Source organism: Xyrauchen texanus, chromosome 34 (assembly GCF_025860055.1).
Source record: "Xyrauchen texanus isolate HMW12.3.18 chromosome 34, RBS_HiC_50CHRs, whole genome shotgun sequence".
Lineage (NCBI taxonomy): Eukaryota > Metazoa > Chordata > Actinopteri > Cypriniformes > Catostomidae > Xyrauchen > Xyrauchen texanus.
The window spans coordinates 20660158-20721105 of NC_068309.1; the positions used below are offsets into that span (position 1 = coordinate 20660158).

Genomic DNA, 60948 nt, shown 5'->3' on the forward strand with positions numbered 1-60948 from the left:
AGGATAAAAATAAGGTGCTTTAAGAACCGTTCTGAGACCAGTGCAGACAGACAGTCATTTGCTAAATAGGGGCTAAGGGAACAAGGGAGGATCCTATTTGCGTTCACTCCTAAAATCTGTTCACGCTGCAGATGATGTTTGGACCACTCAACATGTTTGGGAGACATGAGACAATGGTAATCAGTACATTGATTTAAAATGTATGATGTATAATTTTATTTTAACATTGTTGGCAGTGATTGGATGATGCTGGCCATTACTTTGAATCAGAATGAATTATGCTAATTTCTGTAATGTCTCAAAAACAGGAATATCCAACACTCCTGGAAACATAATAAACAATTTAATCAAAATACAAAAAAATCTTTGGTATTTTTTTTTACATTTCACAACAGTCCAGCTGTACACATATTTGGACAATTTTTAGGGAAACTATTTGCTCTAGAATTTATTTATTTATTTTTGCAGGTTATTAGGTGCTAAACAAAAGGTTACATTAGGTTACAAAACAAAAATGGAAATTAAAATGCACACAGCAGTCATGCGGGGATGTTAAAAACAGAAGCCTTTTGGTTAAGCTCCAAGAGGACTGGATCAGTTCAATTTTGGCTGAAATGGTTGTTTGTTGGCAGCCTGACAAGATGTGTCATCTTACAGTCTGACTCATGAAATTAGTGAAAATTATTTTTCCCTTATTCCACATATACTGCAGACAATGTATCTATGATATTACATGTAACAAAATACAATCTGTTTTGAAAAATAAATCTCATTATGAAAAATAAATCCCAAAACAGTTGTACCAATGCCTAAGATGGTAGCTTTGAATCACATATTAACATTGCATTTGTTTCAAGGTAAAAAACAATAATGTAGAAAACATTACCATTCATAATGTTGATGACCATATCCTTTTCCTTGAGGAAATATGTTGTTATACACAAAAAAAAGTATTCATCAAGAGGGAAGTATATTAGGCCAAGAGGAAGGTGTCTGATGGTAGGAAATGTGTTTAATGCAGGAAGTCAAAAGAATTCTGCATGACTGACCTCATGAAAAGATTTAAAGCTAAATAAACTGCACAGCTAATTACAGGTACTGGACATGAATTACCTTTGCATGTATTTTGCTGTTATGTAAACATAATATGTTTGTGTTTATTATGATGCATTTGTGTAGAATGCATGTGCACTGTGTATTTAATTTATACATTAATCTTTAGATAACTGGCCACTGTTGTATCAGACATGATCGGTAGTGAGTCTGTCAGGTGCCTAAGGTGTTTCAATGAGTAATAAATGCACGCAAGAAAATCAAGGTTAATGAAATTTCAGATTTAATATTCATTTGAGGTTATTCTAAAATGTTCATTTCAAAGCACAATTTAAAAACCTCCTGAATAACATTATAGATGTAATTTGGCAAATCATATTTCTTCTTCAAACTGACAAGTAGGTAAACAGAGCACTGGCCATGTACAGAAATGAGTTTTATTAAATATTACATTTATATTCTGTTTCAATGAGCTTCCCATCAACCACATTACATTGCCTCAGACAACAACATTTACATACACACAAACATCTCTCCAGTGTTCAGAAGCCAGGGGTTGCTGTGAGTGTGTTAAGATGCTGGGATGTCTGCCTTATGAATGCTCACAAGCTATGCAAAGCTGGGGGGATTCATCCATCTCCCCTTAACTCACTACTCATTTCACTATTACACAGCACCTGCATCTGCCTCTTCTCCCTCAATAGACCTTCACTTATATATTTGTTTTCATTTTATCTTATTTTTAAGTTAAAAAAAAAAAAACATTGCAGTTACTACCATACAGAACACCATGATGATTTCACTTTTTTACTTGATCTTTAAGATTGCTCTCTGCATGCTTCTTTAAAAAAAAAAAAAAAACATCTGCAAAGCCTTTCAAGAAGGAATTCATACTGTAGAAAATATGGATGGAAACATGAATATATCATAAAAATGATGTTGATACTGCACATGTGACCTTTTGTTCAGCCTGCAGTTGTCTTCTAAATGTCTTTTTTATTATTAATTTTCTTTATTAATTTATATTTTTCTTGTCAAACTAGTGACAGAGGATTTAAGTAGCCTTGACTGCTGTACCCTCCATATAAAAGATAGAACATCCAAGATATAAATACACTGACTTATTATCCTTCATCTTCAGCCCCTTACCAATCACCTCTGTGCATTTATTCTGAGCACATCAGCTCCATACTGAACAACACATAATCATTGAGCACTGATTATAGACTTCTCTTAGTCTGCACCAAGTGCTAGGAGTGGCTAATTAGCAAAGCAGAAACACTCTTGCTTTGAGTGACCTTGTCGATAATGGCTGGTATAGGAAAAACATGATGTGCCCAGAGCCTTCTGGTTTTGCTTATCTCCTGTTGTCAGACACTGAAATATTATTTGTCCTGAAAATGTCCCACATACATTCTCTTTCTGACCTTCCATCAGACAAATACACATAAACGGTGTGATAGCATCTCTTATTACCTCTAATGCACTGTCTTTTTTTTGTGGTGAAATAAATATAACAGAAAAGAATACTAAATTTCAGAAGTTTGTTTGTGTGAACATGAAAATATTAAGTCAATTCTACATAAGTAAATTCTACATTTGTACTTAAATTCAAAAATGTTCAAATGAATGCCCAAGCTTATAATTATTATTAATTTATGATTGTTTGTTATCGTTTCAATGCATCATCATGTGTCAGTCTTAAAAGTAGAAAATCGTATCAAATTTATTTGATAATTTGAGTAAATTTCACAAGTAAATAAAATAAGTAATTTGTCTTTATGAAGTTGGTGTTGCCTGCAGGCACCAGGCTTGAATAATTAATGAGCTTGCATGGTTTCACTGTTTTATATTGTTGATTTTGCTGTTACATTTGGTAACTTTTTGTTTGGTGATGTATGATGTAAATGTTCAACTCAAAGTTAACTTTTTATTTTTATCATCATCGTGTTTCATGCACTAAGTGTTGAGTTTTACATGCACGGCACTTGTATCTCTTTCCCGTAATACAACATGTTGTTGTCCAATAGACTTCATACAGAGGTGTGCCATGTGTAAGGCTCCTTTATGTTATGTGGCATATGAGTAAACATGTGTTCAGAATCAGAATCAAAATGAGCTTTATTGCCAAGTATGCTTAAACATACAAGGAGTTTGTCTTGGTGACAGAAGTTTCTACAAACAATACAGCAACAAGACAGAGATAAGAAGAAGAAGAAGAAGAAGAAGAAAAATAGAATATAATTAAAAAGTGAATAGAAAATAAAGTTTTATAGAAATACACAATAGGACAATGCTCTGTTGCGCCGGCCAGATGGCAACAGTTCAAAAAGGTAGTGGGCTGGGTGAGTGGGGGTGGAAAGTGAATTGTGAAAAGTAACAATAAAATATTCATTTAAATTTGTCTAAATGTGCTTCAGATTTTGTAATAAAAAGTTACTGGATTGACTGAAATATATAGGTTAAATTAACTCACTCCAATACATTTTATGTCATGATGTTAAGTAGATTTTACTCCATTTTATAACATCAAAATTTACTCTGTCAAAATTGTGTACCAAAACTTGCGAAATAGATATTAAGTAAATCTTACTAGTAATTTTTTTTTTCAGTGGTATTTATGCAGACTAAAATCCTGAAATCCTTGTTGACAATTCTCTATCTGTGCTTCTGAAAGTCCAACACCCAACAATCCACCAACACATTCGCTATTCAAAGATGTAAAATACAATATTGTAATGTTTCAATATGTTTACTAATATAATAATATAATAATATATATATATATAATAATAATAATAATAATAATATATATATATATATATATATATATATATATATATATATATATATATATATATATATATATATATATATATATTAAAGATAAGATAAAAATAATAAAGATAAGATAAGATAAAAAATAAATCATAAAAATATATCAATCATAAAATATAGGGGAGTGGGCTATCTAAATATTAATAAAGTTGATGCTCTTTGTAGCCATGGGAGGTCAACACAATAGCGCAATATGCTTCTCTCACTTCGGTCGGTGAGCTCTCTCTCCATCCTCTCCTAAAGCAGACCTAAAGCCCTTTACTTTGCGCATGTACAGCCATACTGAACATTTCATCGACTCCAAGATGGCGTTAACACCACTGGCTTGCGTTCTGCTCCTCCTTTCCATGCAATGTGAGTACACATCTTCACATTTTTATAGTTTCTCTGTAGTAGAGGCGAAAGTGACACATCGCGAATAAACGTTTATCGAAGTCTGTAAATGTTGTTTTCGCTGGCGACATAAGTGATGGTCAGGTTTCCGAGAAGTGGTCGCCTCTGTACCAACTAAACTATTGAGCTAAACCGTTAGCTCTTTTCCAGAGATGTTAAATAGAGATGCTGAATTCAAAGTGAGATAAAGTGTTGTTTTCGGTTAGCGCGCGGCTGTTGTTGTGCTTGGTGTGATATTTAGTTTTCTCGCGCTGGAATGTTTCTCTTCGCTGGCTCGAGACTCGCATCCCGATCCGCAATGTTTGTCCAGCTGACCAGAAATAAATCCGCACGATTCTGTTTTTCTGTTGTTCTGCAGGCTATCAGTCATATCCATACAGTTGTTTACTGAAATTCAATGTTTACTTTTTAAAAGACAGCCTTCAGAGACCCGATACAACTAAAGTACAAAGTTCGTACTATGTTTTTATTTGCAGTGTCTCATCGAGTTCAGTCCTTTGTCCCGCTGAAAAAGTTTTTGAAATAACATAAGCAAACGAATGATGAGTGCGAGTGTCAAGTTGTTGTATTTTTTTTAATTCTGCTTGGTTAATGTTGTCACGTTTTGGTTTGGTTTTAGAGGCTTTTATGATTAGAAGCTGGTCGAGTTCTAGCGGGCGAGTTTATTGCGAGATAACGGTTTTGTCCCAGTGTGTTCATGAGGGGGGTCAGGCAGCGCGCGACACTGACGGCGCAGGCTTTAATTTCAACATTTTACAACACGTTCTTCAACCCAGACTTTTACGAAGCAGTTATTAACGATCTGTAGCCATTGTCATATTTTTGTCATGGATCTGTTGAACAGTCGGTAGTAATTTAATCAAAGGCACAAGTCTAGACCAAAAGCCAAATGAAATTCATACAGAAGCCAAACATGACTGATTCGTATGTTCTGTATAAGTTGATTTTTCTGTTCCTTCTGTGGAGGGAAAAACAGAACGGTGTTAGAAATACAAGCAAGTGAATAAAAAAAATTGGCACAGCTTGAGGCTAACTCTTGACATGATAATTATTGCAATTATGAATGATGAAATTGTTAAACGTCGACTGTATTTGTAGGGAGACACATATACTCTTGTAGAAACGGCCCATTGCGCCTCTGATTATTCAAGTGTGCCGATTGGCTAAATTAAAGATAGAAGTCACGGAAAGCTGGTCTCTAATGTTCTTTATACATATTTATTCATTTACGTTTTTGGAAAGGAAAATGTGTTTTCTCTCTCTCTCTCTCTCTCTCTCTCTCTCTCTCTCTCTCTCTCTCTCTCTCTCTCTCTCTCTCTCTATATATATATTGGGTTGCTTTAGTTAATTCGTAACACTTCAGAAAAAGGTTCCATTTGTTATCATTAGTTCAAATGAACTTACAATGATCATTACTTATTAAGCATTTATTAATTGTTAATTTCAACAAATTCCAAAAAAAAAATGTTAATCAAAAGTTGTTATTTTTAACATTAGTGAATGCACTATGAACTATCATGAATAGCAATGAACAATAGTATTTGTATTAAATAACATTAACAAAGATAAATATATGGTATACAAATATATTAATTGTTTATATATATGTTAAAATAATTGTTTGCTCATGATACCTACAATGTTGACTTATTCTAAAGTGTTACCGTAAATTTTAAAGTTGCTTGGATTACTCAAATAAAAAACACTTTACAGTTTACAGTTACACATTTCGCATAAGTACAAAGATAATTAATTACAATAGTAATAAAACTAACAAAGTGTTTTTACAAGCAGCTCCATGAAATACGCTCTTATTAACATGTTGTTCATTATTATTAATTAATTGTATATTTTAACATAAACATTAATTATATAAGTGAAATTTTAAGCAAAAATTTGCACTCCAACAGACCATTTAAATAAACTTTTTCAAGTTAATGTAACCCAACTGGGGGGCCAGGGTAGCTCAGTGGTAAAGATGCTGGTTACCACACTTGGGGTTCGCTATAGTTCGAATCGTTCTGAGTGACTCCAGCCAGGTCTCCATGGCAATTCGCTCACGTGATAAGATGCATGGGTTGATGTTCTCAGACGCGGAGGCAGCTGGGATTCGTCCTCCACCACCCGAATTGAGGCGAGGACCACGAGGACTTGAAAAAGTCCAAATTGGGTGAAAAGGGGGAAAAAAATGTTTTAACACAACTGTGGCTCAAAGTTAGTCCACAGTCATTACAACGCAGAGAAGAGTCCAGAGTTTAAGTCACCTCATCAGCAGTTGTAAGTGTGTGCCAAAGCTATTTCTCAGTGGTTATAGCCTACATTATATGTTTAAAAGAACTTTGTATTCTCTGGGGAGTGTGATTGTACAGTGGAAACTGTCTAGTGTTTTTGGTGCTAAGATATTCTTTACAGGAAAGGTTATAAATGTTGAGATCACACCCCATATTTTAGATTATATAGTTGTAGTGGTAGCCTTCCATTTGGGTCCAGTGCTTTGACGCAACAGCTATTTTACGCTTATTGCTTTGAACAGTTGTGGCATTATGAAAGATAATGTTATATTATTGTAAATAATGTTATTATGAGATAATTTTCACCATTATATTCAGGGTTCCCACTACGATGGAATATCAGGAAATGTTAGAGAATTTTTTAATTGTGAAAAGCCTGGAAAAGTAATGGAAATTAATAAAATAAAAAAAAGGAATGTACATTTATTTAGTGTTACACTTTCAATGTAAACATTTTCTAGTAATGCTCAGCTCTGAAACATTTAATCGGCTGTAATTTGCTTTTAGAGAGTGCAAATTAATTTGAAAAATCTGTATCCAGTAATCTCAAATGACTGGAAAAGTCATAGAAGTACTCTTTATATTGCCTATGAAAAGTCTGATAATTGTCTGTTGACTTTAGATGTCTGTTGACTTTAGATGTGATAAAATAACACTTAAAAAGTGAAAAAATAGTGAAAGTGATAGTTTGCCCCTGAAGGCTGTGCTTTTTGATATGCTTTCTCTTCCTCCCGTACAATGCTTCAGAGCAAATGTTTTTTGGGACTTCATGAAAAGCATGCAGGACCTTCTGGGCAAGTCCATCATTTACTGGCTGACATTATTTCAGTGTTAAGTGATAGTGACAGAGAGAAATAGACATGGAAAAGATAGCTGTGCTCTTCCCCTCAAAGACACTGTGCCCATTCACACAATGTTATGGCATTAGTTTATTTCTGATGGAGATTCTTTTAAGCTGCAGACATCACCATAACAAATCTTGTATACAATATATTGTATTCAGCGGAAAGGCAGTCCATCGTCACTTTGATGGGAAAAATCCAGATGGGAGGTCCCAGCATAATCCACATGGGTACCACCACAACAGGCAGGCTGCGTGATGAAACATGCTGAGTCTTTAAGCAACAGGAGAACAGCACATGTCCAGCCGCCCAGCCAGAGTAACTCAGAGTAACATTCAGAAACAGCTGAGTGGCTGTGGGTGCGAGTGAATGGAAGACCCCCTCTCACATGGAGTTGAAAAATGTCCCACTCAGGCCAACACAGACACTTAGCATTGAGGACAAATGTGGAATGCTCAACCACAGTAGATCTCAGGACAAACAAAAACCTTTGAAGGTTTAATCACATTATGTTTAGTTTTTTAGTTTTTTTTAGACAGGGGTGAAGAGTACAAAGGTGTCCGTTTTTTGAGTAAGAAACTTTTGATATTTCCAATATTAAAAATCTAAGCATTTTGAGTAAAACACTTAAAAGAAATCCAAGTTTGCAAAGTTTCCTGTGAAATGGAAATCCCTGTCAGATATCTGAAAGTATCTTACGAGATGTTTTTATTACCTTGCCTGTGTTATCCTGTTTTTATTCATTTTTATCTTTTGGTAAGCAGTGACATATGTGGAGGGGAAAGCTTAGAGATAACAGATTCACAGTTCAGGACTGACAAGCATGTGCATTCTTTAAATGTCATTAAGATTTCCGTGTGTATGATGGGCATTGATCAAAATAGTGCCCGACTGCTGGGCTGGATAAACTGGTGCCCATGCAAAAGAGTAGGATTGCAGGCCCCACTTTTATTTCATGGAAGCTGATTAAATACTGTCACCGTTCTCTTTTGATTTTATTGGAATATCCAACACTCTTATCTCTTTTCAATACTGTTCCAGTAATTATCGTAACATATCATCAGTGGTTATTATTGTCTTTTCAACTACTTGGTCCATTCAATTGTTTGCCTAGCTAAGATATGGTTCTTCCTTGTTTATTCTGAGCCAGGGAGATAATTGTGAAATACTTTATTATCCCTTCAGTTAAGTACAATATTTGGGTGATTTCCTGTGGCTGATCTTTATCTGGGCACATGCTGCTAAGGGGAGGAATGTGCCTGTGCAAATTTCTTCCTCAATTTTGTCTGTCTTTGCCAGTTGCTGCTTACACTAGGTCATTGGTTCTGGAGCCATTGGCATCAGTGAAACAGTTGGATACTGCCAGCTTTGTGCAATAATTACTTTTTATCTAATTTGAGAAAATGAGATATTGAGTGTCTCTTTCCCCTCCCGTTTTCCTTTTTTAAACGGACTTGTTTCATGTATGTAGCAAAATCAGATAATTGCCCGAGATTGAACCTTGATTTACAATGTAGTCACAAAGGCAATTATTGTTGCTAAAAATAGAAATATGCCACAGATCTCATCATCAGACAGCCACTGGAATCAAAATGCTCTCTCAATGGAAACAAGCAATGTCAATGCACCCTGTGTATAAGCTACATATGCAGTGCAGTGATAGTTTGAATAGATTTTCATTCATACTAAAAGGATTGCGTTTTATGGATACTTTGTATTTCATTACAGAAATGTGTTGAGATAGAACAGTAAACAAATGCATATGACATCTTACCATCTATTAAACGGAGTGAATTGCAGAGTAATGTATGCTACATATTCATTGGCTTCTTCCCTGTCACAAATGTTGACAGTTAGAACAGTCTATCTCCCAAGATTCACCTGGGAGATGATGATTTGAATGCCTCACATCAGATATCCTGTTCTCAAGTGACTGCTAAGAAGAGCAGATGACTCTAGTGTGCTGATATAAAAAGGCCCTGAAATAAATGTGTTGACTGTTCCAGCAGAGGTTTGAGGTAACAAGTATGGCAGATATTCATAATTTAAAAATACTTTGAGTTTTATTTAAATATATATAAGCAGAAGCTCATTTTGGGTGGTTTGTGAATGTGGGAGATGATGTCTGGCGATTCAAGAAACATAAATGCAAAATATGAAGCTCGATCTCCAAACAGCTCATCTACTTTGATTTATTCTATAGCTGAAACTCATCATCTATTTATGCTTTGTCATCTTTACTACTCTGGTAAGAACTGCAAAGTGTCAACCAGATGGAAAATGGATCACCTGCTTGACACAGCCCACTTTGTCATTGGGTTCACATGGCTGTTCATCAGTAAAGAGAAAATATATTACTCTGGCCTATACCATATCAAGTTTTAATTATTTCCATTTTTAGTGCCCTATAATTTCTGTGATGTGGAAAACATGGACAGATTTGCAGACTCCAGTCATAAAAACAGAATTAATTCTAAAATGAGGAATGTCAAATAATTTAATGAAATAAATATACTGTACAGGCTGCTTCTGCTGCACGCTTTAAAATGATGTCTGCTGTCCAAACACTGATAACGCCTCATCATGAGCAAATTCCCTTTCAAGGCGAAATAGTGTCTCATCATGAGCATCACACACATTAAAACACAGAATTCAGAAATATAAAGCAGAAAGCACTTCATTTGGAAAAAATTCAAAGTAATTCGGATTTCACAGGGCTCTACTTTAAGCCTAGATATTGTAAAGCGCAATAGCTGGAACAGACCTTAGTGCTGTCCACTTTCAAAGAATGATTAGTAAGTTGATATGTCAACAGAAACAGTGCAATCCAATCTTATTTGGCTCCTTAGCGCAATGTTACTCGTCTCTGGGTTAAAATCCACCATGATTTGTTGTGTGCATTTAGCCGACTGGTCAGAATGCACTGACAGATTGTACCAAGGCCATCTGGCAGGCCACCCCGTAACGCTTCTCACACTTACTTGCAAAGTGAACAGGGATAAGTTTGAATGTGAAGCAAGCTAACACTTAAAGTCGAACATAAAATTACCCTCTTTAAGGCAACAAGCAGCAATGAAATCTATTGAAATCAGCCATCTGATTCACAAAGAAATATTAAACGGACTACTCGCAAAACTGCTTCTGCATTCTATGTAGTGCGGCACAGGTGTTTCCGGCAATATATTCCAGAAATAAAATAAATTTTCAGAATATCTACATGCAGAGGTTTATTAGGAAGGCAGATTATTTCTACTTTTTAGGGCTGTCAGTTGATTAAAACAATACATCCTGTTTATTGCGCTAACGTGACTGATCTCAAATATATAATTTGATGTTTTTGTCAGTTGATTAAAACAATACATCATGTTTTTGGTGCTAATGTGACTGCTCTAAAAATGCCTCTAAAAATATATGTTTTTTCCTTTCCAAATGTAATTGTACTCAGCTCCTGAATAACACTATGCAACACAATTGTTGTTCCTAGGTAGTAATTGTTATTTCCTAATTGCTTGTGCCTCAAAAGTATAGAAAATGGCTATTATGCCCCACAAACTTTGCTTTTGTGACTAGGACAGTGATATTTTGAAATGTATCTATGAGAAAATGGGCAAATTTGAGTCTTTTCGTTCACATAAAATTGCACTCCCCTCAGTGAGCCGCCGCCACCCCCTTTACACGGCGCCCCTATGCGTTGCATACTGTACATTGCATATGTGTTTTTTGCACCTCTGGGCTCAGTGAAAGTTCTCCATTAGGTTGTTTTTAAGAAACAGGTTTAATCGCCAAGTTACACTTTGTTCCAAATTCCAACACAAATCAAAGTATATACAGTAAAATATGATATGCATACAATATTAAATACACAATATGATTTAAAGTACACAATAGAAACGCAATATGCAACACAGTACATGTACTTTAAAGTCTTGATTTGTGATCAGTTTACCAGCTTTGTACTCATACATCAATGGACATTTAGGTAAGGCATTTTGGCAAAATTTAAGAAAAAGAGCAAGTTGCCTGAAATATTCAGAGCTCAAACATGGGTTCAGTGGATTGTCTACATTTTGAGAAGGATATATGTTTTTTTTTTCTTCCTCCAGTAGCCTCAAACTTTGACAAATAGTATGTGCTCAGTACAGGTATGGGTGCATGCCCTGGATAATAAATGCTGGGATTATTTGTCCTAATTCCAGACATTGATGTGGATCTTCATACCCGGTGGCCGTGAAATGTGTATATAAATCTATATTTGAATATTTAATAGTTGTTGTCTTAGTTTTCAATTGTAGTTTGAAGTGGGCCTACAAGATTTGAATGATATGTAATGGAAAGTCACATTCTGATTAGCATTTGTCTGTGGTTCTGTAGTTACAAGTATCGTAGTAATTAAAGTAAAGCAAATCACCTCTTTCCTTAGATGATGGTTAATTGTAGAAGTTTGTTGATGATGTCTCAAGGCTACCTCATTATCTCAGACATTTCCCCCACAGCAGACAATGCAGGCGGCATGTTTACATCACGATATCGGCGTATACACACAGATGACCTTAAAAGGAGTCACTAGAATGGGGTGCATGAGACGCTTTCTGCAGGAAACTAATCAGTCAGTAGCCTTTAAGAAGATTTGGTGAGACTTAAGACATCCTAATAATGTGCAGAGATTTGAAAACAATGCCAGACCCTTGGATGTAATTAAACCATCTTACTGTAACTAACAGAAGTGGAAAAAGATGCCACTGTTATCAATGTAAACTGGTAGATCAGAGCAATACAAAAAGCAAAGAAAAATGCAAAGGGAAGATAAAGCTGAATCAATGTATAACTTCAAAGATAATTTAAATACAGTATAATACAATTTACAGATGTAAAGCAATGGACTGTTTTACATATCCATTTACAGGATATCACAATATTTTTATATTCAGAATAGCTTTGGCGGGGCTAGTTCCCAGAATAATGTATGAATTTTTTTCTTTGATCTATTGAATTGAAATAGTACGCTGATACAATGATTTAGTATAAAATGCACTAATAAAGAGACAAGTTTTTGCTTGCATTATTGCAATACATTAACATTCTCCATCTGCTGTGCTTGACCTCTTCATTATAAAAGCTCCGGGAGTGTGCATGCATGCCTCTAGGGATGTTCTCATAAACTCTAGAAATGATTGGCTGTAGCCCTATTTCTTACGGCCCTATGATAATTAACATCTTCTGAGATTATTTAATTGCAATTGTCTATGAATGGATCAGAGAGATCTGCAAATCTCTCTAATGTACAATTATTTTGATGCATCAAATTAATTACTTTAGTACTGTATGAAGCTTCTGTCTGAATCTATACAGTGTTTCTATGGAAAAGAATGTAAAAAGAAATTTACTTAAAAGTATGGTATGAAAAAATGTTAACCTAAAACTGCAACAATAGGTTACAACTTTTTAGTTTACGTGATAGAAGCCATTTTAGTTAATGGCGTATAATTATATATAATTATATATATATATATATATATATATATATATATATATATATATATATATATATATATATATCAAATACATTTTGAAAATCAGTAATAAAGGTACTAAAAAAGAAAGAACATTTACTACAAGTTTTTTATGATGCAGTGCACTAATGGTGGATTTGTTAAGTTGATAGTGCTTAAATTTACAGCACTGAGCTCCATGAGATACCATTGGTGGAGATCTGAGAAAGATGATGAGTTGTGTAGTATTTTAGATGTGACAGCATCCCCTTGTTCTTTGGATTCCTGAACAAAGAGAACACTGATGTGTAGGTTCTTGAAACGTTAACAACATGAAACAGTAGAGAAACAATAGAGACAATAAATAATTTATGGCAAAAATAAAGCATATTGGAAGACAAACAAATAATGCCTAATAGCTTGGTCCCTTGGGCTCATATGGCCATTGCGCTCATCAGAAGGGAAACTTTTCAACCCAAGTTTAAAGAAGCCTCTTATCTTCCCTTCTCCATATTTGTGTTTCTAAAAAGCACAATGATCTTATGGTTTTGTGCATTCTCAGAATTTTGTGTTGGAATTTCCATATTTGATGATAGAAACCTCTCCAGATGAACAGTGAAATAAATTCTCTGCAACAAATTCATTCATGTTGAAATGGGCAACCATGCAGCTTTATTTCTTATCAGCAGCACTCAGGATCACTCCTCATATGTCTGTGGGCAATATCCTATGGTTGGAGAACAATATTTGCGCTAGTCGAAAGACATCCGTGCGATGGAAATGGCAAATCTGCGATGCCAGGCTTATGTCAGCTCAGCTTCCAGGTAGAAAATATGCTGCTCTTTTCTATGTAGGATAAAGCACTGGGCCCCTACCATTTGCCTCTTAATGAAGTTCCAAATGTACATTCGGGAGAAGGTTGTTCATCTAGGCCTGCCAATCATATCCCAAAGATATACACTCACTGAGCACTTTATTAGGAACACCTGTACACCTACTTATTCATGCGATTATCTAATCATCCAATCGTGTGGCAGCAATGCATAAAATCATGCAGATGTGGGTCAACAGCTTTGGTTAATGTTCACATCAACTATCAGAATGGGGAAAAATGCGATCTCAGTGATTTGGAGCGTGGCATGATTGTTTGTGCCAGACAGACTGGTTTGAGTACTTCTGTAACTGCTGATCTCCTGGGACTTTCACGGAAAGTAGTCTATAGGGTTTACTCAGAATGGTGCCAGAAACAAAAAACATCCAGTGAGCGGCAGTTCTGCAGATGGAAACGCCTTTTTGATGAGAGAGGTCAACGGAGAATGGCCAGACTGGTTCAAGTTGACAGAAAGGCAACGGTAACGCAGATAACCACTCTGTACAATTGTAGTGAGCAGAATAGCATCTCAGAATGTATAACACATTGAACTTTGCAACCATAGTGTTCCTAATAAAGTACTCAGTGAGTGTATAAGCAGCTGCTTCCCTCACACCTTATTATGGGAGGAGCAAATGATAACAACTGCTATCCAAATTGGAGATTCCAAATATTAAATGCAATTGAGTTGACTAGATATTTTCAGCAGTTGAGGAAATACTATTCCCCCTGTCAAACAACCCTCATTAGTGAAGTTTACATTGTATTCTTTCAGGGCAAACAAGGATGAGTGCAGATAAGCATCACACAATAAGGTCAGGACGTTAAGAATTTGCAGGAACACACATCTGGAACATCTGATGCAAATTTTATGCAATGCATAAAAATCCTAAGATTCTGTACTTTGTAGATCAGTTGTGGTTGCATAGTTTTCTCTGCTCCAGATGTGTGGCTTGAATGTACCAAAATTAGATTATTCGTTGGATGTCTTGTTGAGAAGGGTTGAATATTTTGCCTTTGCGATAAGTCTCAGACTTGCTCTTAAACTGCTTTCATTTTATTTGAATACTTCTGGCTCAAGCTCCAGATGTAAGCACGTTTTTTTTCACTGATATTTTTTTTTTTTTTTTTAAACCTGGATATGTAAACATCAGATGTATTCATAATCTGCAGCCTTAATCAGTGGGCCTCCTGGGCCTTGAAGAAGCACCAAAGCAGTGTTGAAATGTCACAGTTTATAAATCATAAAGGATTGCCTCAATGGCAAACCAAGAGCACTTTTGGTTTCAAATTTGTATTTGTTTGTAAGTGTTAACACTTTAAAAGGCAAATCTGCAAATAGGGAAAGAGCAACAGAAATCTGACTCTTGAAGAAAAAAAGTGTTAACCTGCAAATGTTAGCACAAGGAGCTATTTGTACTTGATTTAACTCTTAAAATTAGTTTTGCTCATGTAACCTTATGTATTCAGGTTCATTCAGTGATAATATTTCTGACGAATCAAACCAGTAAGCCTAAATTAAGATGTTACCACATGAAGCAAAAATTGTTTAGGTTAAATTACCAAACATTTTACACACCCTCACTCTGCTGCTATAGCTGAAAAGCATCAAATTAAGTAGTTTTTCTATTAAGGCTGGCATTTATCTGAGTTAAAGGGAGCAAAGGGCATGCAACCCCTTTATTTTTTTATTAAAAGAATCTGACAATTTTCTTGAAATTTCAACAAGATGTGGTGGACATATGGAGGAAACTGTTGGTAAATCATGAAGAATTGTGAAAAAGCTGTCCAAGGTATAATGTGCTCAATGGCAAACCAAGAACATTTTTGACTTATAAGTAATATGCTACCTTCCTTTTTGCAAGTGGTAACATTTGAAGAGACAAATCTTCAAAAGGGATAAGAGCTACAGAAATCTGACTCTTGAATGTACTGCTACAGCCACATGATATGAAGTGCTTTCCTGAAGCTGCATCAAGACGTCAGTCCCTTACATCCTCCCACGGCCCGTTGGAATGTCCACATTTGTTTTAGATGTTTGGGCAGTGGATGGCATCGAATGCTCCACATTTTCGCCGAGTGAGCGAGAGCAAAGTGTTTCCCAAACAAGAGGGGACCATCCTGAGCAGGTGATGAAGTGGTTCCATTGGGGAGGTCACTGCTTGTTTGGTGCTCAGTTGGTGTCTCTCCCAAGCCACAGACCCCCCACTCTTACCCCACCTGTTTCTCCAGCAACATTCCCTCTCTGGCCACTTAGACAGCATATGCAAACTATTTAAATCTGAAGCATGCCATTGTGAACATTTGTTGTTTCAGTCTAACTCACTCTCTTTAAATTCCTCAGCCTTTTAAGGTGTATTATGTATATTTGAGAGATTTATGTAAAACTCACATGGATTTAATTTGTGATAGTGTTGACACTTAGCCTAGTCCCTGAGGACTGATTAGTCTTGAAAGCAGATGAAAGTAAAGATGTTTATACATAAAGCTTCTAAGTCCAGGCAGCAAAATTCGAAAATGTAAATGACTGCAACTCTGAATCCTATGATATTATTAATAAATTCAGGTTAGGACGGTTATTTTTAGTGAACGAGTTCACAAAAGTTCACAAAATCAGACTGAATTGTTTGAAACAGTTCGCGTCATGAGTCAACACTGATTCACAAGTTACTCTATCTTAACCTGTCTCTCGAATGTGCCTGACACTCCGAATCGAAATGAGCAGATAACCGGAAGTAATATGATACTGGAACTGGTGATATCTGCTTTTGTCAACTCTTCTTTGCAATGAATCACTCCAACTAGTTTTAACAGGACAGTGAGTTGCTCAAAACAGTTCTTGAGTCAACAGTCCACTGAACTAAGAATTACCTCTTTCAGAGATGTCTGGAATACTGAGAACTGATAAGCTGCTGACATTGAGCATGTGATATTAAGGGGTGAAATGTATGTTTCAGGTGTATTTTGCTGCACAACAGAGAGTGTAACAAATAAAACATACTGGAAATATTTGTATGACTTGATTGTATTATTGTTTTATCAATGTATGAAGATGATCCAGTCTACTGCTCTCAAGTCAATAGTACATTGAGTCAATCACAGCAGTTCTCAAGTCAACAGTATATTGAGTCGATCACAGCAGTTCTCGGGTCAACAGTACACTGATCTGAGGACAGCAGCTCTCGCGTCAGCAGTACATTGAGTCAATCAAAGCAGTTTGCGAGTCACCAGTACACTGAACCGAGAACTGCCTCTTTCGGACATAATACTGAGAACTGCTGATCAGTGAGTAGTTGATGAGCATGCGTGAACCGAGGACTTGAATGAAGGGGCAAAACGTTTCAGTCGAGAGATGTAAACAAATTTTACCGTTGAGTATTGTTCATGCACATTATATCTTAAGTTGTGATGAGCTGGAAAATGGATTCTGTATTAAAAAAAAAGGGTGAGTAGATTGAGACTAGTTTAATCACTTTTGTGCTTTAAACATGTGTAGAACATCCAAGTTTGTATATTAGTGTCAGTATTGGGTGCTTTAGGTGCAAAACATTAATGTAGAATGTGTTGTGAGATCACTGAATGAAACACTGATGACAATAAACCGTCTAGGCTACGTATGTAACCTCCATTCCCCGATGGAGGGAACGAGACGTTGTGTCAGAGAAGCGACACTAGGGGTCTCTCTTGAGCGCCGATATTCACCTCTGAACTATGAAAAAAGGCCAATGAGAGTTGGCAACCAGTATTTGCATGTCCCGCCCCCGGACATACGGGTATTTAAGCGGCACAAATACGGGAGTTCATTCAGGATTTTTCTGAGGAGCCGGAAATGGTCCGGCCACAACAGGGGCTCGTCCAGGCTCAGCGACAGACAAAGTGATTAAACCCAACCAATCGTCCAGGCTCAGCGACGTGGCAGGGGAGACACAACGTCTCGTTCCCTCCATCGGGGAACGGAGGTTACATACATAACCTAGACGTTCCCCTTCTGTCGCTCTCTCCACGTTGTGTCAGAGAAGCGACACTAGGGGTCCACTTAAAAAGAGCCATGCGCTGAGCCGTGTACGTGATCTGCTGATACAGGAGCGAGCAGGTATTCCTACGTGCAGACCGACCAACTGTATCAGGCTGCACGTACCCTTCCCCAATGCCCCATTTAAGCCATCAGGATTCCTTATCGTTACCCTGGAGGGGGGAACAAGGTGATGGCCGCCAACATGGGAACGGGCCAGCCTGGCTGAAGCCATACAGCTTCACGCATCTCAACCAAGTCCAGCCATTGCTGACATTCCTGGACCACCAGAGTGGCCATCGCCTGCCCGAGTGCCTGCGCTGTGACCTTCGTCGCTCTCAGGGCGAGGTCGGTCGCTGAGCGCAGTTCCTGCAGCGTGTCGGGATCAGGGCCACCCCCGTGCATGTTGCGAAGTACCTTGGCTTGGTGGACCTGCAGGAGAGCCATTGCTTGCAGGGCGGAAGCGGCGCATCAGGTAGCGCTGTAGGCCTTCGCGGTGAGCGAGGATGTTGCTCTACAGGACCGGGAAGGGAGTACAGGGCGGCCCCGCCAGGTGGTAGTGCTTCCGGGACATAAGTGGAGCGCAACAGCTCTATCCACCTGGGGGATCTCCGTGTACCCGTGGCGCGCTCTGCTGTCGAGGGTGGCGAGGGCGGATGAGCAGGTGGCGGTGCGACGAGTGGAGAGGGGTGCTCTCCATGAAGACGTCAGCTCATCATGGACCTCCGGGAAGAAAGGAACCGGGGGGGACGAGGCTGTGAGCGGCGCCCAACGCCCAAGAACCAATCGTCCAGCCGTGATGGCTGTGGGGAGGATGGAGGGTTCCAATCCAGACCCACGCTGTTGGCTGCCCGGGAAAGCATATCGGACATCTGTGCGTCGGCCTCCTCCTGAGCGTGCAAGCCCGAAGGCGGCAGCCCAGAGGAGCCCTCAGCATCAGAGCCCACGCCCTCCGATGTCGCGGCGAACTCATCTGCTTTCATCGCAAGAGGGTAGGCAGACTGGCTGTGAGGCGAGTCGCCGCCACCTCGAGCGGGGATGGGAGTCAACGAGCGTGCCGGGGCGCGGGTGGTCCGAGGGGGCGTACCCGGCGGAGCTGCACCCGCTGCCATCCCCGAATCGCCTCCTTACGGTTGTAAGCAAGCCGCGACCGCAACGTTGTCATGGTCATGTTCTTGCAATGAGAACATGAACCATCCACAAATGCAGCCTCAGTGTGATCGCTGCCCAGACACACGAGACAACGCCTGTGGCCGTCGGAAGCGGAGAGTACTCTACCGCATCCAGGAACAACACAGGGGCGGAAAGTCATCTTTATAAAGACGCGTCCTTAAAAGTACGTTCAACGCCGCTGTGTTTTTGCCCTTTTAGAGGAAATTACTCTTTTAAATAAAATCACTTTTTTATGAATGAAAGAACTCGTGAGAGATCTTTCTTATCTGCAACTGTCGATGCGCTCAGGGGCAGGAAGTGCACAGCCGTGCAAACAGGAGAAAGCCGCTGTTGTGCGCCGTAGAATCCAACAGCATGCAGCAGAGGATAGCAGGAACTCGGTGTGTAAAACGCAGCAGTCTGCAAACACGACCATCGGCTCCGAAGAAATTTTCTGAATGAACTCCCATATTTGCGCCGCTTAAATACCCGTATGTCCGGGGGCGGGACATGCAAATACTGGTTGCCAACTCTCATTGGCCTTTTTTCGTAGTTCAGAGGTGAATATCGGCGCTCAAGAGAGACCCCTAGTGTCGCTTCTCTGACACAACGTGGAGAGAGCGACAGAAGGGGAAATCAGCTATGATAATGATAATGGCAGCTGTGGCTCAGGTGGTAGAGCGGGTTGTCCACCAATCGCAGGGTTGGTGGTTCAATTCCTGGCCCAAACAACTCCACATGCTGAAGTGTCCTTTGTCAAGACACTGAACCCCAAGTTGCTCCCAATGGCAGAACAGTGCCTTGCATGGCAGCTTTGCCGTCCGTGGTGTGTGAATGTGTGTATGAATGGGTGAATGAGACGCAGTGTAGAGCAATTTGAATACCGTTAAGGTTAAAAAGGCGCTATGTAAGTGCAGACCATTTATAATCGGCAATATGCCCTTACATATGGCTTTATTGAATGTGTTTGTGCATGTATTCTATGACGCCGGCATATTAGCATTATATGTAGTCAGGGTTGGGGAGATTAACGGATTACATGTAACAGGTTTACATATTTAAAATACAAAATATAAGTAACTGTATTCCACTACAGTTACAATTTAAATAATTGGTAATTAGAATAGTTACATTCAAAAAGTATTTTGATTACTGAAGAGATTAATTTGCATTTTATTGTCATTTGTTTCATTTAATATTTAGTCTTTTCAGATGGAAAACATTTATACATATAAATTATGTGATCCCAAGTGCATTTGAATAGTGGTGAAACATTTTCTTATGATGTGTTACATTCATACAAGGAGACAGAGAAGTAAGTTTGAAGTCAGTTTGGAACAGAAGAAATAAATAAATAAACCTTGTGTGAATTGTCAGCTTTACTCTAAGCTAAAATGCTATTTCTAGCCGTTTTACATGCACGTTACCAGGCATGATCATATTTTTTTATCAAGAAAATTCACGTTGGATCATAATTTTTGATATTAAGGCAAGAATCGTATTCTTGATAAAAAATTGTTGTTTTCCTGTAAAAATATCTAAACATTCTTAAAACAAGATCAGTTTGATTCATCTTGTTTTAGAAACAACACTATATTACATACACAAGATATTTAGGTTGTTCATAGAATGTATTTTTAACATGTGTATTTTTCCTGTATTTTGTAGTGGCAGAGTTTTTATAGTCAAAACAAATGAAAACGTATCGGTTACCTAACGTAACCTCGGTTCTCTCTAGATGAGGGAACGAGTATTGCGTAAGCTAGCTTACGCTACGGGAAAGATTCATCTTTTCTGAGATATTGAAGCCAAAAAATTATCCTTAATTTTTGTATCCATTGTCAACGCAGTGTGGCAGCTGCAGACCTTGAGCGGGCTAGCTAGCGAGCTCATAGGTTGCTCTGCGGCAACTGCTGCAGCCTATAGACGAGCTTGGGCGAACTCGCATCCAATGAGAGGCGTCCGGCGCTACTGCATCAAAGCCCGCCAAAATGGGCGTGACTAGAGTGCATATAAGCGTAGTTCAGTAGGCTGGAACCCTGGTTTTCATTGACTGAAGCGAAAAGTCAGCTGCGTGGCGCGAGCACGGCCGGCTACGCAATACTCGTTCCTCATCTAGAGAGAACCGAGGTTACGTTAGGTAACCGATACGTTCTCTTCACGAGAGGTTCTCTCGTATTGCGTAAGCTAACTTACGCTTATGGGAACCCATTGTCAACGCCGTCGCGCCAAGCATCCACTGTATGAGCCCCAGGGAATTAAGGGGGGACCGGGGAGCCCTTATGAGTGGGGAAATAATATTTGGCCGGCAAGAATGCGGGTCATTGATTGTGTAATACATAAGCACATAGTGGGAAGGGAACGACAGAGCGGCGGTGCCGGTCTGTGTGGAATGTGTCCCATCAGTGCAGCTCACCAGGGAGCTGTAGCATATTAAACCGCTAGTAGTTTTGCCTGCAGAGCGGGCACTTCCATATTGTAAAATCTGACAAAGGTGGAGGGGAAGTCCATCCCGCTGCCACACATATGTCGTGAATGGAAATCCCGCTGGACCATGCCCACGAGGATGCCATGCCTCTAGTGGAGTGAGCCCTAATGCCCAACGGGCATGGCAGGTCTTTTGACGCGTATGCAGCAGCAATAGCGTCCACTATCCATCTAGATAGTGTCTGTTTCGAGGCGGCGAGACCTTTAGTGCGCCCTCCGAACGAAACGAAAAGCTGCTCAGAGCGTCTGAAAGCAGCGGAACGCGCAGTATACAATCTCAGTGCTCTGACCGGGCAAAGGAGATTGGCGTCGCGTTCAGCTATCGGATGCTGGCAGCGCCGATAGGGAAATGACCTGTGCTCTGAAAGGAGTACCGATCACCTTGGGAACATAGCCGTGTCTAGGCTTTAAAATGACCTTGGAGTCACTTGGTCCAAACTCAAGACACGCAGCGCTGACAGACAGCGTGTGAAGGTCTCCCACACGTTTGACTGATGACAGGGCAGTCAGAAAAGCGGTTTTGAGTGAAAGGTATTTCAAATCCACGGATTGAAGTGGTTCGAAGGGGGGCTTTCATAGTTTCGAGAACTATAGAAAGATCCCAGATAGGAACCGATGGGGGCGCGGGGTTCATCCTTCTAGCTCCCCTGAGGAAGCGGATGACCAGCTCGTTTTTACCCCATGACTGGCCGTGCAGGGGTTCAGCGAACGCCGCAACGGCCGCCACATACACTTTGAGCGTGGATGGGGATCTGCCCTTATCCAGCAGCTCTTGTAGAAATACTGAGCAGCGACGACACCCCACATGTCCGCGGGTCCAGGTCTCTGTCGGTGCACCATTTTGAGAACACAGACCATTTTGACGCATAGAGTCTTCTCGTGGAAGGGGCTCTAGCGTGTATGATGGTGTTTATTACTCCTTCTGGCAGAGCGACGGGTAGTCGTTGATCACCCACGCATGCAGCCCAGCGCTCTGGGTGGGGATGCCAGATTGTGCCGCGAGCTTGAGAGAGGAGATCTGCTCTCACTGGGATGGGCCACGGCGCTGTCAGTGACAGCTGCGTAAGCTCCGGGAACCATGTCTGATTCTCCCAACGCGGGGCTATGAGGAGCACCGAGTGACGCGTTTCCCTGATCCTCTGCATTACCTGAGGCAATAGCGAGACGGGAGGGAAGGCGTAAAGCGGGCGTCTGGGCCAGTCCTGGGCCAGCGCGTCCTCGCTTTTCGAGAAAAATATAGGGCAGTGAGAGCTGTCTTTGGACGCAAAGAGGTCTATCTCTGCTCTGCCGAATAGGTGCCATAACGTCTGGACTGTTTGAGCGTGCAGGGACCATTCCCCTGGGGGAATATTGTCTCTGGACAGTCTGTCCGGGCCGTCGTTCAGGTGGCCTGGCACGTGCGTCGCCTTCAGCGAGCGCAGGTGGCACTGGGACCAACTCAGTATGCGTTTCGTCAGATGGAAGAGGTTCCTGGATCTGACACCGCCCTGACGGTTTAGGTAGGATACCACAGATCTGTTGTCCGAACGGACCAGGACGTGGTGACCCTGAATGACCGGGAGAAAGCGCACGAGCGCGTACTCGACCGCTATCATTTCCAGACAATTTATGTGAAGGAGCTTTTCCTGAACTGACCATAGGCCAAAACCGGAGAGCCCTCGCAGACCGCGCCCCAACCCGTGTTGGACGCGTCTGTCGAGATGACTTTTCGGCGAGATACAGCTCCCATTGTCACTCCCCGCTGATACCATTCGGCCACTGTCCAGGGCTGCAGAGCTGATATACAGGTCTGAGTCACCTTGATGGGCTGGCGGCCTGTGGCCCAAGCCCGGCGAGACGCGCGGGTGTTTAGCCAATGCTGAAGCGGGCGATGTGCAGTAAACCCAGCTGAAGTACTGCTGCGGCTGAGGCCATGTAACCTAGCACTCTCTGGAATTTCTTCAGAGGCGTGAGGCTGTTCATCTGAAAAGATGCGGCTAGTCGCTGAACACGGCGTCGCGCTGTGTAGATAAGCGAGCCATCATTGCCACGGAGTCTAGTTCTATTCCCAGGAAGGAAATGGTCTGACTGGGCTGTAGTGAGCTCTTGGTCCAATTGACTGCAAGACCCAAACTGTTCAGATGGCTGAGGAGAACTGCTCTGTGAGACAGAAGCTCCATATGTGACTGAGCCATAATCAGCCAGTCGTCCAAATAGTTCAGAATTCGCAAACCCTGACTCCGCAGGGGTGCGAGCGCCGCATCCATGCACTTCGTGAAAGTACGGGTGCTAAGGACAGGCCGAACGGAAGGACGGTGTATTGATAAACCTGGCCGTCGAAGGCGAATCTCAAGAATGGCCTGTGACGGGGATTTATCTGAATCTGAAAGTATGCATCTTTCAGATCGAGAGAAATAAACCAGTCCCCCTGGCGCAGTTTCCTGATTGTAAGCATTTTGAACGGTCTTTTTGCAAGCACCTCGTTCAAAACCCTGAGATCTAATATGGGTCTGAGGCCACCGTCTTTCTTGGGAACAAGAAAATAACGGCTGTAAAGCCCCGACTCGCTCAGAGAGGGTGGCACTTTTTCTATGGCCCTTTTGCACAGAAGGCTTGCTATTTCTGAACGAAGCATGCACGCTGCTTCCGTGTTCACAGTGGTTTCGAGCCAGCTCTGAAGCGAGGAGGGCGGCGATCGAACTGTAGCAAATAGCCCTGTTGTATTGTGCTTAACACCCACTTGGATATCCCTGGAATAGCTTCCCACGCTTTGAAGCGTAACGCTAGATGGTGAATGGCCAGTTCGCTCTGATTGCCGCACACAGAGCGCTGAACAAAATGTGTGAGCTGCGTTTAGTGTGTTCATGCATGATTGCTCGCAGACAGCATGAACAGGCTGTTTTGTGAGTGACTTCCGATTGGAATGAATGGGGAAAGAGTCACATCTGTTACGTGATGCGCAAGCATAGTCATGGGCACGGGACTTACACACAGAGGAATGTTTGCTGGCCGTGTAACAGAGCGGGCAGAGAATGGGCGCACGCGACGCATTTGTGGGCGCCTTCATTGATTCTGACGCTCGAGCGGTTCAGTAACCGCTTTATGTGAGCGTGCTCTGGTGGGGACACGAGACATGCAGTGCTTGTGTGCAGAAGTGAACACTGGATTGTGGGCACATTTTCTACACATAGGGCTGGTCGTGTGACAGAGCGGGCAGAGAATGGGCGCACAGACGCATTTGTGGGCGCCTTCATTGACTCTGACGCTCGAGCGGTTCAGTAATCAGCTTTATGAGAGCGTGCTCTGATAGAGGCACGGGATGTGTTATGCTTGTGTGTAGGGGCTGAACACTGGGTTGTGGGCACTTTTTCTACACATAAGACATGTTTGCTCTTTACAAGATTTATTTGGGTCGCCGTGAAAACGGCGTTTGAGTGCAGGCAAGCGGGCAGTGTCACCGGCTTGTTGGCTGCTCAATTCACCACTGTAGTAGCCTGAGAGAAGGGGACTGACAGGGGCAAAGTTTTGACGGTGGTCCGCCGCGGCGGGACTGAGCCGTCGTTTGTTCAACAAAGTTAGGAAGACTTCGGTTGCTCTGGTTTCAGCGTTACCTTAAATCGAGGCCCGCTGGGGCGGCGGTCTGCGGCGGCTGTCTGAACGCGATCGAGGGCGGCCGCCCTGTCGACGCTGAGAAGTCTGAGTTTGTTGAACTGGGCGCTGTGAAGAGGCTCGTGCAGGAGGCTGGTCACGTGAGCGGCCTGCAGAGGAGCTAGCGTGACGCGGCAGGAAGAGGTTCATGGCTTGGGTGGCTTTCTGGACTTCTGAGAAGCGGTCAACAATGCCACTCACCGCGGAGCCGAAGAGACCGGTCGGAGAGAGCGGTGCGTTGAGGAACGTGGAGCGCTCTGCTTCTCCCATGTCGGCTAGTGTTAGCCATAAGTGTCTCTCGGTCACAGTCAGCGATGCCATGCACTTCCCTAGAGCTTGGGCTGCAGCTTTGGTAGCCTGAAGGGCGAGGTCTGTCGCGCTTCGTAGATCAGTAACAGCCTCTGGGTGCCTGCCTTTCTCATCCCACTCCCGAAGAAGGTCTGCTTGTAGGATCTGTAAAACAGCCATTGAGTGCAGCGCAGATGCGGCTTGGCCGGCGGCGGAATAGGCTCGGCCAACATAGGCGGAAGTCGCTCTGCAGGCCTTAGACGGGAGCACAGGCTTGGAACGCCATCTCGCGGAGGGCGGACAAAGGTGTGCTGCTACAGAGTCCTCGACCGGGGGAATGGATGAGTAGCCTCTCTCAGTGGCGCCGTCCACCGATGCGAGAGAGGTGGAGACGTGGGAACGGGTCCTGGCTGAAAAAGGAGCATTCCACGACTTTGCAAGCTCTGTATGTAATTCCGGCAGGAAGGGAGCGGCCCGGGCCGCGGGTGTAGAGCGGCGATGGCTTTGAAGAAAGCAGCCGTCGAGTCTGTTGGGTGCCTGCTCAGGGGGCGGTGACCACTCGAGCCCGAGGCGGTCGACGGCCTGTGTGAGGAGGCGTGTTAACTCCCTTCGACTCCGGCGCGGGTCCTGCTGGATTCCTGGGCCGAGGAGGAGGCTTGGGAGCCTGACCACTCCTCGCTGTCCGAAGCCATGATGGAACAGCGGCCCTTATCCTCCGCCTCGTCATCCGAGATGGCAGCAGTGCGGCCGCTCGGCGGCAACTGCGCGTCCGGGGGCGGGAGGGTGAAAGCGATGCTCGAGGGAGAGGCTCCGGCGAGGCAGTCGCTTCAACCACAGTTTCCGGCAGCCCTTGTGAGCGGCGCTTCTTCCTGCGCGGCTGAAGGTAAGGCGCGGCGGTTTCTGCTTTGAGCGCTCGAGTCGAGCCCGCAGGGTCGACATCGGTAGCTCCTCACAGAATCGCATCCGCCCTCAGCGAGGGCGAGCTCTGCATGCCCCAGTCCCAGGCAGAGAGCGCAGATGATGTGGCGGTCTCCTGTGCTGAGAAGGGCGCGACATGAGGCGTAAGTGGAGCGAGGCATCTTGAAAAAGACGCTCATACTCTTTTGTGAATAGTTCGTGAGAACTAGCTTGCTTTAAAAGGATACGTCGTCGGATGGCGTAGCTCGCAGGATGGCTGAAGGTGGCTGAGACGGCCGGCTTCTTCTAGCGCTGTCCACGCTTGCTTGATGCCCCTCGAACGACGACGCGGCTTCCAGGTCAGCGATGCGAAGAGCTTCGCTGAAGAGATGAAAATCAGGGTTCCAGCCTACTGAACTACGCTTATATGCACTCTAGTCACGCCCATTTTGGTGGGCTTTGATGCAGTGAGCGCGCGGACGCCTCTCATTGGATGCGAGTTCGCCCAAGCTCGTCTATAGGCTGCAGCAGTTGCCGCAGAGCAACCTATGAGCTCGCTAGCTAGCCCGCTCAAGGTCTGCAGCTGCCACACTGCGTTGACAATGGATACAAAAATTAAGGATAATTTTTTGGCTTCAATATCTCAGAAAAGATGAATCTTTCCCGTAGCGTAAGCTAGCTTACGCAATACGAGAGAACCTCTCGTAAGAGAACATCTACAAGTGCTGAAGAAGTAATCCAAAATATTTAGAATACGTTGCTGACCTTGAGTAATCTAATGGATTATGTTGCAAATTACATTTTACAGCATGGATTCTGTAATCTATAGTGGAATAAATTTCAAAAGTAACCATCCCAACCCTGTATATAGTGACGTCATTTCGTAAATGAACTGGTGAATTGTTTTTTTGAATCAGTTCATTGAAATGGATCATTCTAAAGAACCGGTTCACAGTAAAGAATTGGACTTCCCATCACTAGTAAAATCGCATTAATGTTCCCATACTGTCATTCACTCAACGTTGTGTCAGATGTAGTGACACTACAACGCCCATCTCCCAGATTGGCCTATTCGGCGACAACATAGAGGACTTTGCCCAGCTGTTCTCGGCAGTGAAGAAGCAGATTGAGGCCATCCGACATATTAAGTGGGCCCCCCGTCTGCTCGCCAAGGGCGTCCCCCTGCGGAGGTGAAACCCCAGGCAGCTCCGCCCCAGCTCTCAGCCACAGCGTAGAGCTCCCCGCAGGAGGCAGACGCCACCTGTCTCACGGACCTCCTCCAAGTCCTGGAAGGCTCCCAAGTGCTCCTGAGATGGGCAACCCAAGAAGAGAGATGTCTGCAATTGAGCTGGTGTCCACACCACTCCATCTTCGGTGGAGGGCCGGGTAGAGAATCTTTTGTTCCTTGTTTTGTTTGCCGCATCCCCAACGGGCTGTCGCGGTGGCTGGCCAGGACCATCCATCTCAGCTACGCGATTCAGTTCACCAGGCGCCTGTCCCGCTTTAGCGCCATCCGCTTTACCTCGGTGCAGGGTGAAAACGCCTCCACCCTGCGTGCGGAGATCGCAACCCTTCTGTGCAAGGACACGATAGAGCCTGTCCCTCCAGCCGAGATAGGGAAGGGATTCCACAGCCCTTCTTCATTGTACCCAAGAAAGGCGGTGGGTTGCAGCATATCTTGGACCTGCGAGTTCTGAACCGGGCCTAGAATCAGTCAAACTAAAGGCCCTTTCCTTGAAGATGGCCCTCCTGATTGCTCTCACTTTCATCAAGAGGGTTGGAAACCTGCAATCAATCCCTGTCAGCGACCCTTGCCTGGAGTCCGGCAGAGTCTCACGTCATCCTGAGGGGTCCCGACCGGGCTACGTGCCCAAGGTTCCTACCACCCTTTTTTAGGGTTCAGGTAGTGGACTCGCAAGCGCTGCTCCGGGAGGAGGGAGACCCAGCTTTAGCGTTGCTGTGTCTGGTGCATGCGTTTGCGCACCTACTTGGATCACACGCAGAGCTTTAGACACTCTGAGCAGCTCTTTGTCTGCTTTGGTGGACAGCGTAAAGGGAACGCTGTCTCCAACAGAGGCTTGCCCGCAGGATCGTGGACGCCATTGTGTTGGCCTTCCAGACCCAGGGCGTGCCCACCCCCTTCTGTGTTGGAGCACACTCTACAAGGACCCACCCCTGCGCCACTCCCATATGTGGCTGATAAGTATTAGATACGTATTTGCCACATGTGAACCTCCCCGGCTGGGCAGGATGTGGTCTCCACAGGGTCTTTTCCCCCTAAAAGAATAGGATTGGAAAAGAACGCCTTCACTGATGCATGTTATAGCATTAGATGGTCCCAGCAGCATCTAACACTCTATGGAGAGAAAACATAGAGAGAGAAAAGGCCACTCCCAGGCCTGTTACGTTGCTTCCCTCCCTCAGGTATGTGGGGAACTATATGATGTCTCTTGGGGCATTGGTGAAGGTTACATGCAGTCTGATGCACCTGCTATTTTCACACGCAACAGCTGGCTTGCATCTGCATCAGCAGTAAACGTAACACATTCAGTGTTTTTAGATTGGGACCCCTAGCGTCACTACATCGACACAACATCGAGTGAGTGACAGAAGAGGAACATCTGACGTAACCTCTATTCCCTGATGGAGGAACGAGACGTTGTGTCCTTCGTGCCACAACACTGTACCCCTTGTGTCACTACATCACACAACGTCTCATTCCCTCCATCAGGGAAGATTATGAAGATTATGACAATAACCGAGACGTTTTCCACAGAGAAATATATTTTTTATGATAACTTTATGATGACAAAACTTTTCAAGACGTACCTACAATGAGTTTTGAGATACTGTGATGATAACTTCGGTGATGTTCATCACTTCTCACCGGAGCTTATGCTACTCCTACGTCATACGCCGGAACTCGACTCTCTTGTGAATGCACGAACGGCCATTACCGGAAGCCAGTGATTGTAGTTTATAAAGTTATAAATATGGATATTTTTCTTACAAAAACACATCACTTCAATTCAGAAGGCCTTTTTTAACCCCCTGGAGCTGTATGGATTACTTTTTTGATGGATGGATGTGCTATTTTGGGCTTCAAATTCAAAGGTACCATTCATTTATGCATTTGGCAGACACTTTTATCCAAAGCAACTTACAGAGCCCTTATTAAAGGGACAATCCCCCTGAATCCCCCTGGAGCAACCTGGAGTTAAGTGCCTTGCTCAAGGACACAATGGTGGTGGCTGTGGGGATCGAACCGGCAACCTTCTGCTTAACAGTATAGTGCTTTAGCCCACTACACCACCACCACTTCACTCCCATTATTTTTTTAAATATAACTCTGATTGTGTTTGGCTGAAAGAAGAAAGTCATATACACCTAGGATGGCTTGAGGGTGAGTAAATTATGAGATAATTTTCATTTTTGGGTGAACTAACCCTTTAAGTACACAGTCTTGTGTCACAGTGTTGCTTCAAATCAAAGTTTGTAATGTTGTTATTCATCTCAGAGCTGGTTGGTTTGGTTCATGGTTTATACCTAGGCATGTCCTAAAATATCGATATATAGATTTATTGATCGGCACATTATTTTATCTATATATTTTAGATGCATCGATAGATTAACATTATCTGACATCTAAATTAGAACCCTAATTTGCGTGCTTTCTAATTCACTCAGTTGGGCTTGTGTTGAATGTCTGGCATAATATCATGGGAGACCACGAGAGGGTGATATGACAACATAGGACATGTATTTCAGAGCTCCTCACACAGGAAGCATACACACAAATGTTATAAAGGTTTTCAGACTTAATGAATGAAAGTGACTTTGATGTGTTTGCAGGTTAGTGAATGAAAACCTTTTAACTGTGCAAACTGAACGATTAAAAATTACACTGTATGCCCAATTATTAGGCAAGTGAGTATTCTGATCTTATCATTATTTCCATGCATATTTTCCAACTCCATACCATATTACATTTACATTTATGCATTTGGCAGACGCTTTTATCCAAAGCGACTTACAGTGCACTTATTACAGGGACAATCCCCCCAGAGCAACCTGGAGTTAAGTGCCTTGCTCAAGGACACAGTGGTGGTGGCTGTGGGGTTAGAACCTGTGACCTTCTGATTAACAGCCCTGTGCTTTAGCCACTACGCCACCACCACTCAGAAGCTTCAATGCGAAAGTGACTAACACCTTATATCAATTTATATCAATTATTAGGCAGCTTCATTACCTCAGGTAAAATGGGCCAGTTAAAGAGATTTAACTGACACTGAAAAGTCAAATATTGTAAAATGCCTTACAGACGGATGCACAAGGATGGAAGGCTAATGGCAGTTATTGAAAAGATGGGTGGCTATATTATTGGTTTCTGAATTTATTTTGAATTTTTTTCATTGTCATTTTGTGTTACTTAGTTGTTGCACCTACTCTAAAAATTGAGAATAAATTATTGAGTTTGGAGAAATTCTTTATGTAATTTAGTTGCCTAATAATTGTGCACACTTATATATTCCCCTGAGAAAGACAAACCTCACTTTTTCGTTGTTAAACCTTCAGGTTTGAGGTTTAATAACATTTTGGATTGACCGAGAGCATTGTGTTTGTTCAACAAAATTAATCCTGAGGAATAGAATTTGCCTAACAATTGGGCATGCAGTGTATTATGTGATTTCTCTGTACTGTATGTATCTTTGAAGAGGTTTCATTCAGCTGTCAAACCACAAAAAGACATACTTGTAACTTAAAATACATTGTGTTGGCTATATGAAAGATGCATATAAGTTCCTGATTGCGCTTGCGAGTTCACTACCTGAACCCTAAAAAAGGGTGGTAGGAACCTTGGGCACGTAGCCCGGTTGGGACCCCTCAGGATGACGTGAGACTCTGCCGGACTGATTGCAGGTCCCCAACCCTCTTGATGAAAGTGAGAGCAATCAGGAGGTGCATATAAGTAGTGCTTGTTTTTAACCTTAGAGGTTTCCCGATCACCTATTCACACTCACACTCATACACCAATGGTGGCAGAGCTGCCATGCAAGGTGCTAGCCTGCCATTTTCCTCAGAAGAAGAGCGGGACTCTGATGAACATTTGTATTTTGAAGAGAGACTTGATCCAGCCGAGGATAACATTTCGGACGAGTAAGTCATTTAGTTTTCTTTAGTTTACATGTTATTTTATATAAACATGTACTATAAATATTTTACTAGTGGGACTGTTTACAGACATGCCAGCCAGGCTTCAGAGTATTGAAGTTTGAAATATGACTCATAATAAGCACGTTTTAGTTACGTTTAAATGCTGCTAAAGCAGGTATTTATATTGTATGCTGTATGATATAAATATGATATAAAAATAATATGAATGTTTAGATTATATTTTAACTAGTGTTTATGCTGCCTAATTATCATCAACAAAGCTTGTGCTTGCAAATATGTGTTCAGGTTAAATGAGTAAAATGCACTTTAAATATGCCCATATTTGAAAATTAGCACATTATAATGATTTCTGAAGTATCATGTGACAATGAAGACTGCAGTAATGATGCTGAAAATTCAGCTTTGATCACAAATTGCATTTTACAATATAGACAAAATAGAAAACTGTTCTTTTAAATGTAAAAATATTTCAAAATATCACTGTTTTTACTGTATTTTGGATCAAATAAATGCAGTCTTGGTGAGCAGAAGAGACTTCTTTTAAACGGTAGTGTAGGTCTAAAATTAAGTAAAATCTTTATTTAAAGAAAATGTATAGTCAGATTACTTCCTTTAACTTAAAACTTGATTTTGATCATTAAGTCTCCTCACATTTATTCTCTTTCTGTCACATTCCTCATTGATAGGCCCAGGGGAGAGGTCTTTTGTGTCCTCAGGTGTAAATCACCTCAATATTCATGATAGTTCATGCCTAGTCGCATATGACCTTTCAACACTAAAATTGTCTTACAAAAGTTCAATTACTATATTGTTTTGTATGAATGAGTGATCAGGATGTTTTTCACATCATTTTGTAGCAAAAACTCTATGCTACAAGATCCAGTTCTCAAAGGTCTTGTGGACAAATGTTTAGTATGTGTTATATGGCCATATTTCAATGACTTAAAATGTTTGTTTTTTCAAAAACCATGCATAAACGTTATTTTCTCAAAAATATAAACATGTACACACATGTTTCTCAGATATTATTTTAGCCCAGTCTGTGATAAATACAGTGTTATCAGACTTTAGCCATTAATATGTTTTTAAGCAACTGAAAAAAGCACAAATGTCAAGGTATGTCAAAACTTCTCCAGGGCCCAAAACACCCTCAGACCCCAGAGGGTTAAATGTGACCAATGATACAATGTATACCTTGAATGCACTGTAAGTTGCTTTAGATAAAAGTGTCTGCTAAATTAATAAATGTATATGTAAGAACATATATTGTAATGGATGCAGGTGGCATAGGTAAAGTTTTATAGTAACAACTTTAACAACTACAGATTCAACTGAACCAACTGTTCAGAGCTGCGAGTACACCACACTGGATGGCTTTTGTACAGGAATGCAAACAAAAGACAATTAACGAGAGTTGCTGTGGGGGGCCAATGCTGCACAATAGACAATGAGAGTTCTGGGATTTTTGCTTGTCCTGCTGTTTTAGCTCTGATTGTATCTTGAAGAGAGGAGTGAATGCTGTTACTGGGTCTTTTATGCAGTTTATAGGCTTCCTGCTACTGACTTGGTCACTGCTCGTTGAAGTGAATTCTGTTGTGAAGAATAGAGACTAAGAACCTCTCGCTTTTGTTTCTATGTGTTGCTTAACACTTCAGTAACACTTTACAATAAAAATGTATTAGTTTACAGTAGTTTATACAATAGTTAATATGAACTAAATATGAACAATACTTTTACAGCATTTATTAATCTTGGTTTATGTTAATTTCTACATATACTAATAATTTTTCATTAATATACACAAGTTATATACAGTATGCAAACATTAATGCAATATAAACAATGAACAACATTATTTTGCATACATTATACATTTATATTAACCAAGATTAATTGCAGCATTAAATGCTGTATTAACTAAATTAACTAATGTAAACAAATATAACCTTATTGTATTGTAAAGTGTTTCCAATATTACTTCCTGAGCAGAGATAATTTTTGTTTATACTTTTTTTGAATTGGATTGTAGTGTGTAGGACTGCACAATTAATTTGGATTTCAGTTACAGCTGCCATAACTAATCGTGAAAAGTGTCAATTATAGCAGTCCATGCTCGTCTCATGTTGCGTCACATTTTTTATTTTAATTTTCTATTTAATGTGTAATGTTCTTGCAGTGTTTAAGCATTTTTAGCAGTGTTGGGTGTAATTTGATTACAAAGTAATTTGTTACTGTAAACTATTTATTTTTAGTCAGAAAGTAGTTTAATGCCTTACATTTTTAATTCTAGTTATGAAATTGCATTTACTGACTTTCAGTTAAGTTAATTACTTTTAATTACATTACTTGGGTTACACATTTCAGTCACACTTTAAATTAGGTGTCTTTAACTACTATGTACTAACATTAAAATACACAAGGTACAATGTATTTTATCACAATCCCTGCTGGACTGTATGTGTTTAGTTTTGTGAGCCACGTGCTGTCCCTACTCTGCCTTGTTCCCCTAACCGAACCCCTTTTTAGTCTATTCCTTGTTATGTTGATTGCTACCAACCAGTACCTAATGTGTGTTCCTCTATATATTGTGCCCTCTTCCCTCTCGTTTTGTAAGTCTTCTCAGTCGGTCAAGTCCTGTATCCTGTTTGTGCCTGTCTTTTGGTCAGTCTTGTGTTTATTTATTTTTTTATTCCTGACAGATTTTGTTTTCTCCTGTTATTTTCTCCCCTGTAAGTTTTATTTTGTTTTATTTTGTTTTATTGTTTAGTTTTGCTTATTTACCCGGTTCAGTCTTTGTGTCCTTCATGAGGTTTTGTTCTGTTTTTGACTGTTTAAATATATATTTTATTTACCTTATTCCTGTGTTTGGGTCCACACTCCAACACTACCCGTGACAGTAGTTATTGTGTGAATACCTGTTTGTGCCAAATTCTCACAAGATTCAGATTTGTTGAGGTACTGGTAGGTTCAGGGTAAGGGTTGGGTTAGGATTAGAAGTAAGGTTAATTAGGTAACTACATTTACTTTAAATTTAAGTACAACACAACAAAGCTTATGTACGTATCAAAAAGCTTATGTACATACTGGTTAATGACACCTAAAATAAAGTGGGACCCACATTTCTGTATTAAAATAGAACTATGTACAATTTAAAACATTAAATTTCTGTTTGTGTTTCTCTGACAGTTGAAAGGCGTTATTGTATGTGGGGTGTTGAGTGTGTGACAATGAACAAGAAAGAAATACAAATATTATTTGGAATTTGTTGATCAAAAAATTAACAATGCGTTTAAGTAACTTCAAAGTAAAGAAATTAGTAATCTGAATTGTAGTGAATTACTTTTTGAGTAACTTACCAAACAATGATTGTAACCAATCACAGACAAGTCTGTTACTTGCTTCTGTGTATATTATATTTAAAATTTGAATAACAGCTCTTCTTTTCATACTTTTAATGTAAAGTACATAATTTAGGCACTGTCTTCATTTACTGATAAAACAACTATAATGAAATTCAGAAACAGTTTTTAGCTAGTTTTGGACATATAGTTTCCAAACAAATCATGGCATGCATTTGATCCATCCAAAATAATTATTTTCTTGTAAATTGTACTAATTGATATTAATTGCAATTACAACATAAAGGAAAATTGTCAACATTATGATTTTTGTTGTAATTGTGCAGGCCTAGTTGTATGTAAATGTTTAACCAACATAAGTATGTCAGATTTTGAAAAGAAAACTATTTTTTTTTTTGTTAAATAATCACAGATTTTATACATTGTTAAAATTTGTATTTAGTGTTATTCTACAAAGTCTATAATATATTATGAAATGTAACAATATTCCCTTCACATAGGGCCACCCCATGGTGAACTTTTCATTTAACCCCTTTGCATTATAGTTCATTCCTTTTGAGTAGGAAGTGAAGAGGATTATGGGCATATCCCTGCTAAATCAACAAGTCTCCACCAACGGTAGGGTGGCATTATTCAGTTGTATGACAAGCCATACCTCACTGCTTTTCTACTCAATCCATGCACACAACAATGTATGCTATTGCCAACATTGGGACCCTTTTTAGAGCTAGAGCAACACAGATAATCTAGCAGCATAACTGCTGTATTATGAAAATTTGTGAGTGTGTTTGTGCATGGATGGGCAGGGAAATACGAGTTCATGTCCTTTAGAATTCAGATCACTCTCTCAATTTGTTAAGCCTGCTCAGGGATTTAGCCCAATGCTCCTAATGTATGTATATGTCACAGCCTACTATTTAGAGAAACACATGACCCAGAGCACCGCTGCAATGATGCTTGCATGCATTCATCGCAAAGACGTCATAAAAAATCCAGACGCCGTCATCCTCTCATATTGTTTAATTCTGTCACAAGTTACAGAGAAGAGGAGGTTCCCCCATTGCACTTCAAAGCACAAGATTTTGCTGCCACTGCTCTTGAAGAAGAGTCTGGCAGAAATTACATTCCTAATTAGGATTAAGGAAGAGGTCAGTCTGCTTGTACTAGAATGTGAGGCATTTGCAGTGAGCGGGGATGATGCCATCTGTGCTGAAATCAGTGAGCAGCTAATTTGGGAACGGAGAGCACCACGTTTTGCAGATTTTCATTGTAGCCTGCTAACAGCTTTGCAATGAATATGTGACCCTCCGATCAGCTAAAAACTATTTGGCAAGCTTATTTAAGGCCTTTTATCATTGAAGGAGATAAGCAGTTTGTTTGCTTAGCCGAAATAGAGCATATCTGAATTCAAATGTTTTTTAAAGATGTTTAAATAGAGTCATATATCTGATTAGCCTTTTCTATGACAAGCAGTTGTTGAAATGGCTGCTCAGAGTTGTAAGGGTGAAAAATAAGCCTCCAATAGATCTTATCAGGGGGATGGTCAATGCTCCAAGCTGCCCGCAAACTGGACAGGAGGAGATGTACGGCTCTGACTTACCTGAAAATGCAACTAATTAGGTGTCTGTGCAGTCTCTGCCTGCTATTGATAGTTGCTATAAATAGCAAAGGCTTCTCCTATGGTAACCTGTTCTCACCCCTGTGAGAAATAACTCATGGACATTTTGTTAAAGGGATAGTTCCCATTAAAAATGAAAATTATGTAATTGTTTGCTCACCCCATATTACGTTCTCTCTTTCTTCCAAAAGGAAAAATATATAAATGTACTTTTGCCATATAATGAAAATGATGTGACTATGGGTTGTTAAGCTCCATAAGGATAAGAAATACTGTTAAAAACAACTGTTAAAGTAGTCAATATGACTTTTTCCAAGTCTTCTGAAGCCAAATAATCAAGTTCTTGTCCTTTATGGAGCTTGAAAGCCCAAAGTCACTATGGACTTTTATGATGTGGCAAGAAGTTGTGAGAAAAACCAACATTTGTGTTCCACAGAAGAAAGAATGGGTTTGTATTTTTGCATTAGGGTGAGTAAATAAAAATCGTTTGGTTACGTATGTAACCTCCGTTCCCCGAGGGAGGGAACGACACGTTGTGTCGGAGAAGCGACACTAGGGGTCTCTCTTGAGCGCCGATATCCACCTCTGATCTATGAAAAAAGGCCAATGAGAGTTGGCAGCCAGTATTTGCATGTCCCGCCCCCGGACATATGGGTATTTAAGCGGCGCAAATACGGGAGTTCATTCAGGATTTTTCTGAGGAGCCGGAAATGGTCCGGCCACAACAGTGGCTCGGTTCAGTGACATGGCGGAGGAAAGACACAACGTGTCGTTCCCTCCCTCGGGGAACAGAGGTTACATACGTAACCAAACGTTCCCCTTCTGTCGCTCTCTCCACGTTGTGTCGGAGAAGCGACACTAGAGGACCCATTCCAATCTTGCCATGTGCTGAACCGTGTACGTGAACTGCCGATACAGAGGCGGGCAGGGATTCATCCAGTGCCACGCATCGTCTGTACCCGGCTGCACGTACCCTTCCCCAATGCCCCATACGAACATCGGGATCCTTCTAGTTACCCTGGGAGGGGAACAAGGCGATGTTTGCCAACATGGGAACGGGCCAGCCTGGCTGGGCCTCTTTTCTCTCTATGTTTCTCGCATAGAGCAATCACGGCCGGGGCCCTTACACGCATATAGGGAAGGGGGTTTACCAGACCCTGCGGAGACCACACCTGCCCTTTTTCTTGGGGAGGAAAAGTGGTAGACACGTCACACGGCCGTCTTATGGCTTGTGTGGAAAGTATGGTGCGGTGGTAGATCCCAGCCTCGAAGGGGGGAGTTGCTACAGCACGGCGACCGGGGCAGCTGTAACTGCCTAAGGGAGACACGGGGGTCCGCTCGTAAAGGGACAGAACCGTGGAAATACGCACAGGGGGCGTCCGCGCAGGAGGCCTTCTATTTTACCTGTGGAGCACCTATACCAGTACAGGGTAGCCATCAGGATACCCGCAGTGGCTTGGGTCGGCGAGTTCCTCCGCTGAACCGCGGACCCGGAGGGCTGGGGAGGAATCGACCAGTGTCCCGACTCGGAGTGGGGCGCCCTGGGAAGAAGGCGCACTACTTTACCTTGACGTCAGGAAAAGGGCGCTGGGCGCAAGCGATCCACCCGGCCGGTCGGTCTACGTGTTACCGAGTTCTACGGGCTCGGACCTGAGAAAACACGAGACGCAACCGACTCAACGCGGAGGTTGTAAAACCTCGCGAAGGTGTTGGGTGTTGCCCAACCCGGGCTCTACAGATGTCTGCTAGGGAGGTGCCCTTGGCCAGTGCCCACGAGGACGCAACACCCCTTGTTGAGTGAGCTCGGACCCGTAAGGGTAGGGGCACGGCCTGGGTGTGATAAGCCAGTGTGATGGCGTCAACAACCCAGTGGGCGAGCCTCTGTTGGAGACGGCATTCCCTTTCTGCCGTCCCCCAAAGCAGACAAAGAGCTGCTCAGAGAGTCTGGTGCTCTGTGTGCGGTCCAGGTAAATGCGCAGGGCGCGCACTGGACACAGCAACGAAAGGGCTGGGTCTGCCTCCTCCCGGGGCAGCGCTTGCAGGTTCACTACCTGATCTCGGAATGGTGTGGTAGGAACCTTGGGCACATAGCCCGGTCGCGGTCTTAGGATCACAGACGTATCTGCCGGACCGAACTCCAGGCAAGTGTCGCTGACAGAGAACGCTTGCAGGTCCCCGACCCTCTTAATGGAGGCGAGCGCGATCAGCAGGGCCGTCTTAAGAGAGAGGGCCCTGAGTCCAACTGATTCGAGCGGCTCGAAGGGAGGTCTCTGGAGTCCTGCCAAGACTACTGAGAGATCCCAGGAGGGAACTAGGATTGGCCGGGAGGGATTCAACCTCCGGGCGCCTCTCAGGAACCTGAGGATCAGGTCATGCTTACCCAAAGACTTGCCGTCTACAGGATCGTGGTGGGCGGCGATAGCGGCAACATACACCTTGAGGGTGGACGGGGACAGCCTCCTGTCCAGCCTCTCCTGTAGGAGCAGAAGCACTGACCTAATCACGCATCTCTGCGGGTCTTCGGCTCGGGAAGAACACCAATCTGCGAACAAGCGCCACTTTAGGGCGTAAAGGTGCCTGGTAGAGGGGGCTCTGGCTTGGTTGATGGTATTCACAACGGTCGCCGGTAAGCCGGCTAGCTCTTCCGCGTCCCGTCCAGGGACCAGACGTGGAGGTTCCAGAGGTCTGGGCGCGGGTGCCAGAGCGTGCCCCATCCCTGAGAGAGGAGGTCCTTTCTCAGGGAATTCGCCAGGGAGGAGCTGTCGCGAGGAGCCTGAGTTCCGAGAACCAAGTCCGAGTGGGCCAGTAGGGGCCACCAACGTGACTTGCTCCTCGTCCTCCCTGACCTTGCACAGCACCGGTGCAAGAAGGCTCACTGGGGAAATGCGTACTTGCGCAGCCCCGAGGGCCAGCTGTGTGCCAGCGCGTCTGTCCCGAGGGGAGCCTCTGTTAGGGCGTACCAGAGCGGGCAGTGGGAGGTTTCCTGGGCGGCGAACAGGTCTACCTGGGCCTTGCCAAACCGTTCCCAAATCAGCTGGACCGACTGGGGGTGAAGCCTCCACTCCCCGCCGGGCAGGCGTTGTCGTGATAGCGCGTCCGCTAAGACGTTGAGCTTGCCGGGGATGTGAGTGGCACGCAGCAACTTGAGTCGCTGCTGGCTCCATAGGAGGAGACGGCGGGCGAGTTGTGACGTGTGGCGGGAGCGTACGCCGCCTTGGCGATTTATGTACGCCACCACCGTAGTGCTGTCTGATCTCACGAGGACATGTTTGTCCCGAACTAACGGGAGGAACTTCCTGAGAGCAAGAAGGACAGTCAGCAACTCCAGGCAATTGATGTGCCAACGCAGCGGGGCCCCTTTCCAATGGCCCGCTGCTGCGTGCCCGCTGTATATGGCACCCCACCTGGACCGGGAGGCGTCGGTTGTGACCAGAACGCATCAGGACACCTGCTGCAGGGGCACTCCTGCCCGTAAAAAGCAGAGGTCTGTCCAGGGTCGGAGTGTTTTGAGGCAGGCGGGGGTGATCCTTACCCGATGCCTGCCGTGGTGCCATGCTTGTCTCGGGACTCGAGTCTGGAGCCAGTGCTGGAGTGGTCTCATATGCATCAACCCCAGCGGCGCGACTGCCGCGGAGGATGCCGTATGCCCCAGGAAACTCTGGAAAAGTTTTAGAGGGACCACTGTGCCTGGCTTGAGGGAAGCGAGGCAGTCCAGCACCGACTGAGCACGCTCGCTCGTGAGACGTGCTGTCATTGAGACTGAGTCTAACTCCAACCCGAGAAAAGAGATGCTCTGAACCGGAGTGAGCTTGCTCTTTTCCCAGTTGACCTGAAGCCCCAAACGGCTGAGGTGCCGGAGCACCTGGTCTCTGCGGATGCCGGCTACTTGTAGCGGGGCAAGGGCCGCCTCTGCGACCTTCGTGAAGACGCGAGGGGACAGAGACAGGCCGAAGGGGAGGACTTTGTACTGAAACGCCTGGCCGTCGAACGCGAACTGTAAGAAGGGTCGGTGTCGTGGCAGAATTGAAACGTGGAAGTACGTGTCCTTCAGGTCTACTGCTGCGAACCAATCTAGATGCTGAACGCCAGCCAGAATATTTCTCTGCGTGAGCACTTTGAACGGGAGTTTTAACAAGGCCCGATTGAAAACTCGCCGGTCCAGGATTGGTCGTAAGCCGCCGCCTTTCTTGGGTACAGTGAAGTAAGGGCTGTAGAAACCCTTCCTCATTTCGGTTGGAGGGACGGGCTCTACCGCGCCCTTGGCTAAGCGGGGTGGGAGCCGGGCAAACTGAATTGCGTAACCGAGTCGAATGGTCCGGTGCAGCCAGCGTGATGCATTGGGGAGCGAAAGCCACGCTTCCCAGCTCTGCGCTAGGGGCACCAAAGGGACGAGTATTTTGGACGTACCCAGCGGGGCGGAACAGGTAATGCAGCGTCGGGCGGCTTCGTTGCGGCCCGAGGCTGAGGTGCTGAGAATAGACTCAAAGCACTTACCTTGCTCCGCGCACCCGGCAGGGGGCGGGTTCGTGACTGAGGAGGAGGTCTGATGCTGGCGTCCTCTGGACTCATCTGAACCGGCCGGCCGGGGGACAGTCGTGGGCAGGCGGAAGGCGGGATCGCCGCGTCCGGTGTACCGGGACTGTCGTAATCTGAAAGCAGATTGCCGTGAGAACGGCATTTGTGGGCCAGGTGACCCAGAGGCAAAGGAAATAGCTCTGTTAATGAGAATGTGGGTACCACAGCCCCCGAGCTAACATGTTCGGCTCTGGGTCGGCTGTCTCAGGAACGCTTGGGAGCCTTCCGGGTCCTGGAGGGGTTCGTGAGACAGGGGGTGTGCGCCGCCTGCGGGGTGCTCGATGCTGGGGCTGAGAGCTGGGCCGGGGTTGAGGCGGAGCAGGAGCTGGTTTCTTCGCAGGGGGACGCCCTCTGCGGGCAGACGGGGCAGGGCCCGTAGCGGCAGGTCTGCGGCGGGACATCATGTGAGAGATGGCCTCCGTCTGCTTCTCCACCGTGGAGAACTGTTGGGCGAAGTCCTCGACGGTGTCGCCGAAAAGGCCAATCTGGGAGGCAGGTGCGTCCATTAAGCGGTTCTTATCAGCCTCACGCATCTCGACCAGATTGAGCCAAAGATGCCGTTCCTGGACCACTAGGGTGGCCATCGCCTGTCCGAGTGCCTGCGCTGTGGCCTTCATCGCTCTCAAGGCGAGGTCGGTCCCTGAGCGCAGTTCCTGCAGCACATCAGGATCAGGTCCACCCCCGTGCATGTTGAGTGCTTTGGCCTGGTGGACTTGCAGGAGGGCCATCGCATGCAGGGCGGAGGCAGCGCGTCCAGCCGCACTGTAGGCCTTCGCGTTGAGCGAGGATGTTGTCCTACAGGGCTTGGATGGGAGTACGGGGCGGCCCCGCCAGGCGGTAGGGCTACCGGGGCATAGATGGTACGCAACTGCCCTATCGACCTGGGGAATCGCCCCGTATCCGTGGCGCTCTCCGCCGTCGAGGGTGGTGAGAGTGGAGCGGGTGGCACCTAGACGAGTGGAGAGCGGGGCTCTCCATGTAGACGTCAGCTCATCATGCACCTCCGGGAAGAAAGGAACCGGGGGGATGCGAGGCCGCGAACGGCGCACCGCCCCCAGGAACCAATCATCCAACCGTGAAGGCTGTGGGGAGGATGGAGGGTTCCAATCCAACCCCACGCTCATGGCGGCCCGGGCAAGCATGTCGGACATCTGAGCGTCGGCCTCAGCCTGGGCCTGCTGGCCCGAAGGCGGCAGTCCAGGGGAGTCCTCGGCATCAGACGCCGCACTCTCCGATGCAGCGGCGAGCTCATCTGCTTCGGACTTGGGAGGATAGACAGCCAGGCCGTGAGGCGAGCTGCTATCGCCGCGAGCATAGACGGAAACCATCGAGCGTGTCGGGGAACGGGAGGTTCGTGGGGGGTTACCCGGCGAAACTGCACCCGCTTCCGCCCGCAAATCGCCCCCCAGCGCCAACTGCACCGTCCTCAATCCCGTGGGAAGAAGGAGCAATGTGGGGTGCAGCTGGGGTGGCTTGCTTTCTGTTGAAAGCAAGCCGCGACCGCAACGTGGTCATGGTCATGTTCTCGCAGTGAGAACATGAACCATCCACAAACACCGCCTCGGTGTGATCGCGGCCCAAACACACGAGACAGCGCCTGTGGCCGTCTGAAGCGGAAAGCACTCTACCGCATCCAGGAACGACACAGGGGCGGAAAGGCATCTTGAAAAAGACGCGTCCTTAAAAGGACGTTCAACGCCGCTGTGTTTGCTCTTTTAGAGAAATTACTCTTTTAATAGAAATTTACTCTTTTAATACACAGTGTGTGTGTGTGTGTGTCTGCGCTGTCGAAGCGCTCAGGGGCAACAATGCACGCCGTGCAATGTGAAGGAGAAAGCCGCTGTTGTGCGCCGTCAAGATCCAACAGCATGCAGATCGTCAGAGGAAACAGGAACGTTTATAGTGGTGTGTAACTCGCAGCAAACTGCAGACAGACCATCGGCTCCGAAGAAATTTTCTGAATGAACTCCCGTATTTGCGCCGCTTAAATACCCGTATGTCCGGGGGCGGGACATGCAAATACTGGCTGCCAACTCTCATTGGCCTTTTTTCATAGATCAGAGGTGGATATCGGCGCTCAAGAGAGACCCCTAGTGTCGCTTCTTCGACACAACGTGGAGAGAGCGACAGAAGGGGAAATATATATATATATAAATTTGTTTTATATTTGATAAAGTATTTGTCTTAATTTCCACAAATTGGGGCATTACATTTGTGGAATGTCTGCCTTTGTTCTACTACAGTTGCCATCAAGCATTGTTCCAATTCATTTAGTATGCATTTGCTCCCATTGCCTGAAACTGTGTCATAACACAAAGGTTTCGATTGGCATTCATGTAGACTTGAATTTGGGACACTAAACAAGGGGTATATTTTTATTGAAAAAAAAAAGCCTAGTTATTTTATGTGACTGGAATGCTGGGTGAAATGTACACATTATTGGATTTGTGCATGTAGAATCAGCTAAATATGATCAATGCATTTACTGTAATTAAAAGATGACTTGAAAGATTATTTGTTAAAATACCGAATATCAAAAGAAGAGGCTCTGTCTGTCTGGAGCACAAAGCAAGAGCAAGCTATAGTATTTGAGACAAAAGAGGTAATAATGTATACCATTTAGATGTGCAGTTTAACACATATCCAATGAAAACTAAAGAAATCATTAATGACCAATGAACATTTATTTGATTCATGCATGATACCATAAATATTGGAACTTGCAGTGTTGCCGTTGACACTAAAAAATAAGAAATGTTCTTCTACGCAAAGTACAGTACAGGACAAGGGGCCTCAAGAATAGTTGTTGCTTCTTAGAAATAACTTTTACCTCTTAGTAGAGCTGGAAATAACTTCTACTGATACAAACTCTGCTGACTTGACAGGTCAAAGCAAGAGCAATGTCACAGATTTTTACATAGAGATTGCTATGCTTTTGGAAATCAATTATAATACTTCAAACACACAAAATAGATCTTAATATGTCACATTCACCAGGATTGTACTCAATGCAATGTAGAAAGGGGTGTAATAGAGCTGTTTAGCCATGATGTCAATTTTTTCATGTCTAATTCTTCATGGGTTCCCTCTGGATACTCCTATGGGTTTATAACAGATTTTTTTAACTTAAGTTTAAAATAAGGTCTGTGGAAATCATTACTTGTCAATAAGTGGACGTTTTGTTCTCCAACTTAAATTACACACAGTAATACCTCACAAGTAAATTTTGAAGCAGCTGTGTTTTTAAAGTATGTATTTAAATATGGATTCAAAATTAACTTTTGAGGTATGACTGTAATTTATGTTGTAGAACAAAACGTCCATGCGTTGTCAAGTAAAGTTTACCACAGTCCTTATTTTAAAATTAAGTTCAAAAAGTTCACTATTATAAAAACCCATAGGAAAATATAGAGGGAACCCATCGCAAATTTTCTTTTTGGATGAAAAGCTGAACAGCTCTTTAGGATTCAGGACAGAGATGTGGAATGGGAGAGAAGCATGAACACACACCGGTCCTGTGAACTGCAGTCGACTGGAGGACAAAAAGAAAGGGGCCTCTCGCATTAAATAATGCTGACGCAAAGTGACATGTTCTGAGGCGTTCTGTGACACCACTGCCCCTCTCTCACTGGCTCAACTCAAGCTTAGTCTTTGACCTGGCTAGATCAGAGGGTAGCTCTGTTGCAGTCTACCGCTCAAAAACCTCAGAATAACAAAAGAGAGACTATTGCAGGCACGTGTGAGTGCAGAATGCAAGCAGCAGTGCCTCTGGCTAAAAGTGAACGGTCACAGAGCATCGAATTTAGAAATAATGCAAATGAGTCCTGTTGCACGTGATCTAGTCAACCTAGTCAAGTCTACCTAGATTTACCTAGTCTAGTCAGGCATTTAAATAAAGTGCTCCAGTTAGACAATTAAATGGATCGTTCACCCAATAATGAAAATAATTTTATAATTTACTAACCTTCATGTTGTTCTAATTCCATGTGACTATTTTCCTCAGTGGAACACAAAAGAATTAGGCAGAATGTTAGCCTCTGTCAACATTAACTTTAATGGAAAACATTTTTTTAATGAAAGTGAATGGTGGCTAAGGCTAACACTACTTAATACCTTCTTGTTTTTTATGGAAGGAATACAGGGTGATGAAATGACAGAATTTTCATTTTTAGGTGATTGATCCGTTTAACATTCCTCCTACTGCAGACAAGAGCAAGTCATTGTTGTGTTTTAGAAAGAGGTGCGCTTCAAGAGGAATGTCACTTGTTCTGCACTTGCACTCTGAAGTGACGCCTTGTGACATTTGCTCAGCAGCTGAAGGAATATCAGAGGCATTTTCGTTGTGGAGATTGCCTTATCTTTGATGAACACTACTACTATTTTTAGTCTTGCTGTAACAAGAAAGAAACACCAAGCCGTTTCTTCCATCAGAGAAATATTCTCTACCAGTTTGTGTAAAGGGACTTTGGGAAAATGTTGCATAACTGAATATTTCTCCTTAGTTTAATGAAAATCAGAAAGTACATGATGGTTACATATGGCGATACAAAATGAACAATATGTACAACCAATGTAATGACTGTGCAGTTCCCAGAGGTACCTCTCAGCAGGACTTTCATTATTTGATGTTTTCACTTAAGATCAAAAACGGATGAAAACAGATGAGTATGAGGTCAGAACATGAGGTCATTACTGTCCTTAGAAGAGCAGTGAAAATTCCAAAGTCACTTATTATTTTACCGAACATTAGCAAATTAATATTCAATTAACATTTTTGTAGTGTCAGTAATCTTTTGTGCTTATGCAAAAGAGGCCTGGTTGAATCCTCCTGACTTGCAATGCCCAGAAAGATCAAACTGGCAGACATAAATGAATAAATAGGTTTAAATAAATAAACGAGGCTCCTGACCATTGAGGTAATCTGTTTTGGCAGCTTCAGTCTGTGAGTAAGAGCTGTCCACAGCTGTAAAAACACCACCAAGACTGACCTCATGCCTAATACCTTTACACTTTCGTTGATGCTGTTATTTTCTTGAGAGTTGAGAGGTCAGCTAAGACACTTTCCCTGGTGCAGGGGGGCTGTCCTATGTGGAGATTATTTGTAGAAGAGCTGCTTGGGGTTTAACACAGCCATGTCAATTACCGAGGCGACTGGTTTTACTAGGAGCCTTATCTCAGTGGAAACTCATCTTTACATGGGATTTAACGTTTCCCCTGGGAAATGTATGCTCATTTGGAATTCCAGTTTAAAATGAAGTGCTGCCATCAGAGAAAAGTACATAAGTATGCTAGAATTAGGATTATCCACCTTTTTCCTAAAAACGGTGTTTGACGTTTCATAATGGACGCCTGTTTTCATTTTCCAGTCTTCAGTGTTTTCACTCGCATCAGTGTATGTTTTCAGTGGAAAATTTTATGTTTAGGGTGTTACATTTGTAAAAATTGTGCAGTTCCATAGTTCTGATACTTGAGACAGACATGGTGGTCATTTTTTGACAGTGCCTCACTCATCAAAATTTAAGGAGTGGGTGGATGACATAAAGCTATGAACCGAGGTTAGTTATGTTGAGATCATTAACCACTTCGAATTGTTATGACAGCCAACAACTGCTCAAATTGTGCTTAAACAAATTTTTACTTCACCTAACACTTAAAAAATGGTTGTTGTTCTTCATCTGTAACATTCATATTGGTAGTTACTAATGGAGACCAGAACCAGTCATCATGACGTCGCCCAGTGGTTAGTCAGGAAAACTGTGGATAGGCTTGGCAGGCATTAATATTTTTGCTTAGAGTGAAGTGACTGGTATTTCACTTGAGCACATGTGCTTGCCCTCTTGACTTAGTTTAAACATTCCTGCATTTATTCTGAGACTAATTAATAGCCCATAGCTGTGCTCATGTGCTATGCACAGTGCACACACTCAGTATCTCAGTAACATGCACAGTTATAATAAAGCTACAGTGGGATTTTGCATAGTTAACCTTTAATCTTCATCTGTCTTTCCAAGTTTACATGACACAATGCGTAATCTAATATTTCAAGGAAGGGCAAAAAATATGTCATGTTAAAGACACTACCAGTGTTACCATGCTTTCAGAGTATGTATGCATAACGTCAAGGCCAATTGTGGTCCGATTTACTTGTAAACATGCTGTACGAAGAGTTACAATTGCATTATCCAATATGTAAGTTAGACTTTGCAAATATCAGACTGACAATTGTGTATGATTTCAGCTGGACTAAACCATTTACATTTACATTTATGCATTTGGCAGATGCTTTTATCCAAGGCGACTTACAGTGCACTTATTACAGGGACAATTCCCCCAGAGCAAACTGGAGTTAAGTTCCTTGCTCAAGGACACAATGGTGGTGGCCATGGGGATCGAACCAGTGATCTTCTGATTAACAGTTATGTGCTTTAGCCCACTACGCCACCACCACTCCATTTACATGACATTTAAAAAGTCAAATTATTGTTTTAGTCCGACTTATAATCAAACATTTAAAATGCATGTAATTGCTGACTTGTTTAAACAAAAACAGACGCCAAAACACCCATAAACCAGCAAGGGAATTGCAAACATCCCTTGTTATTTCTCAATGGTTGAGAAATTCAACATTTGAGTCTATACTACAGAAATAAGTACCCTCAAGAATCTACACAAGTGTTTCTACTGGCTCTAAGGATGTAGTATGATATATACACTCCTTAGCAACGTCACACTGTGGATATTGCAGTACAGTTATCCACGTGTCAGTGGAGGAGAAATTGTGCCTCTTACGCATCATGAATTGTTCAAGGCTACAAACATGCAGATCCTTCTAAAGCTGCAGTGTGAGAGAAACTCTCTCCTGTGATATTACTTTTAGAGTTAATATGTATACCAGTTGGACAAAATCAACATACAGGACACATCCAATCAAAATCCAGTGAAATAGACCAGGCTGTGTGGCATGAATGGCTTTGTGGGCTTTTTTTTTTCTCAGCCACTGAACAGCCTCCCGGCCTCCCCTCCTGCTCCCAGCAAAATATATCAAAGCTGCAGTTTAAAAATAACAAAGAAAATTATCCACTTCATGCATTGCTGAATGAATTGAATGTGTTGAATGCTCTCTGACAGGCCACATTGGAGCAGAACACTTGATGTCTCAGCTTTTCTGCACACCATTCCCTCTGCTGATTACCAATCATGATGCAGGGTATGGTGGCTTTAAACTTTGCACTGTAGAGTCCATCGAAATATCCCCATGATTCTGGCTGTATTATTCACTTCTCTGTGGTGTAATGTTTCCAAATAGACTATCATGCTGAGTTAAGTGCTGATGCCAGGATTGGAAAATGGCCTCCTCTTTGAGGGCATCTTGAAAAGGTGTATCCAGCCAATTTTGGTGACCTTTCTCACTGTCCTATACCATAATACCACTTCCACATTTTGTTGGATTTATTCCCAATTTTCCAAGGTTCATTTTATCATCTTTGCAGTTTCAAAGGCATGCGAATGCAGATGTTGATATGACAATTAGGCTAAGTCAGGGAAAGCTCTCTCTCTATTGTATTATTCAGTTCTGTAATGCCCAGGATTTTACCAGGGCATTACACTAAGATTATTGAAGAGAACTAACAGTTAGCCTCTAAAGGAAAAAGTGGAAGATTAAAGCTTGGCTCGGATTGTCATATCTCATCCAGCTGCTCTGCCCAAACAGGAAGAGAGGCCAGGATATGTAGGTCATAGAGCACCTGCCTTGTTTGTGGGCTCAATTATCCCACAAATGGCAACAGAGCAAAGAAACTTTACCCAGCAGGACAGACCCTCCATAACAAGATGAGGTGTACGCTCACTTCCTGTCCAGTCCAAGTTTTGGAGGCAAACGTTACTGACACAGGCTACTTGATATTGTTGTGCACAGCCCCTAAAGCATTCTCCTGGGACTGTGGTTTATTTTATGGAGATATCAGAGGGCAGGATGTGGCACAGCCTGCATCCTCTCATTATGTCCACATCAGTCTTAGAATTGTTGTCAGCACCTTTTCCTGAAACCTGTGGCCTCTGGATTAAAAACTATTTGTGGACCTTCATTAAGTCATGTTTACATCTGGCTGACTGTGAAAGGAAATTATAAAGAAGACACCATCAGAAGAATGTACATCACATAAGTTTTTTTTATTTCTTTTTTTACATTTTACTGTTTGTTTACATACATGTCATATTGACTATCACAGAATAAACAAGAGCGTTTTAGCTTGTTGTATTTTCGTAGCTATATTTAAAAATGATGCCAGTGAATTTTAAGAAGTTATTTTCACACTTTCATTGAGGTCCTCATTTCAATCACTGTGGAGCATCTTTGAAACAAAATACAAAGTTCCAAATGCATGGAAATGGGTTATTAAACAAAAAGTTGTTATTGAAGAACATTGCTATGAATTACCATTATCTTATACATATCCTCCTCACATTTTGTTTTCAGGCTCTTGCTACCTCAAGAGCTGATGTGGTTTCTCTGTCAGATTTGCAGCCATCTCTGTTGTTCTGTTGTATTGCTAGCCTTGTTCTGCGTTAGATGGATGAATTCTCAAGAGCCTTGGCCCAAAATACAATCATCAAAGATTCATAAAAATTATCCTTAGCAATCAAGTGTGCCATTAAAATTTCAGTGCCCTGAATATATGCCCTTTCGGAAACAGTTTTTTTAAACTACGTTTTAGATTTTTGTATGGAAGATACAAAATTGCTCAAAATTATCATACACTTTAAGAGCAAAGACAGACATTCAGACGGTGTACTGCAAGTTGTGAATTGTGTATAAATGGTGGTCAATTGCTTCACCATTAGACTGCAACTCTCAAACGCAGCTTATCCATGGTGGACAGAGGTGCTAAAATGTTTTAAACCAACTATTCTCTTTATGATTGACATTGCAATTGAGTTTTCATAGTAGTCAGTGATCTCAGGCCAGAGAGTTAACCTGTAACCTAATATATTGAAGTGGCAGAGAAGTTGTTGAGAAGATTTTTTGAATTTTTCATGTTCTCAGTGATCTCAAGTCTATATGGAGACTTTTCTTCCTCTGAGAATGTACAGAGTGAACATTTTCCTGATGTTGGTTAAAATGATGAGACACTATAAATTCTAAAAATAGCATGTAATTCAAAGTTGACCTTTTGATTTAGCATGTTTATTAGTGAATGCAAACTGAACTTAGCTAGCCTATCTGATGGCCCTATTCAGTATCATTGCTGCACTGGCCTTCACCTTAAAGCAGTCAGCTGTTATTCATAACAGGACGGAGACTACTTGTCAGACTACACAATTATATGTGGTGTGTTGCTTTTACATCAATGATGTTTGTTGTGAGAGTGAAACTAAAAATGGATGGTAACATATCCGTTCACAGCTCACTGGGATGTGAAGAATGTGTGCTGTCAGGGCGAGGGGCTGGCCAGTGGGGTTGACTGTTAATTGAATTTTAGGAATTTCTGGAAGAGTTCAGTTGTACAAATATCACGAGTGACACTGGTCATAACACCCTCAAAATGTTGGTGAGTAATGATGGTGATAATTCAATAGAAAAAGTCATCCCTGATGTTTATCTCTCTTTCTTGTCATTGCAGTCTACATCAGCACATTGGCAGTAATCCTGAAGACGACGAATTCAAAACCATGGGTCAATGAGTTTGAATGTAAGATTCTAATACTAAAATTAACATGAAATCTAAATAAAGTTATTCATTTTAGAAATAATTGTTTCTTTTTTTTTAATCAGTGCATGTCACTCTTTGAAAAGTTTAATCAAAATGTAATAACTTTCACCTGAAACAACTTTCTTTTTCGGCTTCGAGCACTTACTTTTCAACCAATTCCCAATAGACAAAATCAAGTCACATGTAAAAAAAAATTATAATTCCTGTTGAAACATGTTTCACATAGTATATTACCAAAGTAAAATCTGTTTTAAATGCCTATTGAGGTTTACTGTAAGCTGTAAATTGGTACTGCAAATCTCTGAAACAATCTCTATTTTTTTGTCGCTTCATCCAGCAATCGAGCTGTCTTGCACGATTGAGTCTATCTCCACTGCTAATCCAAGAATAGAATGGAAGAAGATCAAGAATGGAGAGCCCAGTTATGTATATTTCGAGAAAGAAATAGCAGGTAATCTCAATTATACACTCATCCGAACAATGCGTCATCAGCCAACACATTCCATCTGTATTTAGGAGGTATTAGGACTTAACTATAATACAATTAAGGGATTAGGAGGAATATCAATATTTCTGTATATGGTTTGCATGTTATGATCCACTTTTTTTTCTTTGGGAGTAGCTTTCAGTCCAGCTATTTCAACCAGCAGTGTGTTTTGTTTGTTTGTATGTTTTTTCCATTTTCTAAAGGCGACTTGGAGAAGAGAGCGAAAATTCGAGAACCAGCAACTTTGGTCATTCCCAATGCAACACGATCTGACACTGCTGATTACCGTTGTGAAGTCACTGCCCCCAATGATCAAAAATCTTTTGATGAGATTCTCATATCTCTTGTTGTAAGAGGTGAGTGGTACCACTCAAATAATTGTTAAACAATATCAGGTTATTCTACTTTCATAACGTTTTGGTCAGTATTTCAATGTAGACCACTTTGTCCTTTAGTAGTTCAAATGGGAAGACAGCCATATAGTGTTATGGGACATTTGTGTTCATATTTTTAATATGCTATATATGTCGCTTTATAGGTGAGGTACTTCAGAATTTGTTAGGATTTTATTTATTTTTTTCTGAAATACCATTATTAGTACTTAACCAACTGCGGCATTGTAAGATGAGAAGGAGCGAGCCAACACACATCCTTGGCACACGTTTGAGGATGCTTTCAGTCCAGGCTCAGCTAGGCGTGTCTAGTCTATATGAGGAAAGCTCTGAAACTACATCTGAGTTTAATCAGGGATCTAAAAGGGGATGGAGCAGTATGTTCAGATGGCCAGGATGCTTGCAGTCAGGAACTGAAAGAGTTACTTTAGTGCATGTCGATGAGGATGCTACAGTAGGATCTTTGTTATCTTGTGGAAAATCTCTATGTCTGTGTAAGCATGTTAAGATGAGTTCTCTTGTGTGACATGTAGTGAAGCCCGTAGTGCCCAGATGCTCCGTACCCAACTCAGTCCCAGTACGCAAATCAGCAGAGCTGCATTGTGTGGAGGATGAGGGCTATCCCAAGTCTCAGTACCAGTGGTTCCGCAACAAGGAGGAAATCCCAGAAGACCCCAAGAGTAGCCCTAAGTTCTTCAACTCCAGTTACACCCTGAATGGAGAAATGGGCACACTGGTGAGTGGGGATGTACGGATGCAGAATAAGAGGTGTGGGGGCACGGCGATGGGGTAGGCGTAGGGATATTTTAGGGAGCCAGTTGATGTGCGATTGGCTCAGTCATGAGGGGAATCTGCTGCCCTCATTTGCACATTCCAGAGTGCCATTCTCCGCCATTTGTACTCAGTGCCCTCGTCAACCTTCACACAACTTTTTAAAGTTTGACCTGCTGGCATGTCACTTTGGTATAGTCTCTTCTCCCTAAAGAGACTATTTCTAAAGGGCTGACTGACTTAATATGTGTCCTTTAAGACTTGCCATTGCATAGCCTAGCCTTTTACACCGTACAGTGCCGTGAACCGAAAATATTTTTATACTTCTCATAACATAAAAGATCTCTAAATTTGTGTTTTGCACCATTGCTTTGGAAAAGCACCTATCACTCCCAGTAAGTCAGTATAAATGTTAGCTAATAGACTTGCTGCCGTCTAGTGTAGTGTGTCATTATAATAATCAAACAACCATAACAAGAAAACAAGAGAACACACTGCTCTGGACTACGTAACTTTAGTAGCTTTAAAAGTATTAATGTATTATAATCATACAGTAAAGACCAGTAGTAGTTTTATGTTGCATTTCATTCTTAATGTTTACTTAAATACTCAAAACTGCTGTTAAAAACATTGTTCTATAAAAACGTTCTATTATATTTAATCTATCAAATTTTACTACTGACTACTGAACTTTTGGTATTTTGATAATGGAGAGCCTACATTGTACATGGTAGATCTTTCTGCAATAACATAAAGTAGATATCATTCCATAGAACTATGAGCCTCCCTGCTGTTAATGGTGGTGATGGAGGCTTTTCTTTATTCTACTACCATACATCAAATAAAAACTTTATCATATGACAATAGCCTCCTCAAGTTTAAGCAAGTAACTTAAATAAAAAAAAAAATAACTTTTTTTACTTGGACAAGTGAATGACCAATGAATGAGCAACCTTTTTGACATGGAGTGCCATTTTATTTTTTCCTGGTCAATAGCTGTGCCGACGATACCCCCAAAAATAGTCTTCTCCTCTCTCACCGTTGCTGGCGTGCCAGTGATTACCTCTCCATGTGACAATGCTGGCACACATGCCATAGGATTCCGACCCCTGCTCTAGTCTATTTTGTGTTTTGCCCATTTGTGAACTGCATTAACACTCTGGGGTCTGAGGGTGTTTTGAGCCCTGGAGAAGTTTTGACATGCCTTGACATTTGTGCTTTTTTCAGTTGCTTAAAAACATATTAATGGCTAAAGTCTGATAACACTGTATTCAGCACAAACTGGGCTACAATAATATGTGAGCAACATGTGTGTACAGGTTTGTATTTTTGAGAAAATAACATTTATGCATGGTTTTTGAAAAAACAAAATTTTTAAGTCATTGAAATAAGGCTATATAACACATAAAAAATATTTGTCCACAAGACTTTTGATCTTGTAGCATAGAGTTTTTGCTACAAAATGATGTGAAAACCATCCTGATCACTCATTCATACAAAACAATGTAGTAATTGAACTTTTGTAAGACAGTTTTAGTGTTGAAAGGTCATATGCGAGGAGGCATGAACTATCATGAATATTGAGGTGATTTACACCTGAGGACACAAAATACCTCTCCCCTGGGCCTATCAATGAGGAATGTGACAGAGAGAATAAATGTGAGGAGACTTAATGATCAAAATCAAGTTGTAAGTTAAAAGAAGTAATCTGACTATACATTTTCTTTACATAAAGACTTTACTTAATTTTATACCTACACTACCGTTTAAAAGAAGTCTCTTCTGCTCACCAAGGCTGCATTTATTTGATACAGTAAAAGTAAAACAGTTTTTACAGTAAAAACATTGTGTGAACTCTTTTTACAATTTAAAATAACAGTTTTCTATTTGAATGTATTGTAAATGCAATTTGTGATCAAAGCTGAATTTTCAGCATCATTACTGCAGTCTTTGGTGTCACATGATACTTCAGAAATCATTATAAGATGGTTATTTTCTAATATGGGCATATTTAAAGTGTATTTTACTCATTTAACCTGAACACATATTTGTAAGCACAAGCTTTGTTGATGATAATGAGGCAGCATAAACACTAGATAAAATATAATCTAAACATTCATATTATTTTATATCATATTACATATCATATTTATATCATACAGTATACAATTTAAATATCTGCTTTAGCCGAAACAGCATTTAAATGTAACTAAAACTTGCTTATTAGGACATATTTAAAATTTAAATACTCTGAATCCTGGCTGGCAAGTCTGGAAACAGTCCTACTAGTAAAATATGTACATGTTTATATAAAATAGCATGTCAGCTAATGAAAACTAAACGACTTACTCGTTTGAAATGGTATCCTCGGCTGGATCAAGTCTCTCTTCAAAATACAAACGTTCATCGGAGTCCTGCTCTTCTTCTGAGGAAAATGTTAACTCTTCCTTAATGTCCAGGAGTTTGATCGCCTGTGTATCGTTACAAACACGCAGAAAAGTTGAGCTGTGTTGTGTTTACATTAAACCTCACCGTCGGGGGCGTGCACATTTCCCTTGATCGCACATTAGCCTATGAATGGCTCGCTCTGCTGGTGGGTGTGATCACATTAGAGATAATGAGTTGAGCCAGAAGAAAATGTACATCGCTTTGTTTCATATAGATTACAGTGCAGGAGAATATTTGTTTTAAATTGGAATTGTTTTATTTAAAAGTAGAAATTTTAAGCTTTCTTTAGACATATGTTTCATGTTTGTGTGAAAAGTATTCACGGAGTTTCAGTTCATTTTTGTGACGTGTTTCTGAAATATGCTTGTGAACACAGAGACTGCTGAAAGCTCACCCTTTTTATTTTCTTTATTTTACAAAAGCACAAGGTTTTGCTGTTATTGTGAGTGTACACAAATAAAAGTAGACCCTTTATAGTCTCTAATGATGTCTTACACTTATCTGTATACCCAAAAATGACGGCGTATTTGAAGTTGTTTCCGCTGTAATTACGAAAATATCCAGCAGGACGCGCCGGCGTGTCCATCGACCCCAGAGGGTTAAACGCTTTCTCATTTACCATGCTTTGCAGGTGTGACTTTTTTGCCGTGTCATCACCATTCATATCTATACAAACAATGCGTTTATGATTAAATTACTACTTATGTGCAAAAAATTTTACTAGAGCAAAAAGTTCTTTGTAGGTCTAGCCTCTTAATTTTGCTCTCAAAATGCACTAGATTGATGCATTTAACTTTTAAAATGTACAACATTTTCTACAGGAGTGTCCCCACCTACCACAGTCTCATAAAATCCTGAGGGAAACACTGGCATGTGTGGCACCACCAGATCACTTTTATAAAGCATAAGCACTACAATCATATAACTGCTTCCAGGTTTAATTTACCTGCCTAGAAACACATGTAGATCTTGTGCCAAAGAGTCAGCAGCTGAGATCACTGTAATTTATGGTCTTCAGAAATTCAGTGCTGTCAGGAAGGAGGACGCTGGAGAGTACTACTGCAGGGCAAGAAATGAGGCTGGCTTCTCAGAATGTGGACCACAGATGATGGAAGTTTGTAAGGATTTTTTCTCATCTTTTCGCATATGAAAATGTTACAGGAAATCCCTAAATCATTTGTCATGATCTCGTGGTTTTGCCTTTTTTCTAGATGACATCAACATTGCTGGAATCATCTTGGGTGTACTGGTTGTGGTGGTGGTACTTTTGTGTATAACACTGGGCATCTTCTGTGCCTATAAACGAGGCTACTTCACCAGCCAAAAGCAGACAGGAAACAAGTAAGTAAGCGAATGAGACATTCTGTCCCCAAGCTGATTTGACTCACCATTTTGCACCCGTTATTTACAGTTTGTTGCCAAAGGAGCACTCTTTTGAAATAATGTCAGTTCAGTCTCAAAATCAAGTTTAAATTGTTCACATGTCGGAATTACATTGAGACTTATGCTAAATATGAATAAACGATAACTTAAATGATACAGTAATGTCTGTCAGCTTAAGATGTTATTCAAATGTAATTATCATCTGTCCTTCAACTATGCATATATTTTTGAGCTCAAGTACAATTTTTTCCAACAGTTACAAAGCTCCAGCAAAAGGAGATGGAGTGGACTATGTCAGAACAGAGGATGAGGTAGGAGAAAATAAAAGGGATTATTTTTTTATTATTAAGACTTCCAAGGAATTAAGATAAATCCTGGAATGTCTACAAGTTTAAGATGGGGCATTATTCTAGCCTTCTTTACTCAATCTTCTCTCTTTCAGGGGGATTTCCGACACAAATCCTCGTTTGTCATCTGAGAGGAGGGTAAAATGATGGAGGATACAGAATTAAACTGAAGGTTATTGGCGCCATACCTCACAGACACAAATCCCCAAACTGACGACATAAATGTTGGCGCTACCACAGCACGTGCCTTGCTCCATGGTACGACTGCAACGACACAATTTGTATTTGCCAAAGGTGACAAATAATCACAAATGTCTGATCACTGTTTAAAGACACTAGATGCTTCTTGTTTCTTTAATTCTACTTTTTCAGCCCCTTTTTATGAATGGGTAAAACCAGTTTGCTTTGCTAGCTGTAGCATTTGTTACAACTCTGTCAATATTGTTAGAACTCTGTAATTTCTAAAACATTAGTTTTTTACTAGCTAAATTTGTCAGACTATTTTTGATGGAATATATTTTAAAATGCCTATAGAAGATGTTTACTTTTTTAAATATTTGTAAAATACTAACCTGGAAGCCAGTACATTTTTAGACTAATTTGGTTGTGAGAGAAATGAATAACCATATCCACCACTTTGCATCCTGAGTTTTAGTAATTCGATTTTCAAATTAATGTAACAGAGCACTCAATCGTGTGAATGTTTTGTTTTCCATTGAGATTTCATATACTTTCAACAGCATATCCAGCTGCACCGGCTTCAATCAAAGGTCTTATGTACTTACTATACTGCTGGGATTTAAATGTTAATAGTTTAAGGACGTTCCATGTTCATGTTTGTAGATAGTCTTAGACAGTGAGTATCTTTGGAAAATCACCAGCAAAAGCTGGAGAATACTTTAAAAGACCAGTGCTGCATATCCTTGATTTTAAGTGTCCTTCTATGCTAGCTGTTTATCTTGTATATAGTGAATATACAGTCTAGGTTGTTCATTTTTTTTTTTTTTTTCTTTCTCTACATCTCTTCCTTTTCTTATTTGAGTGAGAAACACTCGCCATGTTAATTTTTAGTATAACAGGGTTTGTATGTTGTCCAACTGTACTGGTTGTATATAGATCCACTGTGAGCTACACTGTGCTTAAGATGTTATCAGTTTAACCAAGAGTTAAACCTTATGAATGAGACAAATATGACACTCTTGCCATGGAATTAAATATGAAATTGAGAAGTCTTGTCACGGTAGAGAGGGTATCTGCCTTGTCAAATACATTTGAAAGACTGGACCCAAATTGTTTTCCTTTCATGTAAAGCTACATTTTCTTGTATAGCAGTGATCGTGAAAAAACTGAAAATGCATACATACTTTAACCTACATAAAAGGTGTTAAGAGTACAATCATAGCTAAAATGAATGAACTGAATGCTTTTGTTAATATTTTATGAGACTATTTCCTTAAACCTGCTATGGGCTCAGAAAACTTCAGCAAACTTTTGAATAAGAACCATACATCATTCCTCTTAAGTGCCTTCTAGTGTAGTTGTACAACAGTAATATTGCACTGACAATAATGCAGTTTATAGTCAATAACTGCTGTAGCAGTTCATTGGAATCTACACAGAACAATTTTTCTAATTAATTTTCATCACTCTTACGTCAGTATTTGAAAAAGAACAGGTGTTTGAGAGGAATGATAACGTTCTGCAGTCATCCGTTGTTTGAAAGTTGTTGTTTTTTTTTTACTTTAGCTTTTGTTGTAAATACACCTAATGTTGTGCATTGATTTGGGGATTTTCTTTTTCATTGCCGTAGACATTCTATAATGTATTAGTGCCTAAATGTAGAGTGAAATAATGTTTCAGGGGGACAGACCAAAAGCATTAATTTAACAGATATTCTTGGAGACAAAGGTTTGTTTAATTGATTTTAGATTTAAACTTAGGAAGCAAAGTACTACATTATATGAGTCACAGCCCAATTAAGTTTCATATCCCTGCATTTGTCACTGAAGTACTGTGAGGGGAACAGAAAATGAAGTACTTTGTGTTTAAAAAAAAAAAATAGAGAACTGTACCAAATACTGACTGCCAAAAGAGCATTTTTCCAGTATTATTCTGCTCCCAGTTCTCTTTCTTTTTTTATTTGTTTGTAACTCTTGGGCAAGATTTTTTGGAGGCTGAGATGACATATTTTTCACTCATTTTAGTTTTTTGGGGGGGAGATTTTGTGGTTGTTTTGGAAACAGCTGGAATTTTAAATGAATCATATTTCATTTACTGAATTCATGTTATGTCCCATTAGTTTGGGACATGTACAAACCCTGTGTGAATTCTTGAATAGTATGTTTGTGATTAATAAAGCTCACTTCTTTAATTCAATGTTTTCTCTTCATTTTAAAATTAATTAATTAATTAAATCTTAAATAAATCAATTGTGTTTAAAAAAAGGGCCATAATGCCCCAAAACACATTTTTACCAATGTTAACAGATATGTTCTTGTTGCACATCATTAAAAACAGTTAGGCTATAGCACTTACTGTGTTTATTGTAAAGTGTTTTTGTTTTGTTTTTTGTCATTTCGTTCTTCCGATTTAAAAATGAAACATGAGGAACATAAAAAAATATAAGCTAGCTATTGGTTGTTGGTAGTAGAGTCATCATTCGATTCTGAGCGTTGCTCCACATTATTCATGAGATGGAATGCTTCCGTCCAATCACTACGCTGCCTTGTGCATTAGCTCGCATTACAGTGGAGAATTCAAAATCACAAGCTGACGTGAAAGCGTTTCCTGGCCGGCGCAAGTTCAACAACTGCACTCATGGAAAGGATATGAGAAGGGCTCCGTGGTGAGACAATACAACAGAGAATTTAATATCGCATGTGGACGTGACAGCGGTGGCCCAGATGTGAGTGTACCTTTACACAGAACACGAGGTCAGATTGGAATCACTCTTCAAAATGGACCAAAGTCAATAACCGGACAGGAGCAAGCACGATTGTTGGCTGAAGTTCGGCAGCTCATGCTCTAAACATGAAGAAGCTAAGAGGCAAATATATTCTATCAGGTCCTCTCCATACATCTAATCATGGAAAGGATCAAATGACAGATTGTTCAAAAACAGAAGACAAGTATGAAAACCGAAATCTCAAAGTCATGTCAACTCTCTTCTTTTCTTTATTCTTTACATTGTGCGAAAGTTAATGGAATTTAGGCCTAAAGGGTTTACCGGCCCTCCATCATCAAGACGTCATATTTGAAATACTGGATAACGTTACAGACAAGGTAAGAGATTTTATCACACTAGAGTCATGTCAACACGTATTATGTTTGAGCATTGCAGCTGTACTTTTGAAACAGTGTGTAGTTAATGTTTTGTGTATTGGACCAGTTTACCTTGTGAGGCACACTATCATGGAGACTGAGTCTAACTCCATCCCGTCAAAAGAGATGCAGCTGGTGTGGCTTTCCCCCAGAAGAAGAAAAGCTACGACTGCAACTTTGCCATGCTCATGTTCTCGCAATGAGAAAATGAACCATCCACGAACGCTGCCTCAACGTGATTAAGGCCCAGGCACGTGAGGAAGCGATCGTGGCCGTCAGAAGCAGAGAGATAGTGACCGCAACCAGGAATTACAAACATTTACTTTTAAAAAGATGCTATCCATCAGTGCGCGGTCTTTTAGAGGAAATATACTCTTTTATTTGCCAGAATATATACTCTTTTAGCTGTCATCAATCGCACAGAGGGAGAGAAAGCCGCTGAAATGTGCCGTATATTCAACATCAAATGCTTCTTAGTGAGGTGAATGGAGAAAATGAAGAGAAAATCTGAATGAGAGGTTGCGAGCCAGCTCCTTTTATACCCGTTTGTCTGGGGGAGTGGCATGCAAATTCCACTCTGCAATTCCCATTGGTCTTTTCTCAAAGATCAGAGGTATTTGGGGTTCCCAAAAGCGACCCCTAGTGTCACTACATCAACACAACTTCCGAGTGAGTGACTGATAGGGAACGCATGTGTCCACATCACATTTGACGTGTAAACGCTAATCTGTCCTTCATGTGTTCCAGCAGCAGTGAAGCACCGCCCCTCACCTGTCAATCAACTGCTGCGCTTAAACAGGATATTAAACTTTGCCATTTACAGGCGGATTTAAAAGGAAATAACCATCCAATCGTACATTTTTTAAATGCGTATACATACACAAGAAAAGACATACAGATTACATACAGATTCAGAAAAGAATCTGATTTCAATAAAAAAAAAAATTATCTTCACTCTAATACGATGACTTCAGATCGATCTCATTCGTGCAATAAAAAAGGCTAGACACAGTGCAACAAATACAGTTTAACAGAAAGCAGGTATCTCTATGCTTTTTTGAAGTTCTTTTTAATTAGACACATCATCTAAAAAAAAAAAAACAGTGCTCCTGAACGAGACAC

General features: G+C 41.8%; 1 protein-coding gene across 1 annotated transcript; it reads left to right on the forward strand.

The window, feature by feature from the left end:
- The first annotated feature begins 4121 nt into the window (after nucleotides 1–4121).
- On the forward strand, nucleotides 4122–58873 carry jam3b (junctional adhesion molecule 3b). Its single transcript, XM_052104898.1, has 9 exons — nucleotides 4122–4245; nucleotides 50588–50656; nucleotides 51015–51128; nucleotides 51368–51520; nucleotides 52090–52292; nucleotides 55794–55893; nucleotides 55987–56116; nucleotides 56415–56469; nucleotides 56601–58873. Exons 1-9 carry the CDS (start codon nucleotides 4161–4163, stop codon nucleotides 56634–56636), a joined length of 945 nt encoding a protein of 314 aa, XP_051960858.1. The 5' UTR covers nucleotides 4122–4160; the 3' UTR covers nucleotides 56637–58873.
- Nucleotides 58874–60948: the final 2075 nt, after the last annotated feature.

Bases quoted from the DNA above. Each gene is read 5' to 3' on its own strand.
- jam3b (XM_052104898.1), top strand. From the start codon at position 4,161: ATGTACAGCCATACTGAACATTTCATCGACTCCAAGATGGCGTTAACA. The intron at 50,657-51,014 runs GTAAGATTCTAA...CGCTTCATCCAG, and splicing joins ATGGGTCAATGAGTTTGAAT to CAATCGAGCTGTCTTGCACG. The intron at 51,521-52,089 runs GTGAGTGGTACC...TGTGACATGTAG, and splicing joins CATATCTCTTGTTGTAAGAG to TGAAGCCCGTAGTGCCCAGA.